Raw genomic sequence first — 60,948 nt, forward strand, 5'->3', positions numbered from 1 at the left:
GAAGAAAACTTGTTTTAATCTTTAAATTTTTTATTTTAATATCTGCTGAAAGCTGTCAATAAAACGATGCGATAGGTGACTATTCTACAGCTTTACAATACTCTCCAAAAACTTGTCAAAACACCTTCAAATACTATGTTTATGAATATATTATTACATAAGTGTTTGAGCGAACATTGGACTGTAAATTATATCGACACCCAAAGTTTTTAAACTCGTTCTTCTAATCTTTGAATTAAAAACTTGATTGGGTTGTACACTCTAAAGCCTTTAATATATGATTTAAAATACAACAAGGTTGTTTTCATAAAGGGAGGGGGGGGGGGGGCTGTAAATCAATTTATAGTCCATTGTCTTACCCTTTCAGTTCCCAGAAAGGTCCTAGAGTCGGATTATCTTTTTAAAACTACCCTTTGCTACATTATACAATACTTACTTGTAGGGTTAATATCCAGAATGATGGTATACTCAGGGGAAAACACTCTATGTATATAAGTTTCCAGAGTGGTCATACAGTCGTGTAATATTATAAAGCACTCCTTTGCTACATTAAACAGAGACTCGACAAAATGGATGAAAAAATGAGCCTTGTTGCGTCAATAGGTCCATCTTTTTTAAGAGGTTTCCTTTCCCACTCCTCTCCTCTCTCAATTTTATGACGTCACACGGCTCATTTTTTCAGCCACTTTGTCGAGTCTCCATTATACTTACTTGTAGGGTTAACATCCAGAGTGATGGTATCCTCAGGGCAGAATGTGCCAAGTGGTACGCAGGAGAAAACACCCTATGTTTAAGTTTCCAGAGTGCTCATATAGTCGTGTATTATTATAAAGCACTCCTTTGCTTCATAATACAGAGACTCGACAAAGTGGATGAAAAAATGAGCCTTGTGGCGAAAAATAGGTTTATCTCTTTTTAAGAGGTTACCTTTCCCACTTCTCTCATCTCTCCCTTTTATGACGTCACACGGCTTTTTTTCAGCCACTTTGTCGAGTCTCCATTATACATTATACTTACTTGTAGGGTTAACATCCAGAGTGATGGTATCCTCAGGGGAGAAAGTGCCAAGTGGTACACCAGAGAAAACATCCTTGGCGGTATAACCTCCGACATTTGTGAGGCCCAAACTCTTGAGAGAAACCTGAACTCTGATGGGTGTTCCCTCGGCCCACCGGTTTAGCACTCCAATAGCCATGGAGTATTTACCCTAAATATAAAATAAACTTATATAAGATCTATGAGTGTATCACGTATATGTATAGAAATGAAAGTTTCTTTGAAAACATGATTTAAATCTGTCTTAACGCCTATTCAAGATTTTTAATTCATCAAAAATCTCAACCTTGAAAGGAGGTTGGGTAAAATTGTACGTTAAGGCCGCATACATTTTTTTAGTCATCCTAACATAATAATTTGATTTAATATATTTTTAAAGAATACTGTAACCCGTCCCAAACTTTTTTTTAAAGAGGTGTTACACCTTAAGCGAGAATCCCCCCCCCCCCGTGCCCACTTTTGACGTCATATTCTCCATCTCTTCTTTAGGAGTTTTTTCCCACTTCTCCTCTCATCTTCCTAATTTTATGACGTCACAGGAATCAAAAGTGACACAAAAGTTATGCAGTTTGGTCTTCGTCATAAAATAAGGTTTGTTTTTTGTTTGAAATATCAAAAATAAAGAAGTAATAGACAATATTTTTTTAGATTTTACCTGATAGGAAGGCATAATTGGCCGAGCAAATATCTCAATATCATTTTGTTTGTACACTTGCTTTGCCTAAAAATATTTAATTTCATGTGTATGTATTATATGATAACTAAAGATCCAATACAATTTGACTATTTAAAAAATCACAAATGCATAAAAAGTGCGAGACTTGAAATTGATACATACACTTTTTAAAAGTGAAGATTTTCTATAATTAGGTTCGGTCCGTTCGTACGTACGTAACGGATAGCTCTTTTCGTTAATTTAGGCATATTAGAATTGTCCTATCGATTTCAAACGTTGCATGCTGATTCCTATATGAGTTGTCATCCTTGTATGGGTACAGTTAGAGAGAAGATTTACTTCAAAACATTTAAACCATAAAAAAAGCCTGACAAAAATGGGAAAAACTGGCAGCTTACCTGGATTCCCAGGGGATCCTGATTAATCTTGATGGCCTCCTTGTTCTGCAGGATTGCCTTGAACTCCGGCCTCATGTGCCTGAGGTCATTAGACATGATGAGGGGGGCCGCCATCAGGCACCACATTCCCATCTGGGCCTCGGATTGACCCAGGGAGAGACCAAAGTTGCCAATTATCAACTTAATAAAGAAAGATTGATCATTCGATTATCTTAACCCATTATCGGCGCCGGTAACATTAGTGTCCAAAAAAATATAAGATCTGCGACCAATTGAAATTCATCTGGACAAAAACCGACTGGATGTACATGAAAATTTTACTTCACATGATATATAGAAAAAATTATATGCTTAAATAAAAGTAATTCAGAGTCAACTTAATAAAACAACTCCTTCACACCATCAAAACCTCGAGAATGGCAAAAATAGTTTGAGACAGCAGCAAAAGGCATATAAATACCTTTTTGTAACATTAATCGTTTGTTTTAATTTAATATGTAATTCCACCATTATAAAACAAAAATTAGCCGGATTAAATTAGTATATAGGCATATTTCTGCCTGCTAAGATTGGTGTTCTTAAGCTATATATGAGTCTAAATAATTTACCATATCAGGATCATTCCATTTTCCAGGTCCAGCAACTTCAACAAATCCATCCTTAAAAAACAATACAGTTTCGAAAAGATTAATTATTACAAAATGGCTCTCAAAGACACAGAAGACATATTTGATTGGATATTATTGAGTACCATTATTACCTAGGGAACTAAAGGGATAAGACAATGGCCGACTAATTGATGTACAACCCCAATGTTTATACACAAAATTACCCATTCTATTGTTTACAATTATTGGTTGCAACGTATTGACCCAGAACCTAATGAATCAACCAATTAAAATTCATTAAAAGTCCCCCAAGTTGTTAAGCCAACGAATAAGATAACTTATTGAAAAAATTTGGGGACTAGTGTAATAAACACCCCATTGTCCCTTTCCTTTCTGATTATTACCTCATTTTTGGTGTAGAAGTCAATAATACTGAGAACAGAGTCCCAAGAGTCGGCAATATCATCAAAGTTCCTCCAGAGGTTGCAGTGCTCGGCTATAGCGGAGTAGTTGGGATGGTTGTTGATCATGTAGGCGGGCCAACTGCATGAGTACACCATTGGCCGTCCAGAGGCGTTCAGGTAACTGAACAAAATATATTTATAATGAAATTGTCGTTGAAAAGATTGGACACTACTAGTTTATAACTAACCAATCAAAATTCTAAAACGAACTCAAAGTTTTTGAGCCAACAATTAAGATAATGTAGTTTGAAAACTTTGGGCACCAGTGTAATTTACAGTTCATTGTCCTCTTCCTCCCATTGTAATTTTATTAGAGTAATTTTATATGGGCCAATGTATGTGTTCTAATAGGATATAAATTAGCTGAACTTATATGGGGCTCATCGACATTTTATCCAGCTACAAATTCACTTTATTGGAGTACATGATAATCTGGTGTAAAATAAAAGTAATAATAAATCCATTATTATGTCTAGAGTTTTTACTCTAATCATCAATTTTTCTCAGTTTTAGACCCTTTGGACCATTTTAACATACTTCTAGGATCTAGTGCACTTCACGTTAAAGACGAAGCCCAATCTGTACCACTTTTGTACAACTTTTGATTCATGTGACGTCATAAAATGAGGGAGATGAGAGGAGAAGTGGGAAAGAAAACCCCTAAAAAAGAGATGGATTTTTATTACGTCTTTGGGCTTCGTCTTTAACGTGAAGTGCACGTTAAAATCTCAATAAACTTTAAAGGCTGCCAGCTGCCAAACGGCTGAACGTACACACCATACCCGCACGGGGTTTAAGCGGCATAAAAAGGCCAAGATCTAATGATGCACATGAAAAGTTTCACTGAATAGCGTAATGACTATTCCAAATTGTTTGTAAGGCTTCTTTGTTCGGTTGAATTCTTGGTCCAGCATAATCTATACGTTTTACTGTTTAGCCATTATCAGCCTTTAAGTAAATAGATTTCTTGAGATAATCGTTGCTATGAAGATTTCACTGTAAACTGCACTAGATCCGACTTCTACTTAAAAACTTACCTTCCAAACTGTGGATATCCTTGAATCATTGTGCTAGGATCAGAATAACATCCATCCAACTTCACATAATCAACTTCCCATTCTTAAATATTATTTTTTTAAATAAGGAATTGAAAAAAGGATCCGCAATAGCATACGCTTAGGATTAAGCCACCCCTTTTTGCACACAAAGTCGGAATCAAAATCCATTAAAGTTTGTATTATAAGCTCTGATATATCTGGAATCCTAAACCGTTCTGTCATTATTTAGACAATTCTATCAGATCCTGATTCCGATTATGGAAAAGAAAGTGTATCAACTTGTCATCATTTTTTTTAATAACAGAATACATCATACTCCTACAGAATACTCTAATAGTTATTTATCGCATCGTATTATAGACAGCTTTCCGCGGATTATAAAATGAAAAATTATAAGATTAAACCAGTATCATCAAAACTGGTATTAATTCTATGATTTTTATTTGATTGTTTGTGGAAAATTATCTGTAATACGATGCTATATGATTTGTTAAAAACGGTACTAATTCAGCAGATATTAATTGGTTTAGAAGCTATTCTGAAAAAGAACCTATCTAACCACCTAAAATCTTGTTTTTTTTGTAAGCTAAGAGCTTAAAAGAAAAACATTCATACATAAAAATCTTGGAATTTATTTTGGAAAGGTTTCGTGAGGTTTATAATTAAAACTGAGTCTTAGTAACATTATCTTGAAATTCTATATTTGCTTATTACACAAAGTAAACAATGATTACTGCAATTTAGCAGTTCTATTATGTAACAATATAACATATAAAGATAACAAATGTAAAAATACTTTTATTTTGTATAAAAAAAAACAGATTTCAATTTGATAAAATAAAAATAGTTTTGCTATACTGTAGGCGAAATAATTTTTTTATTTTTTATTTATCATATCAAAACAATTCATGTCTTAAAACTTTTGCGTTACATTCACTTACATTTAGTATCTTGCACACATTTCAGACCAATAAACATTTATAAAAATTCAGTTTTTAGATTCCGCAAACCTAAACCATGTAATTTAGATTTAATATGTGCCAGTGATCAGCAACCGCGCCGCATGAGCCTCAAATTCAAACCCATTTGAGCGCATCAAATAAAATTATTTAAAGATGTATAGTCTGCTTTGGAATAGGTTTAGATATCCAGCAAAATTTTAAAGTAAAGGCAATTTCACTGGGGGCTTACATTCGGCTGCCGAGCCCCGAACATGCAGCCTAGACTTTACATCTCTTCTATTTTTATTTGTATAAACTGTACAGCATAACCACACAATCGTTCTTGTTTGGTAATTTAAAGTAGAACTGACCTGCAAATGTATTGGCATCAGTCTGCATGTGTCCAAGTACACCCGGATACCCGCCACAGGTAAAGTTGCCATAATCCTCGTAGATTCCAAACTTTAGACCTAAAATTAACCAATATGTATTTCACCTACAATCTTATTTCTCATATTAAAAAATCAAAAGATATAATTAATAAAATCAGCGGATAGAAAAACAAAAATAATAGATGTAATATATGAAACCTAAACAGGTTAAAAAATAAATGGTCTTCACTATGGAACTTACAGATAAGCTGGTTTATTTGGTTTCTATGAATATGTATGGACGGAGCACCTGTACCAGATATAAAACTGGTTTATCTATTTTTAAACCAGTTTCTACTCACCTTGGTCATGAATATACTTGGATAGAGCACCAATACCAGATATAAAACCAGTTTCTACTCACCTTGGTCATGAATATATTTGGATAGAGCACCAATACCAGATATAAAACCAGTTTCTACTCACCTTGGTCATGAATATACTTGGATAGAGCACCAATACCAGATATAAAACCAGTTTCTACTCACCTTGGTCATGAATATATTTGGATAGAGCAACAATACAAGATATAAAACTAGTTTCTACTCACCTTGGTCATGAATATATTTTTGGATAGAGCACCAATACCAGATATAAAACCAGTTTCTACTCACCTTGGTCATGAATATATTTGGATAGAGCAACAATACAAGATATAAAACTAGTTTCTACCCACCTTGGTCATGAATATATTTGGATAGAGCACCAATACCAGATATAAAACCAGTTTCTACTCACCTTGGTCATGAATATATTTGGATAGAGCACCAATACCAGATATAAAACCAGTTTCTACTCACCTTGGTCATGAATATACTTGGATAGAGCACCAATACCAGATATAAAACCAGTTTCTACTCACCTTGGTCATGAATATATTTGGATAGAGCAACAATTCCAGATATAAAACCAGTATCTACTCACCTTGGTCATGAATATATTTTTGGATAGAGCACCAATACCAGATATAAAACCAGTTTCTATTCATCTTGGTCATGAATATACTTGGATAGAGCACCAATACCAGATATAAAACTAGTTTCTACTCACCTTGGTCATGAATATTTATGGATAGAGCACCAATACCAGATATAAAACCAGTTTCTACCCACCTTGGTCATGAATATACTTGGAGAGAGCACCAATACCAGATATAAAACTAGTTTCTACTCACCCTGGTCATGAATATATTTGGAGAGAGCACCAATGCCAGATGGAAATCTTGTTGGATCTGGTTTAAGCTTACCATCCTGTAATAAATGAAAAATAATTCAATTTTAATATCCTTCCCTATTACAGTTTTGAATACTTTGAGTGTTAACTGGCTCTTTTAAAATATATATTGTACTTACTACTGATGTGAAATAAAATCTGATTTAATTCTACCATCAAAACCTGACCAAATTTTGATAAGCACATAAATAAATTTGAATTATAATCATGATTAAACAAAACCTACATCTCCTCTTTTATGATCCAACCAGCAATCATCAATAATGATATATTCATAGCCAGCATCACTAAAGATATAGATTGCATTTAAAAACTGTTTCTAGGTAAAACTAATCATGGAATTTTTATATTAATTTCTTTATATTGGTTATTTTTCACTGCTTAAAAAGGCAATTCAGATTTTAAGTTACCTTTTAAATTATTGGAGATTAAACGCATACCTAAAGAATCACACAACTCTCTCATACCCCCCCCCCCCCCATCCTTAATTCTTTTTATGTTTCTAAACCAACCCAAAATAAGCCTTAAAAATATGTTTTTTAAAGCTTATTTGTGGTCAATATGATCACTTTGTCTTTTAGCAAAATATTTAAATTAAATTTTATATTGTAATAATATTGTATAATTTTGAAAAATGCCAACTATATTTCTGTATACTACATAAAACTATTATTGTATTGTAATTTTAAACTGCCAACTATATTTCTGTATACTTCATAACATTATTATTGTAATGTAATTTTAAACTGCCAACTATATGCCTGTATACTTCATAACATTATTATTGTATTGTAATTTTAAAAATGCCAACTATATTCCTGTATACTTCATAACATTATTATTGTATTGTAATTTTAAAAATGCCAACTATATGCCTGTATCCTTCTTTAACCATCATATCTGCCATCTCTTTAAAAAGCCTCTCACTAAAATGCATAATTAGTCAAGAACTTTAGATAGAAACATAACCATATTTTTTTAATTTCATTCATGGAATAAAATTGTTACTCTAATTAAATAGATCAGCAGTTCCAAATAAGATGATAAAAAATAAGAATAAAAAATGTAATAGCATTTTTAATCTATAAATAGTAATAATAGTAATAATAGTATATAATAGTAATAAATGGTCAAAAATACATCTACATTACATTTTTATAAAGGGATCGAGATCTATAATGTTAATTTTAATAATGAGCCAAATAAGTATCTTAAAACATAAAGCATTTCAATAAGGTAAACTTACAAATCTAAGAAAATAATAATTATCTTCAAGAATATTTTTTGAATGTTAGTTTTAAAGAAAAAACAAACATTTTACCTGATACAATCTTGTGGGTATGTCTGACAGTCAGTATTGCACCTGAACCTCTCCCATGACATCCATCCCATGGGGGGTGTCCTGGCCAACCCATTCTCCAGACCATGCACTAGCACAGGTATTGATAACAATAGCAATAAACGCATTTTTCTAAAATCAGATTTTTAAAATTTGATTGTTACCATGGAAAACTAATTTTCCTTCAAACTATCTGCTACCAAAATAATAACTTTAATGGATATATTGACAGGGGAAAATTTATTGTCAATTTAGGTTGTTAACACGGACCTCATTTATTGGTCAGTTCTTTAGTCCAGTAGGAGGGAGGGGATAGGGTATCACTTTATTAGAAACAGTACATGAAAATCAGGTGCAACATCCAAGTAATAATATATCGATTATAACTTTACACATAAAACTTTGAGTGCAAAGATTTTTATTATCGAATATCCTATCCGTGAATTCATGATTGGGGATTCCATGAACTTTAATTCCAATCTGATTAGGTCTTTAAAATTAATTAACGGCTGCAAATTATCTTAAAATAGAGCGAATTTAAGCAGCTTTGATCATGTTTCAGCGGCTGTTTACTTTCAGTTTGCAGCTATCTGCAGATTTTTTTCTGTTTGTATAGCTTTTAATTGTTATTTTCTTTGTCTAATATTTTAAATATTATGATTTATATTCGGGTTTTATTACATCTTTGATGTTACTAATATAAAACATCACAAGAAACTGATATTAAACATAAAAAAATATGTCTCAACAAAACACACATTTTTACAAACAAGATCATATAAAAATGAAATTATAACTGGAAAGAAGAACGCAGAGAAGATTTGACTAAGAGTTCAAATAATTGCAGAGACAAACAACAAAGTTTATTGACACACAACATGGAGTAAAACATTAAAGAGAAATATTATTGCATTTTTACTATTTTTGTGAAATATTCATTAAACTATCTCAAATAATGTTCATTATACTAGTGACACGTTCCTTGTATTTAGGCGATCTGGTTTTAAATGGCGGACAAAAAGGGGATAGAAAAATAGCTTAAAACTACCTCACGACCTAAGCCCGAAAATAAAATTGCCTGAAACGATCAGAAAGCCTACATGAAAGAGCTTAAACCTATCCAAAGACTCAAATCCTAAAATAAAATAGCCTAAAACCATCACAGGAGCTATAGAAAGCCTACCTGAAATAGAGACCTCAATCGGTTACTACTGTATATTATAGAATATGAATGGTTTCCGTAAGCAATACAGCAAAAGTCAATGTGAAAAATTTCATTTTTTTTTGTATATATCAATCAACAAATATAATTTCAGTATTTATTTTCTTTCTAGATTCCAGACCCACACGAACGCTTATAGAGTACCCTCGCTAATAAAAACAAATTATTTAAAAACTTTAAATTCTATCATTATTTTTTTCTGAAATTCAACATTAAGAATTTATTTGCTAAACTGGAATGAAAAAAAAGAAATATCTTTTCGAGTACTTAATATTTATATTATCTTAGTTAAACAAGGATGGAAACAAACAAAATAATATACAGAGAATATATAGTAACCTTATTATTGGAATATATATGTCTTTTTTATAGCATGACCAACAGGCAGACGGACTAATTAATTTACTTGCTGGATACTCATTGATACAGGGAATCTTCGCCAAAAATTTCAGCTATCTAACTTCGTTAGCAGCTGAGAAATTCGCGTATCACCCATTCCGTTTTTAAAGACAGATATTTCTAAAAGCATAGAGAAGCTTCACTTCTAAAAAGGGTTTAGGCCTTTGTCCTGTAGAAAATCCCCCTAGAGTCTGAATAAAAGCCTTAATTTCATAAAATTGTTACTCTTACTCTATTTACTCCAATCTTATCGCTTAATTCTCCCTTATCTTATTTTGAACTGAAGCCCGGGAACTGGTTTAAAATAATTAATTAAAGCAACACATCAAAATTATTTTGACCAAAAGAGTTGTTGATCTTTAATCTAACTCGAATAAATTCATAAGCAAGCTTTCTCAATGTCAATATTATGAAATTTGGTAGGAAGCAAATGTAAGAATTCGACTAAATTACTGGTTCATATATTGGTAATTTATCGCATCGTATTATAGACAGCATTCCGCGGATATTGAGAGTAAAAATTTTAAGATTAATCCTATAATAAAACAAGGATGACAACATCCATAAGTAGCGAAGCACAAAAAATCGTCGATGGAAATACGTACAGGTAGATTTAGAAGGTTTTTACTAAAATCAAGAATAGATTTATTGGATAAAATAAACATGAAACCTTGTTTTATTTTGCATGATGACGATGATCAAAGTAAATTATATTAAAGATGCTCATAACAATGGGAAAAATTATTTTGATACAGATATCCCATAAAAGTTTGAAAATTGCATCAAAATAAACAAAGATATGGGGAAATATGTAAAACATATAAAAATAGCCAAAAACCTGATAAAAGGCAGTCTGGCCGTCATGGTTGTTTTATTAAAACGACTAAAAATTTAATTTTTAAATCCTTAACTTAAAAAATTTGGAAAATCGGACCATATACACTGAAGATATGGAAAAAAGTGTTAAATATATAAAAATAGCCTAAAACCTGCTAAAAAGGCAGTCTGGCCGTAATGGTTATTTTGTTTAAAAGACGGGAAATTTAATTTTGATATTTATAACGGAAAAATTTTGAAAATCGGACTGTAAACACTGAAGATATGGAGAAAAATGTTAAATATATAAAAAAAACAGCCTAAAACCTGCTAAAAAGGCAGTCTGGCCGTCATGGTTGTTTTCTTTAAAAGACGGGAAATTTAATTTTGATATCTATAACTGAAAAAATTTTGAAAATCGGACCATAAACACTGAAGATATGGAGAAAAATGTGAAAAATATAAAAATAGCCTAAAACCTGCTGAAAAGGCAGTCTGGCCTTCATGGTTGTTCCTTTAAACGACGGGAAATTTAATTTTGATATCTGTAACTGAAAAAATTTTGAAAATCGGACCATAAACACTGAAGATATGGAGAAAAATGTGAAAAATATAAAAATAGCCTAAAACCTGCTAAAAATCGGTCCGAACGCCAATGATGTTTTATAGTCAATTGTGCTCCTTAATGATGGGAATGTTGTCAAAAAATTTCAGCATTCTATCTTTTATAGGAGCTGAGTAAATCCCATTTCCCCCATAGCGTTACGGACGGACTGACTGACGGACGGGCGGACAAAGTGAATTATAGAGTAGCTTCGCTACTAAAAAATCTAACTAATTTCATGTTTTTTGTTCTATTATTTATAGAAAGTCGTCTAAATTAAATACAATGCGATACATGATTTTTGGCTAAGAACCGGTTCTAACCCTGCCGATATCTAACGGTTTCAAAGTCATACTGGAATGAAATATTTTAGCTTATTACATATGACACATAACGTTAGCGAAAACTTTTTGACAGGGAACATTTCCGCCAAATCTTATTATTTGCTGTGTAACTTATAAGAGTTAGCGTCCTTGTTATAAATACTAAATGAAAAGAAACCAAAAATATAAATAAATAAAAATCTATTTTGTTTTAATTAATTATAAAAAAATAAACAATAAATTAACATGAAATTTACAATAAAACAATTATTTTGCTTTTAGTATTTTTAAAAATATTATACATAACAATAAATAAACTATGCATTATCTGAAACTAAAAAAAATCATTATATTATCGTTTTATTTTCAGATAAACAAAAAAATTCTTTACAAAACAATTAAGTAATACAAAATTTAACAGATTTAAAAAAAAACTCCAGATTACGAGATCTATGTAAGATTCTTCAATTATAATAAATAACAAAAACCCAGTAGTATCCTTTTTTCCAGTATGGCTTCGAAACCGATTAATATCCGCTGGATTAGAACTGATTTTCAGCCATATTTAAAAATCATGTATAGCATCGTATTACAGACAATTTTTCACTAATATCAAAATATAAATCATAAAATTATTACCAGTTTTGTTATCCCGGGCCTTCGGTCGCTCGGGGCTATCAAATCTGGTTTTAATCTTATATTGTTTTAATATCCGCGGAAAGCTATCTATATTACGATGCGATAAATAACTTACCAAACTACTTGTAAAATAAAGGATTGGCCAAAATAAAACTATGTTATTTCTTTCTTTTATTATAGATTTTTACATTATCTTTAATACAAAACAATAAAAAGACTATAATAGTAATCTTTTTCTAAATTTCGATCTTAGTAAAGCATTTACTATTGATTTTAAGTATAATATTTGCGCAATTATTTTATCATTTTTTATCTTATTTTAAAGATTATTTCAAGTCTAAAAAAATTAAATATTAGAATAGAAAACTAAATTTCTTATTTAGAGCAAAATAATTTTAGCTTGATCTAAACTGATGAGGTCCGCCTACAGTTTTCACAACCTAAAATTTAAATAAAATTAATAACAAGGAATCAAGGTATTAAAGAAAATAGAGATACTACATTAGAGATATAATGTCCAAATCAGCCAATAGGAGAATACTGACGGAACATTCAAGACATCTCATTGATTGAAACCATTTACAGATCTTATTACATAAGGGCATATTTTTTTTTTTTTCGATCGCATTATTATAAGCTATAAGTAACGAAAAATGTGGTCAGCGAGATGGATTATCATATCTAGTGGAAAGGAACAAAAAGGACAATAAAAAGCTCACAAATTAACAAATCATATGGATAAGAGGTGTTTCACAGAGATCTAAAGGAATTGATTGATGTACATTGTACATACCAAATGTTAATAACAAATATGAAAATTACACCTTCTGTAGAATTCAATTGGTGGTTGAAACGTTTGGATTCTAAACTATTGTATAATAATATGGAGAAAAACAAAAAAATACCTTGTCATCCTCTCCAAGACTTAGACTGACCGCTGTCCTGTCGCTGAGCTCCCTAGCCGTCTCGCTATCGATCCGTAGACGCTTGTGCGTGGGGGACACTGGACGGGGTCGGTGGGTGTCCACGGCTTCAATGGGCAGACGAATATACTCAATCTAAAATATCAACAAATTTTTGTTACTTTAAATTAAAAGTGACCTTAAAGTTACTTGTTCAATTATGGATTCTAAAATGAAATCCTATTATATAAAGTAGAAGGTATTTTTTGTCTGGAGGAAAAGAACTTGGATATTAGTGGTCTGAGGTGGTTTTAGGCTATTTTCATGCCAACCCTGCTGGAGCGGAACTAGTAAAAATAAAATGAGCTAACCTCACAACCATAAGCCACAGGAGTGAGCTTGATGAGGGTGTGTAGCGGGACTGAGATGTAGGGTAGCTCTGCAAGGGGTTTCTCCAGGAAGTATGCCAGGATGCAGCGCAGCACCGCCTGGTGGGCTATCAACACAACATTCCCTTGCCTAAACAAGAATAGTTATTTCGTATTATAGACAGATTTCCGCGGATATCAAAATATAAAATTATAAGCATTTTTGTTAGCCACGAGGATCCTGAGGCCCAGGCTAACAAAACTGGTTTTAATTTTATGATTTTATTTTAATATTTGTGGAAAATTGTCTGTTATACGGTGCAGTATGACTTAGAACCGGTTCTAATCCAGCGTATAATAATCGGTTTCGAAGCCATACTAGAAAAAGGTTTCATTTTCTTTGGCCCACGTGATTTCATCCCTACAGCACTCAAAGTTCTTGCATCGTACGAACCTAACCATGTAATAAAGATAACCTAAGCTATCAAAATGGTTTGTATATTTTTTAAAAACACGATAAGCTTTAAAGAAAACTTATGCTTATTGAAATAAAAACAAGATTACTGCTCTTTTGTATACAGACAAACAAACCAATGCAACAATTGTAAATTATTTTCAGAAACAAAAATAAAAATTTGTCAAATTAAAAAAATGTGACAAAGATACACACATAAGAACTTTTGCTTCAAAATCTTTTAATTCAATTTTATATTGGTTGGTCCAAGGTAGGTTTTAGGCTAATTGGGAGTGGATGGGGTTATAATATCCCCCACAAAAAATTCTCTTAACAAAAAAAATGAATAGGGGAGAGTTCAGTGGAAATATCAAATCAAGAAAATCCAACACTTATATGCATTTGCCGAGGGGAAATATATCACAAGGGGGATAAACTTTCGTTTGCCCTTTAATAGCAAGATGAAGAAATGGGTTGTCTAGGGAAAGTTAAAGTTTGAAAGCTTCTCACGGTCGTCTTTACTTTACTGTATTAAATAGTTTGGTATTAATTGCAACTTACGGACTTGCAACGCTACTTTATGAATTGAGATTGTTTAAATTACATTTGTGTTTTTAAGACCTAATTCAAGTATTTGATCATATGAATATAATATTTTATTTAACCTTTAAAATTAACTATAGAAGCATATCTTTTTGAAAGTATATTTCTAAAACCTTCAATAATCAATATATGGCAGTGATTGTTATACACGCCTTTAATCAGTGCGTGCGGTAGAGAGGAGGAGGTGTCAGCAAGCATCCCCCTTAAATTGAACTTGGTTTTTTCATCCTAGCGATGATTTAACACCACCCCGAGGAATAGCTGTCTATTTTGTTTTATGCACGTTATGCACGAACTGACAGACTTGCAATACAGAATAGATACTGATAGCTGCATTTCACATCAATATATAATAAAAATCATAATAGTATTTTTTCGCATCGTATTATAAACAGCTTTCTGCGGATATAAGAATGTAAAATTATAAGATTAAAACCAATTTTTAAGCCTCGAGGTGCCGAAGGATAAGAATCGGTTTCGAATAAATACGAGAAAAAAATAACTAATATCTAATCTAAAAGTATAAATGAATTAAAACAATAAGATCGCAAATTAATATTTATTTATTTCAATATAGCTCTTTATTAAAAATATATACAAATGATTATCTATATTTTTTTGTACTGGACTAGAAAACATTATCACAACAAGCGCATTTAAATTTCTTTGTATTACAAACTTTTTTATTTTAAGGTACACATTTTCCATTGATGCTTTATTTAATTCACAGTTTATTTATATTCCTGGATATCTTTTTAATACGCCATTTCAGTACCCCAGGGTCTATACGGCTTGCCGTTAACAGTCACCGTCGTTTGGTAAGCGGACAAGCCGCCTCCGTGCCCGCCAACACCTGAACCTGGATGGTGCAGTGACAGCGGGGCGGATGGAAAGGTAGAATATGCCGAATAGGCGGCCGCAGCCGCCGTATTGGTTGTGTACATCGGGGGAGTTGGCGGCGTGTATGTGCTATGGCTGCTACCAACACACACATTTCCGCGGGAGTAGGGTGTTTGGCCGGAGTCTTGTGAATAAGAAGATTCCATGTTGTTGGTTATCTTGTGGGGTGACACGGAGTGGGAGGCAGGTGGGGCCTGCACGTGATATTGATGGTGATAGCCAGACGGCTGCCAACTGCCAGCCATTGCGGCTGGACTAACAAGACTAGTGCCGCCACTTCCGCGTGAAATAAATGAATGAAGATGAGACATGAGTCGTAATCTTAGGGGATCTTGTAGATCCATACCTTCAACAGTGACTAGATATCTTGACAACTCTGCAATACAGTCACGGAATCCAAGATTCTGATAATCCATAGCCACACGGGGATCTAGGTAGTCGGATCGGGAGTGTTGTGTGCTCTTCAGGTAATCAACAGTCATCTGCAATATTTCAGCCTTCTCCAGCTTTGTTGATGTACTTTTTTCGACAGCGCTTGGCACCAACCGTTTCAGCTCCCCGAGACTGTCATTAATCCGGTCACGACGTCGCTTCTCTATAAGTCCTCGCCTACGCTTGCGTGTGGATCCTCCTTCAGGAGTGGGTGAACATCCATCCAAGCTCTGGAGGCCACAATTATCCTCGTAATCAGAGTAGGCGTCGTCACATTCACTGGACTTCCGTTTCAGTGCCATCTTGTAAAATGAACTGGGGTTTATGTAGACAGCAGTCACTATGTTAATTGTTTATCAAAGTTTTATTTGAACAGGTTCGCACGTGTGTGTGTACGTATGGCCAAGGTCTCTAGGTCAAGGCAGCTATAATAAGAACACGTGCTGGTTTATCCCCCCAGGGGCTTAAGGCAACAAGGTGCACACGTGTGTGGTGTGTGTCCTGCAGGTCTGATACTGACAGTTATGAGGTGAATACTTGTTATTATAATTGTTATCAGCCAGCCAACCCTGGGCTGTTGCTCACACTTCTGTATCTTGTGTAAGACTACCAATACAATTTGTGGCACGCTCCCAACGGAGATTGGCGCGTGCGACAAACATCCCCCTCACCCCCCGGCCCTTAATTTCATTACCATTTTATCTTATTTCCCCTTTTACTTCTATTTTACTATACACCCCCTCCAACCATGCAGCGATAATTCCCCTTGAATCTGTTAAAATGTTAAATATTCCCCCCCCCCCTGCAAACCATCACATAAATATCTATCCATTTCTTATATGTAATGTTTTGCTAAAGTCATAATGTGTATATCGTGGGAATATTCCCTACAAATAAAAGAATTTGTAATGTGCCGAAATTCTTTTTAATATTCAAAAAAAACCTATGAACCTATAAATTTCTTTTAATTTCAAGGCAGAGAGACAAACAAACCTCACTTTACTTAACTTAATAACAATTATAATTGTTAACACCAATTTCGTACTTTCATTTAGACAGGTTTACTTATAACTTTTGAAACCACCGTTTTTAAAGCAGAATAATAAATTGATTTTAAAAATGGCGAATCCTAGGACTATTAGGAACAAAATTATAGGTGTAACGCCGTCTCAAACTGCAATAGCGTCCATAATAGGAATTCTATTTTTAAAGCAATTTTCCGACAGATTTCTTTATATAATATGTATTTGATTAATATATTATTTATTACTTGGATCTTACACCAGATTGGCATGTACTTTAATCGTAGCTGGCTAAAATAACGATACCACCCCCCTTTACCACTTCCCTCCTACTGAACGAACAAACTGACCTATAAATAAAGTCCATGTTAGCAACCCAAATTGACGGAAATTTTCCCCTCGTCTTAATATCAACTTATTTACTAAGTATATTTGCGATAACTTTTATTTAATGAAATCTTCCAATTTTTAACATGTACAAAACAGCCTGCTTAATTGCTTCAAGATCCATGTCAGATCTATATAGGAAATAAATGTCTATAAACGAGCTCAAGTTTTCCAAGGAATAATTGTTTAAAACTCATAGTGCTCCAATAATCCATAATAAACTCTCATTGCCCAGAACGATAAGACCCATTATTTTACTTTATTAAAAATAAATTCCTTTTTTTAATTTCATGTTGCTATTTACCTTATATCAATGTATTTAATTTCTAATCATAAAAAAGAAAATTTAGATTATTAATATAATAAATTTAAGAAAACTCTATTTTAAAAGAATTCGATTGTGGCGACACTTTGTGTGTTCAAATATTAAACTAAAATTGTAATCATCATCATTAACCCTTTGGTGATGGTAATGTAAAGAAAAAAATATAATTTTAAAAATCTTTTTAAAATCATTTAGATTATTTAATATTTACTTTCTTTTAGATAGTAATGCCGGGTGAGGAAAATAGATTTATTGAGAAAACTAGAAAACTAGCCAATAGGGAGATAATTATATCGAGCCAACTCTAGTATTCTATATCCATAATTTGATCTAACCCTAATCCCCAAAGTTCCAATTATAAACTGTGTTTATATAATACATATATATACTTATTATAATAAAATTATACAAATTATCATTAATTTATCCTTTATATAATTTCAAAAGATTTGTTTGTCTTCTTTTAATGATATTTTATACTTAAACTTGAATAGCTTTTTTGAATGTTCTAAAAATTACCAATTTTCAGTGTATGTATAACGCATAAAAAATCAACGTAAAAATACGTTTACTTTTCTTTTTAGGGGAATCTTATTCCTCAACTTCAACAAATGGGGGAAAATGTCATTGAAGATTCGCCTGGGGAGGGGGAAAGGGGGAGGGGGGTGGAATATCGATCCTGTAAAAATCAATAATATAATTGTTCCCACGCTTATATCGTGAGAGAACATTTTTAATGTTGATTACTATTATTCAAGACATTTACCGAGATGTATCCATATATAAAAGTAACAGGATATCTATCTGTGTGTCTGTCTGTTTGTGTGTCCCGAAGGATCTTGCTAACCACTTGACCAATATGGTCCTCTTTTACAATGTAGCTTCTAGTAGATACTGGGAAGGTTTATAAAAATATTTGGAGGAGGGTTCCACCATCCTCCCAAGAGAAATCCACCTTTGAAAAAAATAAATCTCCACATCTCACAAAATTTTTACCTTTTCTTTTTAAAACTAAAATTAGAAATGGGGGGGGGGTGACTCCCAACTCCCAAAAGACCCTAGAGGCAAGATCAATAATAATGCTTTTCTATTAGACACTGCTTAAAATTTTTTTTATTACTAGTGTTGACTACGCCCCTAGCCTCTAGCATTTAGAAGGGGCTTTGTATTCCAACTGGTATGTAGATTAGATTTATTATTCTTGGGTGTACATACATAGAAAAAAAAAATAATAAATGAATTAAATGAATATTATATACATTTATATATACAGTCAAATTTTATTGATATGGTTAATTTTTAAAAAAAAATTTCTTCCCAAATGGCAGTTTCCTAAAAACTAGGAAGTATGCAGTAATAATGTGTATTCACACATTGTTTTCATACAGGCCATATAAATAAGACAAAAACAAGGATGACAACATCCATAAGTAGCGAAGCACAAAAAATCGTGGATGAAAATACATAAAAGTAGATTTAAAGTGTACTTATTAAAATCAAGAATAGATTTATAGGAGAAAATAAACACAAAACCTTGTTTTATTTTTAATGATGACGACGGTCAAAGTAGATTACATAAAAGATTCTCATAACAATGAGAAAAAATATTTTGATACTGATATCCCAAAAAAGTTCGAAAATTGGACCAAAAACACCAAATATATGGGGAAATATGTAAAACATAAAAAAATAGCCAAAAACCGGATAAAAGGCAGTCTGACCGCCATGGTTGTTTTCTTTAAATGAGGGGAAATTTAATTTTGATATCTATAACTGAAAAAATTTTGAAAATCGGACCATAAACACTGAAGATATGGAGAATAATGTGAAAAATATAAAAATAGCCTAAAACCTGCAAAAAGGCAGTCTGGCCGTCAGGGTTGTTTTCTTTAAATGACGGGAAATTTAATTCTTATATCTATAACTGAAAAAATTTTGAAAATTGGACCATAAACACTGAAGATATGGTGAAAATGTGAAAAATACAAAAATAGCCTAAAACCTGCAAAATGGCAGTGTGGCCGTCATGGATGTTTTCTGTAAACGGCAGGAAATTTAATTTTGATATCAATAACTGAAAAAATTTTGAAAATCGGACCATAAACACTGAAGATATGGAGAAAAATGTGAATAATACAAAAAAAGACTAAAACCTGCTAAAAAGCGGTCCGACCGCCCTTGATGTTTTATAGTTAATTGTGCTCCTTAATAATGGAAATGTTGTCAAAAAATTTCAGCTGTCTATCTTTAATAGGAGCCGAGAAAATCACGTTTCCCCTATTCTGTCTTACACGGACAGACGGACGGACAGACGGACGGACGGACATTTCGAATTATAGAGTAGCTTCGCTACTAAAAATAGAAAAAAGATAATAAGCAATAAATAAAATCATATTGGAGAGGAAAGAATGATAATAGGAAGGATTGATTAGGGCATACAAGTCTCACACCATTATTGCAATAATAGAATTTTAAAAAACAAGGATGACAACATCCATAAAAGCGAAGCTCTGAAACGGTAGGACAAACGGACATTAACACTTGTATAATGTCAGAACTGAATAATCAGAATGCTAATGTATAAGAGTCAAAGCAAAATTTAAGTAAATTTGTTGAAAAACTGCTTGATACAAGATAATGATTATGGACATACTTACATTTTTAGGACTTGATTATAGAGTTGCTTCGCTTATAATATTGTACTTTGTTGTCCCAGGAATCAGTATACCAAAAATCAGACTAATCGGATAATTAGGTCACATACAAATTTGTTGTTAAAAATGTAAAAAAAATCAACATGTTTAAAATGGACGTACGGACATTCTGGTAATGATTATAGAGTTGCTACGCTTTCTAACTCGTACCTAACTATTACAGGAATCACTATGCAAAATTTGAAATCGATAGGACAATTCTAACATGCCTAAATTAACGAAAAAAGCTAATTAAAAAAGTAAAAAAATCAACATGTTTAAAATGTACGTACGGACATTTTGGTAATGATTATAGAGTTGCTACGCTTTCTAAATCGTACCTAACTTCTAAAGGTATCACCATGCAAAATTTGAAATCGATAGGACAATTCTAAAATGTCTAAATTAACGAAAAAAGCTTCGCTTTTAAAAATTTCAACAAATAGATTTTGATTGATTTATCAGATTTCAAACAATATTGAAACAATAATTAACGTAAGTGAAGAAAAATAGCATAAAACCATTCCAAGACCTATGTGAAGCTTCCTTTAAAAAAAACCTTACAACTTTATTTCATTTTATAACAACATGCATTATATAAAGACAAAACCCTCTGCACGCCACTGATTAGTCAAGTTAGTCAAGTATTTCATGAGACAAACAAAAGGATAGATTTTCTGACTTTTTATATTTTAAATTATATCAAAAATAAAATTATTATTAATAATTAATAAAGAATATTTATACCTAAGCATTTTTATATGTAAACTAATGTTACAAAATACCACAAAATAGACAAATAAAATATTATAAATGTATAAAAAAAAAACAAGGATGAAAACATCTAAATAAGCGAAGTCCTTAAATAAGACCATAGGACCAACGAACTTAATTGCTTAGATACAGGATACTGTTCATGGACATACTTACATTTTGGGACTTGATTATACATAAGTATATTGTTAAAAACTTGCCGTGAAAAAGTTAAAAATCAGCATGTTTTGAATGGACGTACTGACTTTCTTTTAACGATTATAGAATTGCTATCGATAGGACAATTTTACCATACATAAGTTAACGATAAAAGCTATATGTTACACACGGACGTACGGACTTTCGGATGGACAGACGGACGTACGGATGGACTCGAAAATTTCGCTTTTAGAACATCTGCCAAAAATATAAAAAAAACCTCAGATTCATTAAAAGTCTCTAAAAATAACTGGTCACAAATGTTGTATAATATTTTATGTAGATGAAGAGCATGTATAGAATTTCTTATTCTAAAAAAACCTCTAAGAATAGAGCCCTGATTAGGAGTATATAGTTGGGAAAAGGTTAATATTGATTTTCTCACGCAAAGTGTTCTAGATTTCTTTTTATATATTCCACTTTTTATAGTCCCACCCCTTCTGTTTATATTTCAAAATTATAGTCAAGTCCCCTTGAATAGTGCGGGACTTTGCGTCAAGTTATGTTTGGTTGTGCAGTTAATATCACTGAGGGAGGGGACATTGAGCTGTTTATTACTCTGGTTCCCAAACTTTTATATTAACGTTTTCTTATTCGTTGGCTTAACAACTTAAGGGACTAAAGGGAATTTTGATTAGTTGATTCATTAAGTTGAGTGTTCAATCGTTTCAACCACTAATTTTAATCTTCTGAAGGGGCAATTTTGTGTATCATCATAGGGGATGTACATCAATTTATCGGCCATTGTCTTATCCCTTTGGATCACTGATTTGTAGATCTTTTCTTTATAAATATATCATATATAAATTAAAAAGCAAAACAAATTTAAAATTATTCTCCTTTTAAAAAAGCCTTCTAGGAAAGTATATTTATTTATAGCCAACCCAAATTCCCCATTAATAAATTGAAGTTAAATCAATGAAAACATAATGAAGTCTTTTATTCAATATGTTTTTAAAAAGAGTTACATATTTAGAAATGGGGAATGTGGCGTAGTTTCCAGGGATCTGAAGGGATAAGACAATGGCCGATAAATTGATGTACATTCCTAATGATGATACACAAGATTACCCCTTCTGTAGATTAAAATTAGTGGTTGAAACGTTTAACCACTCAACTAATTTAACCAACCAATCAAAATTCACCAAAGTCCCCAAAGTTGTTAATCAAGCGAATAATAAAACGTTAATATAAAAATTTGGGGACTAGTGTAATTAATAACAACCCATTGTCCCCTCTCTCTTTGCGTAGTTTCATAAATTGTATATAAATATGACACAATTTTTCAATGCGAAGCTTTTGTTTAATCAGGGCCGGTCTTTACGTCCATTACTAATAGCTCTTGTCGTTAATTCAGGCATGTTAGAATTGTCCTATCGGTTTCAAACTTAGCATGAGTGTTCTAGTAACAATTAAGTCAAATTGAAAAGCGTAGCAACTCTATAATCAATGCCAGAGCGTCCGTATGTCTCTATTGGACATGATGATCTCTAGATTTTCGAACAAGTTTTCATATGATATCATTTCACTTGATTTCACTAAAATGTCCTATGTAGTGATTTATTGACAATGCCTTCAGAAAATTACAATATTGCCTACCTTTCTAGTTCCATGATAACAGGTTCAAGTCTCGCAACCAAATCTTCATAGGACTCACCTCCAGGATACCTAGTGTAATTAATATTTTCTCAATTTTGTGTGCAAATGCATCTAGAGGGGGATTTTTATACTGAGCTCGCCCCCCCCCCCCCCACCCTTAAAAAATTCAAGGTACCCGGGCCCTTTGGTTAAGGGAGGGTTGGTTGGTTGATGCGTTAATGCGGGGGGGACATTTCGCACGCCACTGAAAAGCATTCCTTTAGTTTATCAAATGCTCCCAATTTAAAAAAAATATGATATTTGTTTCAAATAACCTAAACTTTTCGGGAAAGATTTATTTGTATTGGAAGAGGCAACATATTAAACAACAGAAAGATTACCCCTTAGATATATAAGACAGTATTGGAAATGTGCAAATAAAGGGAACAGATAGACCAACAAACAAACATTTAACAAATATATAGATCGGTCAATACCTGTATGTCAATTTATTCAAATCTCTGGCTGCAAATTCTTCAGGATATTTCTGAGCTATTTCGTCATATGTTAGATCCTCACAAACACCTAAAATTAACAAAAATTGAAGATTAAAATTACTTTTTCTTAAGACTAATTACTATTACTTATAGTAGCCATTTTGCATATTAGAGAAAAAGAATGTACAGTTAATACAACATACAGACTAAGAGAACTTGTTAAAAACACACTTAAAAATAGAGGGGGGAGGGGGGAATTTGTAGCGTCTCGTAACACGATATAAAAGCAATTTTATTTTGGTTGCTACTTCCTTAGTTTTAGAGATAATTGGGTAAAATCTTTTTAGTTGAGTCAATTATTACCCAAAGTGTTAGTATCTTTCATAAAAAAACTGAGAGGAATTGGAAGGACAAACATTACATGAAACAAAAAGATATAATATCAATTTGGATTTTGTGACCTTAGCAAAACGTTTAATTATAGAAAATATCGATAATAGAAACTCTAATTATATTATTTTCAAAATACTTATTTAAAAACTTGTTTATTTTCTTTTCACAATATGTTTCTGCGTCAAAACCTAGTGGATAAAAATAATTTAAATATTTTGATTATAACTACCTGCATCAATTTCATTCAGTGCCTTCCATCTTTCCTAAATATATCATTTATTTAGCAAAACAAAAATAAAAATAACAAAAACAAACATATTAATGAAAGGGACAGCAATAATAAAAACAAAACTGTAAGCCAGGATGAACATTATAAGATAATCTAAAATTTTTAATTAAGCTGAAATATTCTATCATTCGTTGAAATAAAGACTTTTCCACAAATAATCTAAATCTTCAGGAGGAGTAAATCGGGCAAATCAAACTCCATTGTCTTATCCCTTAAGGTCCCTGTTTATAATATAAATAAAACCTGGGGAGCATTAATATCCGCAGCTGTTTGTATGGTTCTCTTTAACCATGATGTCCACACTCTCATTCCTATAAAAATTATAATGTAAAGCTTGAAGTAGTTTTAATTTTCTTAAAGAGGTCTATGGATGAACGAGAGCAAGTTTTTTAAGCACCTTCCAGCAGTAATTTTGAGTATTTTTTGGTGAATATACAAGTTTCTGTTTAAAATAGTTATATCAACTAAAGAAGTAAGTTTCAACATGGTTTTATATAAAAAAATTTAAATGTTAAGCGGTTAGGTATAGAAAAAATCTCATCAAATGTTTTTGTTGAGTTCAAATTGCTAAATAAAATAACACGGCAAAACATCATCAAATACTGTAAAATTTACATACATACAAATCTCAAATTTCATTTAAACAGGCAAATATACATCCTACCACTTTGGCAGATAGGCTTCTTAATACTGCATTGTAAACGATTGTAAACTATATTTTAGTATTTTTAAAAGCGAAGCTTTTCTATAATAAGGGTCGGTCCGTCCGTACGTCCGTCCGAGATTGTTAGAATTGATAGAATTGATAGAATTTCAAACTTTGCATGGTGATTCCTCTAGTAGTTAGGTACTATTTAGAAAGCGTAGCAACTCTAAAATCACCAGAATGTCCGTACGTCCATTTTAATCATGTTGATTTTTCTACTTTTTTAACAACAAATTTTTATGTGATCTAATTATCCGTTTGATCTGATTTTTGGTATATTGATTCCTGGGACAACAAAGAACAATATTTTAAGCGAAGCAACTCTATAATCAAGTCCTAAAGATGTAAGTATGTCCAAAAACTTTATCCTGTATCAAGCAGTTTTTCGACAAATTTGCTTCGACTCTTATACATTTATATTCTGATTATTCAGTTCAGACACTATACAAGTGTTAATGTCCGTTTGTCCTACCGATTCAGTGCTTCGCTTTTATGGATGTTGTCATCCTTGTTTTTTAAAGAAGGCATAAATATCTCTGGAATTCATTATTTTTTTTAAAAGTCATAGAATTCAAATGTTTATAAATTTTAAAACAAAATTACATGAAGGTATAGTCAACAAGCGAATACATCTAAAATAACATTTTGGAGACAGAAAAAAAATTTCGTCTTTGCTACGAAGCGTTGCCCCCAAAAATCATGAAAAAATCTGCTGAAATTAGCAAATATTTTTTACGAATAAACCTAGTTGCTGTTACAGCTGACTAAATTCGCCTATACTTATTACACTAGTTAATACGTAATTATAAACAAGAAATACCTGGGATATCCTGTTTATTGATGAACTCTGCGAGTGCTGTGGCATACATCTGTCCTCTGGGAGACAGCTCTGTGTCTCCGCCAATCCTGCCAGACAGGTTGTGCACAGATTCTCCGTGTCTGGTCAGGTAGATGGTCCGGGGCAGGATGTGGATATTCATCAGCCTGAACATCAACAACTTTACTCTCATGAACAGTGATAATAATTAATAGTGAAAAAATACTTTTTTGTGAGTCTTGCTGTATGTATAAACAAGGATGACAACAACCATGCTAAATGACCACAATATTAGAAAAAAATTCAAAATTATTTATGTAAATGCTTACATTAAGGATTCTATTTAAGGACATATTTACACTTTTATGACTTGATTATAGAGATGCTTCGCTTATAACATTGTACTTTGTTGTCTCATAAATCATTTATCAAAAAACCATATGCACATTATAGAAGCCAAATATTAGCCTGTATAAAATTGACACAGACTTTCAAGTAATGATTATAGAGTTGCTTCTCTTTCTAACTGTTACAGGAATCATCATTCAAAGTTTAAAATAAATAGGGCAATTTTAACATGCCTAAATTAACGGTAAGACCTATCCGTTACGGAAACACGGTCATAAAGACCCACTATATTATAAAAAAGCTTCGCTTTTAAAGGTGTAATTGCTTACAAATCAAACACAAAAATTCTGTACAAGATATAAGTGGAGAAGTCTAACTTTGAACTAAAAAATACATAGACAAAAAGGAGAGAAAGCAAAACAAAGTATTTGATCGAGAAACAAACAAAAAAGTTACGACATTTTTACGTGATTTTCGTCATAAGGTCTACTTAAACTATTGCAAACGTGTCTGGTACGTCATGTCATACAGCAGTAAAGCTTTTACAGTTTTGTTAAGTAAGTTAACTTGAGTAAAACTTTGGATTACACACTTGAAAGGTGATTTTAAAAGTGAAGCTTTTCTGTAATTAGGATCGGTCCGTCCGTCCGTAACGATAAGCTTTATTCGTTAATTTAAGCAAGTTAAAATTGTTGGAATCGATTTAAAAACTTTGCATTATGATTCCTGAACAGTTGGGTACGATTTAGGAAGCTTAGCAATTCTTTATGCGCTACCTAAAAGTCCGCACGTCCATTTAAAACATGTTGATTTTTAACATTTTCAACAACAGTTCTTTATGTGTTTTATTTATCCTATTCATCTGATTTTTGGAATAATGATTCCTATTACATGAAGGTATAATGTTATATTTTGCTAATTGAGACTCTACAAGTGTTAATATTCATTAGTCCTACCGTTCCAGAGCTTCGTTTTTTTTGGATGTTGTCATCCTTGTTTACAAATAATTGTAGCAACTATTGAAATAAATCGACTTAGCCCCCAGCATCTGAGAGTTAGGATTTTGTATGTCCTTTCAGACCTCGCTAACCACTTAACCAATAGAGTTCTCCCTTTAAAAGATACTTCACATAGGTCCCAGGATAATTTTTAGGCTGTTATAATTTTAAATTTAAGAATTGGAATGATTTTAGATTATTTTACTGCCGTCTCTTCCCTAAATACGAGGGGTACAACTGCAAATAAGAAGGATAATTATAGTATCATAAGAAAATTATATTTTTTACTTTTAAGATTGATTTTTATATAATTTTGAACAATATGATAAATAAAAAATCAGGATTCAAAGTTAGCTGGATATTGTATGCGTTTCCAATAAAAGCCCAAAAACGGCTGTATTGGTTTCCTCAAAGTACTCTAAGAGATTAGAAATGGCCAAAATCAATTCTAAGAGTATATGGCGGAAAGAGGGGTCAAACTAATTAAAATATATGGGCCCCAGACACAAAACTATTACCCCCCCCCCCCCAAAAAAAAAAAAGAAGATGTAAATACTTACCAGTAAACAATTCTTGACTGTAGATTACCCTCGTGCCTGTGGACAATCAACTTCTCTCCAGCATTGAATATTTTCATAAAGGAGAGGTGCGATTCATGCTCTTCCTCCATGGGGGTGTACACGTCCTTAATTTTTAGGTTTCTAAGAGCGAAGCTTATATACACTTAGGGTAGAGTCGTACGTCGACCGTAAAACTTTGCTTTGGCCGTTAATTTAAGCATGGTAGAGTTGTCATATCTATTTTAGACACCCGCTATAAAAAAAACAGCATATATCAGGGAGGGAGAGGAAATTGGGCTGTTTATTACACTAGTCCCCAAAGTTTTATGATAACTTTTTCTTATTGGTTTGATGAACAACTTTAGGGACTTTTATTTCATTTTGATTGTAAGTTGAGTGTCCAAACATTGTAATCTACAGAATGGGTAATTTTGTGTATCATCATTGAGGATGTACACCAATTTATAGACAATTGTCTTATCCCTTTAGATCCCAGAGCACAAACAGCACAGGAAAACTAAGTTACCGTGTAATGAACAATTCGTCTCCTAAAGTCTCTGACAGCTTCTTCCTTGTCCATGTTTCTATAATCTGGACTGTGAATCTACAAATTAAATGAAAAATAATTTTAGTTTCAAATGAAATATTCGAACATTTTTTCTTTATATTGACTGAGGTCATCATAACGCGTTAATTGTTTAAAATTCTTAGAATTTTGTTGTTAGATTAGTCAGCAATAAAATATAATTTAAACTAAAATATGAAATCAGTGGCGTGCACAGCAATTCACCATGCTGGTGTGAATCAATTAGGGGGTTAAGAAGAGAAGCAGGCGTTGCTACAAAAGATCTACGTACATAAGGTCTAACCCTGCAAAAGACCAGTCTATGTATATTTATTTTGTAGGAATAGGTCTTTTGTAACATTATACCTTTTGTAGGATTAGGTTTTTAGTCGAGTTGGATCTTTTCTAACATGAGAACTTTTGTAAGATTAGGTCTTTTGTAGGGTTGGATCTTTTTTAAATTAGATCTTTAGTAGCAACGCCGGAAGACAGGCCTTTAAAGATTTCAAGTTTAAGGAGGGGTGGGGGGGGGGGGGGGGTTAGATATACCACACTTTTCTGGGATCTTGCTGTGTCAAGTATCAACTGTTGGGAATATCAAAGGATGACTCCATGCAAAATTTGAGCCGGATCCAGCCAAAACCGGCCGTGAATTTTATAAAAAAAAACGTCACCCCAGGGTCACCAAATGTAAAGTCTAGGCGGCCCACCATGCTGAATGTTCATCAAGTGAAAGTCTTGTGTCATCATCTCTTATGAGAAAAAAGTTATTAATTAATCAAAATTTCAAATTGTGATTTTTTGATGGATTTCTATGATGAAATGACAGGCTGGTCAATTTTTAGGCCATTTTTTGCTGTTTTCGGCCCGCCACGCCCAAACGGTTTGGGATAATCTCACGGGACCTTTTGCCCGAGTCTGGTTATTTGTGAGGTCTAAGAAAAAAAATCCCGGATTGGATGAAGCACGACGTTGCTGCGCGGCGTCAAAAATCGCTGGTCGGCTCATTTTGCCCCCTCAAACCCTCACCTCGTGCCATTTTTCTGTGTAAAGATTATAATTATAATCTTTTGCGTAAGTCTGATTTTTTTTCCCTAGACCTCACAAATAACCAGACTTAGGTTGGGCAAAAGGTCCCGTGAGATTATCTCAAACCGTTTGGGCGTGATGGCCCAAAAACCGAAAAAAATGGCCTAAACATTGACCGGCCTATCATTTCATCAAAGAAATCCATCAAAAAATCACAATTTGAAATTTTAATTAATTAATAACTTTTTTCTCATGAGAGATAATGACACAAGACTTTCACTTGGTGAAAATTCAGCATTGTGGGCCGCCTAGACTTTACATTTGGTGACCCTGGGGTGACGGGTTCAGTGCCCCCCACACCCACGTGGGCATACTTTTGAAAATCACGTTTTTTCAGTTTTTCCCCTTAAAGGAGGGGAAGGAGTCGTTTAAGAGACTTCAAGCATCTCTTTGATGTTGAACAACTTTTTGAGGCGGACATTTCTTTATTTATGTTTCATTCGCCTCCGGCTGACCGTTTAGCCGTTATTCGCCGCCGAAGGCGTGATTTATGGCGTTTCCGAGGTTTTAATGGACATTTAGGAGAGGAAAGAGTTGTCCAATCAAGTTGATGATGAAGTACATTTTTATAGGCAATTGCATTGGCTAAATTTCATTTGAAGTAAAATTTTTTGTACCTCCAACCGGTTTTGCTCCAGCTGAATCGATTTACAGATACCCCATAAAAACCGGAAAAAACGGTTTTTTTAAAATCACGGCCTGTTTTGGCCGGATCCGGCTCAAATTTTGCATGGAGTCATCCTTTGATATTCCCAACAGTTGATACTTGACACAGCAAGATCCCAGAAAAGTGTGGTATATCTAGGGGGGGGGGGGGGGTATACCCTTCTACGCCGCCTACAGTATATGATTTTTATTCATTTAATTTTGAATATACATATTTAGAAAAATATTTTATACACAAAACCAAAAGACAAGTTAAATTTGACAAACCTTAACATCCAGAATATTGGTTTCTATAAGTTGTGGGTTATCACAGATACTTTCTGAAACATATATTTGCATTTACTACCTATAAAATTAACTATAAAATACCTAGGTATACTTTTTAATATTAGATTTTATAATAATTGAAACATTTTAGGTTATAATTTCTTTAGTTAAAACTAGCATAATAACGTTTGTTTTTCTTATGAACTAAAAAAAGATTAAAACTACCTTACGTTTTGTTAAAAAAAAGATTCAAATAAGGAAATTAAATATAAATTACTACATACACAGGGACAAGGGAATGTGATTCAGACAAACGATTTTAAGTGAAAATTTCCCCACAACCTTCTTCCCTTATTTCTCCCTCCCTTCTTACCCACTTCCCTTCTGCTACATCAAAAAAAAACAAGTTTTACGCCAATTCTACGCTAACAAAATATTTAATTTTCAGCAATTTCATTTGGAATTTATTAGCTAAATGAAAGCCCCTGCTACATACCTAAAAATAGGCATTTGAAGCCATTGTTCACAACAATTGTTTCATAAACCATTTGTCGACGTTCTCTAAAAGTAGATGGATCTATAATAGACGTTTGATTCATTTTAAACAAAGATGTCAACGGCTTAACATCAATAAAAGCCGAGCTTTTTCATTTATCGCATTACAGAAAAACGGACAGAAAAAATTAGTCATTCAGTGAAATTCCCATAAAGCATTTCATAATACAATCTTAAAGCGCCCTAATACATACATCATCTATTATGCCGAACCGACAGTTTGACAGACAAATGTTTATGCTACTAACCTAGTACTGTTTGTAGCGTCAAATATGGCCACATCTCCTTCGTTCTTGAGCCAGGTCAATGTATCTTCCATAGCAGAATTGGCCACTGCCAACCTAGAAACAACAAATATTATTGTGATTTATAATAATAGAATTTTTTATTATTAAATGTTATGGGACAATTGAAGGGTTATTTAAAGTTTTCAGTTCTCATTTCTCATAAAAATACTATCTGCTTCGCCCCTAGCCTCTCGGGAAAGGTGGGGAGGTTAGAAAAATAGCCTCAAACCAACTCAAGACATTTCCCTGAATAGTACAACCCACACGGACCAGCAATTTTCGAGATCTTTAGCTTCAAACAAAAAAGAGCCTTACTACTTTATATTATAAGATAAGTAAAGCAATCATCCAGGTATATTTAGAATTTAATGTTACCTAAGCGCCATAGCCTCTTGGTTTTCAGCACGGAAAAAATCATGGTTCCTAAATAATATTTTCGATTTAATAAAAAATATGTTAAATATCTCTTTATATAAGACAAATTTGATAGAATTTAATACAGGAGAAATGTCTCATATCCTTACTTTTAATTTTATAAAATTGTTTAAATCCCACCATAAAGTATATCAAACGAATTATATAAAATAAACATACCTATGTAAACATTAAATGTCCTACCTATACAAAGTAGTGGCTTGTCTCCTATATTCCCCAACATTGAACACCCTTGTGGTGATGCCTATCCAGTTTAGGTATCTGCACAGCTTTTTTGCTATGTATGTCTTGCCCCTGGCGGGCAGACCAACCATACAGATCACGTGGGGTATAAAGGTCGTGTGTTTGCGCTTCTCATGCTTGGGGGGTGGGGTCACCTACATAAAAATTGGGTTTATCGAAGAACTTCTTGAAGATTGAGGGGGGGAGAGGAAGGGGGATTATAATTGCTTATCATTGAACTAGAGTCAGGTAAAAGAGCAAATAAAAGATAGATATACTAATTTTAAATCATCAATTTTACAAATGTCTTCATAATTCTGTTAAAATTAGGTTTTGAAGACATCGAAATGTAGAAGTTTTGGTGAAAAAGATTTTAGTAATTGAAAAAATATAACCTACCTTACTATCAGGTTCAAAAGTATCCGATCCATCTTCACTTTCGCTATCTTAACATAAACTTTCATTACTTTAAAATGAAAAAAACTAGCGGCTGCGCCCTCAGCATCTAATGTTTTGTATTCGAAGGGATGGATAACAGCCTAGAACCATTCCAAGAACAAAGAAAAAATAGATCAATGCAAAATTAAGCTTATCAAAAATAGATTTATATTATAATTCGCGAGAAGGACAAAAAACCTTAATATCTTGTATAATATAAGATAAATTTATATTTTATATCTAATCATGTGAACGCCTATTTTAAAATCAAAGGGATAATTGCATGAAGTGCATTTCAGAAAAATGATATCAAGCATAAGTTACATATATGCCATTAAACATAAATTTTTGTATTACAATAAATAACAAACAATTAGACATCACTAAATAACATTTTGTGAAAACAAGACAGCCATATATACAGGGTGCGCCACATAAATCCTGGCTTTTTCTTATTTTTAAACAAATAAACATAAAATCGTCAATTTTAAAGATTTTATTGAATTTTAAAAACTGGGAAGCAACCTAGGTATATGACTATTAGATCCCTGTTCAAGCAGGCGAAGTTCTCCATGATAGGAGCAATGAGAGAGGTCTTTTTGGTATGGGCGCGTCTATTGGTTCATGCTTTAATGGCGCTCCAGGCCCAAAAGTCCATTGGATTAAGATCGGGGCTGCTGGGAGGCCACATCTCCTTAAGGAGTGAGTAACAGCAGGATCCAAATTAACCTATCTTTAAAGCTACCCTTAGACACGGCGGCTCTCATTTGGGCCACAATTAAGCTAGAACAACGTTTTATGCCTTTTTAAAAATGGCACGAAGATTAAGATAGGGTTATCAGCGCAATACATAGTCTAAAACGACTTTAAGGTTCCATATGGGCCCCTTAAGTCAAGAACCGAGAAGTTTTAAAGATTTTTGACGTTTTTGACATCTTAAAATCTACCACGATCCACTTTGTCGGAGTACTACAGCCAAGTCAGCTGGGATAGAGAACTCTAGTCTTTTCTAGTGTTTTCACTAGGTATCTAATAGTATCTCCAACAAGTTTCATTAGTCCATCTCACCTAAAGATGGGCTGAGGTCAGATTTAGTAGGCCCAAGTCATAAATCCACGGTAATTTATCTGCGCAATTCGAATCTGCCTTGTTGAACATATGCGCGGCCAGCTCGGCGTACACGTCCTCCATCGTCCAAAGATTTTCATGGGCAACAAGGTCATTACATCAGCTTTTTATAGTGGGGTCAAACGTCCTGATTGGTCAAGTAGTTTTGGCGCTATGGCTGTTTAAAAAAAAGTCCGGATTTATGTGGCGCACCCTGTATTATATAAGTTGCAAATATAAAAAAAATTATGACTTTCAAGTCTTGATATTTTATAAACTACATGGTAGAAAATAAAAATTCTTTCATATATATATACACTATAAATGTAGTTTAAACCATCGAACAGGAAAAAATATGCAGTTCACTAAATTCAAGTTTAAATGCATTTCGTGCATCTACGTACCCCTTTAAACATTTCTACTTAAAAATAAACAAGTTTTACCTCTTTTACTATCATTTTCCATTATATTTCTCACTAAATATAAAATCAATAAAAATTAAAACATAATCTAAATAATAAAACTTGAAGAATAATAGTAGTCAGTGTCGTATTAACGTATAACAAGAAGAATGTCAAGTGATCCAAATACGTATGATGATAATATTTGTCTGCTTGAGAGCAACACAAATACCTTTCTAAACATTGAAAGTAAACTTGTCTGCTATTATGTTTATGTTTAGTCATAGACAAATAAAAATATATATTTAATTGTAATATAATTATTATCTATAAGAATCATAAAAAAAAACTTTTTTTTAAATCGAAAATTATGAATAGTAATTCTTTAAGAAAAAAAGTTTTTTTAAAAAGAATTTTGAACAAAAATTATGTACTATTTGTCTATGATTACTTAATTTTTTTCGAAGTACTGTTTTTCTAAAGCTAACTTTTTAATGTAGCATTTTTGTTTTTATTTATTATCTTTAAATGTTGTTTTAAAAACGATGATAAAAATAAAATTAGTAAAAGCTGACTTTTTTATTGGAAAAAAATTCATATTACAGGAAAAATGAAAATCAGCTGATTTTACAAATACATAACACAGAGCAGACACATCACTTATTTATTTACAATATTTTTATTTGTGAGTTATGAGAAACTTTAATTTTTTAGTTCTCTTGGTATGATGCAATGCAAAATCCAATTTTCTTTTAGAATAATAAATGAAACAATGATTTTTTTATATTTTTTACTTTAGGCAGAAAACGATTTATTAATTTTTTGCTATTTTATTAACTGACATATGTTGACTTAATATTATATACCTATTTTATCACTTTAGAACTAAAAACTTATCATAATTATGTAAGTAGAGGTTTTTGTCTGAAGCTTAAGATTTCAATAACCACTGAACCGATTGAGTTCTCTATTTCAAGTATTTTATTTTCACATTTAAGATGGTTTTGAGTTATTTTTCTAGTCCTAGGGGCGTAGCCGCTGGATTTATTTAATCGTTGAATATTTATCAAAGAAAAGACCGTAATGCGTTCGTTTCTTTATCAACTTTAGCGGCTTTATCCGTTTAAACGGCTGACCGCAAAGCATATAATTATATTATAATTAATGTAACCTTTAAAAAAATCTACAGTAATCTGTTTTAGGTTCCAAATATTAAGTATATAATTTGTGTCATTAATTTCAGAATAAAATGTAGTTAAAAATGATAAATCGAAGTTTTAAAACATCACAAATTACAAAAATGTTAAATCCACGCTTAATTTAGTACTTAATTATTTAGTTTGATTTTATTTGCTCACAAAGAAAGTATAAAATGGGACAGCAACAAAGTATTTATCAGTCTGTGCCCCAGCCGGATCCAAACATTCCACTGGACCTTTTTGTTGAAACCTCAGAATCTGAAGAAGATATTTACAATGCAGACGTGGAGAGTGAAGATGAGTTCAAAGAAAACTTGTTAAAAAATGGAAATATTATGATCGGTGAAACTGAAACCAAAGAAAAATTATGGAAGCTCACATTACAAATTCTGTTCCCTTTCCTTGTTGCAGGCCTGGGTATGGTCTCTGCGGGCATCCTTCTGGATGTTGTCCAACACTGGCCCGTCTTTGTGACAGTAAACGAAATTTTCATACTAGTGCCTGCTTTGCTGGGGTTAAAGGGGAACCTGGAAATGACTCTGGCCTCCAGGTTGTCCACAGCCGCCAATATGAACAAAATGGACACGCGAGCTGACGCCATAAGTCTGATCGTTGGCAACCTGTCTTTAGTTCAGTGTCAGGGCATTGTTATTGGCTTTCTGGCGGCTTTCACTGGTGTTATCATGGGCTGGGCAACAACAGGTAAAATTGACGGAGACCACGTCCTGTTATTGGCCTCCAGTTCTGTGTGCACGGCCAGTATTGCAAGCTTTGTCTTGGGCCTAGTTATGGTCCTGGTCATATTATTATCTAGAAAGTGTAACGTCAATCCGGATAATGTTGCAACACCAATAGCAGCTTCCCTGGGCGATCTAACCACCCTTGGCCTTCTTTCCTGGACATCATCCGTATTGTGGGAAGACCAGCAAAGTGACCGCTGGCTCATTCCAGTCATGATAGCGTTCTACATAATAATGATTCCCATCAGTGCTGCTTTTGCGTACAGATGCCAAGAGACTCGAGCAGTTCTATTTAGTGGTTGGTCGCCAGTTTTGATTGCAATGCTAATAAGCTCTGGCGGAGGACTTATACTGGATCTTGCTGTAGATAAATTCAAGGGCATTGCAGTGTTTCAACCAGTTATGAATGGGGTTGGCGGCAATTTGGTAGCCGTACAAGCCTCTCGCATGTCAACATACCTACACTTAAAGTCCGAAGGCAGAGGACCAGGTCACATATCCTCTCTGAAAGAAGCCACATGTGTCCCACCCTGGAATATCATATATTCAAACGAGGAGCACACAAGAACATCGTTGGTGCTGCTCTTGTTGGTTATCCCGGGACATTGTGCGTTTGTGTACACAATTAGCTTCTTTGAGGCGGGCCACACTACTCCAACAGCCATTTTTCTTGTTATGTACCTGGTTGCCGCCTTGTGTCAAGTGGCTGTCCTTCTCTATGTGTGTAGAATTATGGTCTACAAGATGTGGGCATTAGGTAACTATATTGTTTGGAATATATAATACAAAATCAAGCAAAAGTAGCAGAATACATATCAGGAGTGTATATTTTTTTTATAATTTTCTCCTTGAGAGAAGGGAAAATATTCTAAAATAAGGGAGGCAACACTAAGTTGAATTGACGACCTTTTTTATCTGACCCTTAATATTATAATATTTTTTTTCGCTTGTTGGCTCTACACAAATCCTTAATTCTATTACCCCATAAGGATTTTTTCACACCCTCTACAGTATACGTTACAAAAAATGACCGGTCTTTAAAATGGTCTAGCCTCCCCCTGCAATGAAGTTGTAACTCTAATTTTTGTATGTGTGATCTTTATATACATTTATAATGGTGTTTGTTGTGGTAAATTAGATCAAAGAACATTTTCCAACATTCAGCAGGCTATGAAAGAAAATATTCAAAATGAAAAATTCAGACCCTTATGTATTTTAAGTGAATTTTGGTTAAGCCGAAAAATCATAGATTTTGAGGTCTTGAAACATACTTTTTGGGCTCAAATGACTTGTATGGGAGCTAAGGAAGTCTGGTAAGATGTCTATGGAAGCAGAATTTTATTCTGAAGATTAAACTCGACTTAACCCCTATGCTTAATTCAATTTTACTATGTGATTTTTAGGCTTAAGTAAAATTTACTTTAAAAAATAAGGGTCTGAATTTTTCATTTTGAATTTCTTCTTTTATAGCCTGCTGAATGTCGGAAAATGTTCTTTGATCTAACTGACCGCAACAAACACCATTATACATGTATATAAAGATCACACATACAAAAATAAGGTTACAACTTCATTACAAGGGGGGCTTGACCATTTTAAAGACCGCTCATTTTTTGTAACGTATACTGTATGTTAAAATTAAAATCTAATTTAATTTTTAACTTTAGGTATTGACCCCGACAATTCTGCGATACCATACCTAACTGCTTTGGGGGACCTTTTGGGAGGAGCTTTTCTAGGGGCAGCTTTCTGGATTCTGGAATCTCTACATTTACATGAGTTTACTGAAACAAATACGTGGCCAAACGACAGCATAATGATTGCTTCCAATATAAGCACAACTACAATATCAAGTAATTAGTTAATATGTACACAATCCTTTTTATGTAAGAAATTTTAAGTGCCTCATCCTATAAAATGCTTATTTTTATTTATTTTAAAGCAAATACTTAATCAGTTTCACTATTTTGCTCATAGATATCCAAAGAAAACATCACAAACATATGTATTATGCGTCGAGATAGTTTATTTATTTTTAGTTATATTAGTTTATTAATTTTGTGGTATTTATTTACACCTATAGATTCTGTTCATCATATAAAATATTGAAAAATAATTATAATTATTATATACTAAATAGCACACAATATAATCAATTTTCAAAGGCTTAAGCTTTCAAAGGAAAATACAATAATCTTGCAATCCTGTATGCTTAAGTAGTTGGATACATGTTTGTGTAATTTTTGAGATCTCGAAATTCCTAGATGCCTATAAGTATTTGTGGTCCTGAGCTGGTTTTCGGCTATTTTTCGTGAGAGTATGAGGGTTCAACAGGAGACAAATTGAGGGTAATAATACATTAATAAAATATTTTAAGGCCCAAAATTTTTTAGGACTTGGTATATGAACTTACTAAAAAACATTGTTGGGGCTTCACAACCCCAACCGGTAGGAAAGCCACTGGTATCAATTAAAATTTCTGAAATACAACAATCCATGAGTTTGTAGGTGGCATATCTCCTATAAAAAAAAAGTTTCTTAATATTTATACTTTCATACTTATAGTAGAATAGTCTGTCCTGTAAATAGATTTAGAATAAATGGATATTGTAAGAGATTCTCAATATTTCTCCCAGCTGGCTGATAAAACGATACCCCCCCCCCCCCACATCCTATCCCCTGTTCATGGAGGAACGTATTGATCAATATCAGAGGACTATTAGTAACCTAAAGAGATGTAAAAATCCCCCTGTCACAATATACACGTTTTCTATAACCCTGAAAAGCGAAATATAAAATTTTCTTTTTTATGAGTATTATTTAATTGAAAGATTATTGAGTTGAATATCTGTAAACTAGTCAAAAATTTTATTTATTGATTATTTCATAGGATTTTTTACCTCTGGATAATATTTAAAGTTTATTATAGGAAGGTGTTCTTTATTATTGTTATTTAAATATTTACATGTTTGTTTTTTATTACTTATGTAATTTTGCCAAATAAAGATTTAAAATATCTAAATAATATTTAAAAGCGAGGCTTTCTATAATTAGGGTCGGTATTTTCGTCCGTCTGTAACGGTTAGCTTTTTTCGTTAATTTAGGCATGTTATAATTGTCCTATCGATTTCTATCTTTGCACGGTGATTCATGTAGTAGTTAGGTACGATTAAGAAAGCGTAGCAGCTCTATAATCTTTATCAGAATGTACACATTTTTAACATGTTCATTTTAAGTTTTTAACAACAAATTTTTATTTGATATAATAATTTGATTTTTAAATACTGATTCCTAGGACAACAAAGTACAATGATATAAGCAAAGCATCTCTATAATCAAGTACTAAACATCCTTGTTTTCCTGTTATCTAAGACAAATTCATCGTGTTAATTATAATGATTAAAAGTAATTCCAACAAGCTTTTTATCATATACATAGAAATTTCTCAAGAGTGTAAATATAAGTATTAAAAGCACTTACAAAGACAAAGATTCATTCAGTATTAAGTAGGTTAAGATAGGACACCTGTCACATTGACGCAAAATTGAGTATGTTTAGGTTAAAACTGATAGTATGTTGCCTGGTTGTTAGATTTTAAAATTAGATGTAATATATCTAGATAGGTTATCTGATCCCATTGATCGTTAAATCTTAAAAAGGGATATTTTGCTGACATAAACTTTTGTTTATTTTTTGTTATATACGAGATCTATTTAAGAAATAGCGCGATGGATTATTTTTGACGATATAATTTCAAGAAAGCTAACTTTGTCCTAAGAAATTCAACTATTCAAAACTAACAATATGTCTCTTGATTATCTCTATTTTAAAACCTTCGCCCGCAAAGCGTTGGATGAATACCTAATTTAAATAGGAATTCAAACGTATTCAATCTCGTAAACAAGGGACGAAACGCTTTGGGCATCAACTATATGATCTAGAACCATGTAAATTATTAAGCACCCATTACGAATTTAGCTAGTTTTTATATGCATAACATCTCTATAAGGATCCGTTTCTCACTTCTGTTAGAACATAGGCTTTTAAATTGTCCTTTGCCATATTGATACAGATAACTCATTTTTGTTATCTCAAATTTGCAGGAGGGAAAGGACAATACAATGAAAAATTATATCAAAATGTAACCCCTTATATATTTCTTTCTTTCTCATACATACAAAAGGATCTCGCTGACCGCTAGTGGCGTTGCCGCTAATCTAAAATATTAGAAATATTTAAAAAAAATTTTTTTGGAAAATGTTTATTATAAACTAGCGGCTTCGCCCCTAGCCTCTAGGGGCTTCCCCCTATATAGTTTTGGGAAGTCAACCCTCCTTTATAGAAATATTCAAAAAAATATTTTTTGTTTAATTACTCTGTGGTAAAATTAAACCCAGGTTGTGCGCTTTATGCACAAAAATTTTAATTTGTACAAATTAAACCCAGGTTGTTTGCCGTATACACAAAAATTTCAATTCGTAAAAATTAGACCTAAGTTGTTCGCATACACAAAAATTAAAATTAAAAAAAAAATATTTTGATTTTTTTTTTGGGGGGGGGATTCATGGGGGCTTCGCCACATGTTGCAGTGGGGTTCCCCCACCCCAATTACTGGTTTTTGCTTTTAAAAAATTAAAAAAAAAAATTTGGAAGTGGGGATTTTTTTATTTTTGGGGGGGTTGGGGTGTCCCACCCCCCAAGAAAATAGCTTAAAACCACCAGAGGACCAGTAGGTATATTCCTAGAAGGGTAGAGCCCAATTTGATCAGCATGCAGTTACTGAGATTTTACAAAAAATGTAAAAAAAAAATTTTGGGGGTTGGATTTTTTTTATTTTTGGGGGGGTTAGGGGTGTCCCACCCCCCAAGAAAATAGCCTAAAACCTCCACAGGACCAGTAGGTATATTCCCTGAAGAGTAGAATCCGATCGGTTCAGTGGTTACCGAGATCTTAAGGGACAGACAGACAGACGGACAGACAGACGGACAGACGGACAGACGGACAGACGGACAGACATCAAGCTACTTTGTATTATAGATATATTACACAAAATACGATAATTTATTTTAACTAAAATACAGGTACAGAAAGTGAAGAGCATAAAATGTTTTAATATTTACAAATTTAAACGATTCAAGAAGTAAAGTTCCTCATTTACTTTTACATATTTATGAAATTTCGAACGGCTAATTATTTTACTCTGAACGTTATATACATTATACAATTTTATATTTATCCCTCCATGTTCTTGATGGAATCTTCTAGCTTTTTTAACTCTTGTAAAGCTTCCCTTTCACGCCGTCTATATCTCTCATCCTAAATTAGAATGATTATGCTAAAATCATCAAAGTTATGAGTCAGGTAGCTTAAAAATACAAAATTATTTGGCAAAACTGAGCTAGAGTTCATCAAGTTATACATTAGAAATATTACATACATATATTCAACAATTTCCTTCCATCCATATAATGAAGTAAAAGGATCTCTGTGTGTCTGTCTACACCGAAGGAACAGGATATCTGTCTGTGTGTTTGTTTTTATATTTGTACCGAAGGATCTCGCTAACCGCTGAACCGATATGATTCTCCTTTACAGTGAAGCTTCTCATAGATCCTTGGAAGTTTTATAACCATTTGTGGGGAGTTTACAAACAAGAGAAAATGACCCCTCCAAATTGTAATTTTTTTTAGAACTAAAATTGAAAATGGGGAGGGTCGACTCTCCCCCTCCCCCCCTTTAAGGGCCACTTGAGGCCTCTAGAGGCATAGCCGCTAGTCTTCAATAAGGCGCAAAATTGTTAGTTATCAATAGAACAAGTTTAATCTAAGGATTATTAATAAACGGGTATCAAAAACAGATTGTATAAATCCTACCAGACCCGAACCGGTACTGTAGGTATCTTTAAGGAAAATAAACTTACCCTTTGATCCACGCTTTTTTTAGCCTCATCCCTGATATGCAGAACATGAGCTATCGTATTCTTCACCATATTGACGGCCTAGAAATAAGATGTGGTTAAAAGCTGTCATTTGAATACAATGTTAACATTTACAAGAAGGAGATTAAACAAGTAGTGAAGCACAAAAAATCATGGATGTGAATACGGACAAGCAGATTTAAAGAGCATTTGTTAAAATTAAGAATAAAAATATATTAGAGAAAAATCACAAATCAGCCGTCTTTCTTGAATAGCAGCTGAGACATCACATTTTCCCCATAAAAGCTACGGAGTGACGGAATGACAGACAAGGTGAATTATACAGTAGCTATGCTACTTAAAAAGTGCGGGCTGGGATTATTTTCATAGGAATAAGTAATAACAAGACCATATTTTTGCAGTCCTAGCCAACTTTAACTTTTTAACATGCAAAGCGGTTATTTTATAAAGCTTCGTTTCCCCTCACTCTACCACTGCACTGTAGGCCCTTTTATACAGGAGATTTATATATGTATTATAAGAATATTCTCCTCAAATAGTTTAAATGAACTAAAACGTATTTTCTATTGCATGTCTATTCGAAAATGAGACATTGAATTTATAATTATAAGTTATTCCCCTAGAATTCATGGTTAGAGAAGGCTAGGAAAATAACTAAAAATTATTCCAAGGCTTAAATATACTTAAATAAAATAGCCTAAAACTATCACAGGACATATGTGAAGCTTAAAAAAATAGCGAGCTCAAACGGTTCAATAGTTATTGAGATCTTAACCTTCAGACAAAGCCCTTAATACTTTATATAACAGGATTAAGCACCTAAAGAAAAAAATACAGTATTATTGAGCAAACCTGTTCTTGATAAGATTTGATATCTTCATTTACAGAAACTTTCTCTGTCAGAAGACTCTCCAGCTTTTCTCTAAGTTCACCAACTTCCTTCATAAGGTCCTCCTTAGCTTCCTAGAAAAAGATGGGAAATTAAGGGGGGGGGGGAGAGTTTTAGCACATTTGCGTAAACCTGGTACCTAGGCTTTATCTTTGGACTGAGAGGATAGGTTATTAAAAATAAAATCATTCTTATATGATGAATTTCACGAAGTTTTAAGATTTTTTTAGTAGACCTCCAGGTTCCGGAGCTGCAGGCCTTCAGGTAGTCTCTGTACAGGTAAAAATGAAAAAAAAAAAATTTTTTTTAAGTTACAGGTCAACTTATTAAACAAAATAGGTATGCATCTTTTTAAATATTATTTACATATTTGAAGAAAATAGATGCATATTTTATTTTATAAGTTGATTTGTAACTTAAATTTTTTATTTTTTTTTCATTTTTACCTGTACAGAGACCACCTGGAGGCCTGCAGCTCCGGAACCTGGAGGTCTACCCAAAAAATCTTAAAACTTCGTGGGGAAAAAAATGAATCTTGTGCAGAATATACACCCCTGCCACCACCCTGGCCTCCAAAGAGAAATCTCGCCTAGAAAAAAAATTATTCATTACCGCCGCCCCCCCCCCTCCAATACAAAAAATTTCTTTTATTATTACTAAACTGAAATAAGTGCGGGGTGGTCGCCTCACCGACCTCCACTCCCTTGCAACCTCAAGTGCTCTAGGGGCATTACCGCTTGTTTCTTAGTTTTCTTATGTACCTGATTTTTGTTTGATCTGAGGATAAGCTGCTGCTTCATGTCTTTCAGCTTTGTATGCAGACTTCCCTCTTCCAGCTATAATAAACAAAAAAAATGCAACGGTGAATGCATTTATTAACATCAAAAGCTTTAAAGTACTAAATATTATAATTTGACTCAAAATAAAAACTCTATTACAATGTTCATTTCAACAGAACTTCTTATTACTAACAATAAATTATTTTTTTTAGCTTTCTAGGAAGTTTTATTTTTTTAAGTGTAGAATGCATTTTCTAGTATAGCTTCAAAACCGATTAATATCCGTTGGATTAGAACCGGTTTTAAGCTATATTGAAAAATCATGTATCGTTTCGTATTATATCCAGTTTTCTACGAATATAAAAATGTACAATTATAATATTCAAATCAATTTTGTTAGCCCGTGCCTTCGGCATCTCGGGTCTAATAAAACTGGTTCTAATCTTAATATTGTACATTTTTACATTCCCAGAAAGCTGTTTATAATACGAAGCGATAAATAACTATACAGGATTCCAACATAATTGCTGTTGCACTTTGAAAACAAAAAGTTAAGATGATGAATGAGACCTGATTTTGTTCCAGGATTTCCTTTTCTCTCTGTCGTAGCTTGGCAAGTCCTGTCTCGTGAACTTCTTTCTTCGATTTTACATTTACCAAGTTTAATCTCCTCTCCTATAACAATTTTAATATTTCATATAGATGAAACAAAACTAACTTTTATTTCTAGTATGAAATTAATTAGCTCTTAATTTTGTGACAGGAAAATAACGGTTAAAAATCAAGGTTCTGTACAACTTCTACCCTTAATTACTTATCAGATACTAAATGCAGAAATTTACCAACAAAAAATCAAAAAGGACGAAAAACAATTTATCGCCAATTGTCTTATCCCAATATCATACACTAAGTTGTATTAAAATATGTACTTCTAAAGAAACGTGTAATTAACACGAGTTTGAACATGTTTGTTTTGTTTCCTACCTGGATTTTGTTCTGGAGGTCAGAGATCTCCTTCTTGTAAGACTCCTGGTAGTGCTTGAATCTTTCCAGGATATATGGCAGGTCTGGGTTGGCCGTCAATACACCCTTTCTTACCTCTAAAAATAAAAGTAGTTGAATAACCATGTTGAATTTAATCAAAGTTAGAATCTGAAAAATCGTGGTAATGTCAAATCTTTTCAGGAAAGGAGTAGGTATAGCACATCTTATTGTTATCGAGTTTGATTTGTACAGCCATGTTTTACCTAGATAACAAAAAAAACCGTACAATTAAAGGGAGTGTAAACATAAAAATTTCTCATCTGATTATCAAATCTTAACATTTTCTAAGCACATTTCACTACACTGATCAACCAAATCGTCCTAATAACAAAAATATGCAGGAATAATGCCCTGATTTTATGGTATTTTGAGAGGGAAAAAGGAAAAAAAACAGGGAAAATCCAAACGTTTTTGTTCAATAACCAATATACCTGGAACAGAAATATTAATATTCCATTCTTGTTGAGCACAATATCTGTTCAATCTTCGTACTACAGTTTGGATTTCATGAGCTCTATGGTAGGCCTGTAATGAAATTTTAATTTTCTTACAACTCAAACAAAAAATCAGGGGTCTATATTCTACACGAGATACCCTGTTAAGGGGGGAGATCAAAAATGTGTAGGAGAGGGGGAAAAAAAGTAATCAACAGTACTGAAAGCATTTTGTCCCCTCATTTGGGGGAAAAAGAAAAAAATATATATGGGAGGGGGAAAAATTACCTAATTAAATTAGCGAGTACCTACTGAAAACATTTCTCCATTTCCCCCCCTCCTTAATGGTAAAACTAGGGGAAGGGGGATGAAATATTTTGCAGCAGGGAAAAAAATAAATCTTGTGCAGAATATACACCCCTGTAAACAATATAAACAATTCAAGGACCTTATCACGTTGTCAACAAAGCTCGGGTGCTGCAGGCCTTTGTTTAGTAAGACCGCAATTGATTGATTGATTGATTAGCCATAGTTTCTTAGGGTTTGGGCCTAAGTAGTAATGGAGTAGGCTGAGACACTTTTGTCTAGCCACTAGGGCTATCTAGCTCCACGTTCAAGCACATTACGAAAAATAGAAAAGTAAATAGAAAAGTAAGACCGCAATCGCAACCGTTGGTGTGGGGCTAGATCAGGTCAGATTTTTAAAGTACATCTTTTTAGATTTGTCTTTTATTTAACCCTAAAAGATAAGGAAGGGGGTGGGACAAAACATATGGGGACATAGATAGTATGCGTCGAAGACTTACGTTTTACAAGTATTTTAAGCAGGTTTTATTTATTAAAGTATGCAACACAAAAATATATAAATTTCAAAGCCAGATATTTTCAAACAGCCGCCAATAAATAAAATTCAACCGCCAATGCCGAAACTGCTATTATGAAACCCAAATATTATATTTTACCTCAGCCTCTGCATCAGCCTTGTTCTTCTTGGAAGTTTCCAACTGTTGGTTTAATTGGTAACAATATGTAGCCAAGTCCTCCGCCATTTTCTCCAGAGCTGTCTCAGTAGAGGGTAGACTAAAGGGCCTAAACAAACAATAAAAGAATAAATTTGAGACACTATGACTTGTCATTCTTAAAAATCGGCGAATTTAAGTATTAAGAAGAAACTGCAATAAAACAGCAAATCATTTGCCTTTTAAAATCAATCAAAGATTCAATACCCTAAAAATATATGCCTAATCAATCAATCAATAATTATTTTAAGAATAGTTAAGTCAATTTGACTGGTGGAAATGTAAAGGATAAGTGGTTAGGCTTAAGATATATTTGTTCTTGGTACTGTGAAAAATAAAATCTAAATTCTTACACTTTCTCAATCATTTCATTGAGAGCCTGGGCATTGCTGTGATTTATTTCTTGAATTTTCTCCACCATATCTTTAAACTTGTCGCAACGACTTGACGCTTGTTTCCTAGAATATAATAATAATTAAAACCCCACAATAATTTTATAGTCTTCGGTGATCTTTTAGCATAAACACATGCCAAATTTTAAAATGTATAGCAGACAGGCAAACTATTTTTGAGACCCTTGTTTTAGAAGTCCTTGGTACCAAAAAATTAATTGGTGGAAAAGGTTAGAACTATATCACATACCTTAACAGGCAAAGAAACTAAAAAAATAATTGTTTCAAAACAAACTTTGATATTTTGCAAGTTGTTCAACTGGAGAAAAAAAGCGAAATAAAGGGTTCTAATTAAAATATCCTTAAAATAGAATAACTTACAGTCTGCTTTCCAAGTCAGTAACACTTTTAGTTTTCTGATTGACAGCCGCCTCCACAGTTTTGGCTTTACTCTCAATTTCTCTCAATTCCTCCAGCTCCTTTGCCTCCTGTTTCTTCGCCTCCTGCAGCTCATTGATAAGTGAAGGATTGACATCATAGTATTCCAGCATACTACCTCTGTATTCGTTATCCAATGCATCTTCTGCATCGTCATCACCGTTGTTCATGAACATGGTGTAAGCTTTGATACAATGGGACAAGTGGATCTTATTTTTGTTCTCCCTAAAAAAATAATATAACTTGGAATGTGTTTTTTTTGTTAATAAATCGACCTCCGAAATGCTAATTTAAGTTATTCATCATCTCTTCAATTACGAATAAATTTATAATTTCACGTATAAAAAAATAAATAAGAAAATATATAAACAAATATTAAAGTGTATCTTAACTTTCTCTAGTGATGGTGAAAATAAACTTTCAACTTATAAAAAATACATTTGCTTTAATTTTTTGTCTGATAATATCATTTCTCGTATTCATTCGAATCCGGTGGATAGGAACCGGTTCAAAAAACTATGTCTAGCATCGTATTATATCCAGCTTTCTACGAATATAAAAATGTACAATCATAAGATTAAAACCAGCTTTTTTTAGCCCGTGCCTACGGCACCTAGGGGCTAAAAAACTGGTTTTAATCTTATAATTGTACATTTTTATATCCGCGGAAAGCTGTTTATAATACGATGCGAGAAATAACTATTATGAAACCAAAACTAGACTAACCTGTCAATGGCAAATCCCTTCTCGTCCGTGCTAGGGAAAGCAAACACAACCGCATTATCTTCATACTAAGAGAATAAATATATTTAGATTATGTTAAAGAGATCAACTTATATATATATATTTACTACATCAGACTCATAAAAATAACAATGTGGCATCACAAAAAAAAGACTTTTAAACGCTTAGGTAGTTTTTATATATATAAATCGACGATTACAAGATACTTACAAACTTCTTTCTCTTGACCATTTCAAATATGAAATGTAGGCATCCCAGATGAGTGGGCCAGGTGTGAAGAGTTCCAAAAGTCATCATGTGGGTTTTACTTATTTGGCCTGAAGAATCCAATAAAATTATTGATGAGAAAAAGGCACTGAATTGTTTCATTGTAAAGTAAAATCAAATATTAAAAAAATCCTCTAAGAAAATAAGAAACAATAATTCAAGAGGGGTAGAACTACTAGGTGCATGTAAAGAGTTTAGCTGCCTGAAATAGCGGTAGCTAATATCATTTAAATTAGATATCAAATATCCTACAAATAGGGTAGCTGGTCTTCAACAAATATATATTTAGAATTCAAAAAAAAATTGCTATACCAGGGTAGTTTAACTCGTTCTTCATGATCTGGATAAATTTTTCTTCAAATTTACTTTGTGGTAGAACTTCAGGATGGTGGGGATTAAGAAAACTGAAGAAAAAACATGATATTCGTTAAAACATCTTAAAACCAATATATTTTAAGTAAAAGGGGCGTCACGGCTCAGTGGTAACACACTGTGCTACGGTGGTGAGAGTTCGAGTTAAATTCTCCATGTGTTAACTCGAATTTCTCTTTGCAATAATAACCAAGCAACTTCCCTTGGTTGTGTGAGATGGGGATTATTGAGTAAGTTTGGATACTCAATATTCACGTACATAATATCAGTACTACCCTTATCCCAAGCTCCTCTGCGGAGAGCGTCATTCATTGCAGTGACTTGATTTGGGACACCTGTCATACTCGGCGAGGGTGAGGTTATAATGAGTAGCTCTCATGAGATAGCGGGTCAAGTCTTTATGTGCTTTATCGTAGAGCTTGATATAGCCCTAGTGGCTATACAAAAGTGTCTCAACCTTTACCTTCTCCATGACTACTTAGGTCCAAACTCTAAGAAACTATAGCTAATCAATCAATCAATCAATCAAAGTAAAATAACCGAAGTAGGTAATTTACCTGTAAAGGAAGTTAAAAACATCCGAAAATTCCTTCCCATTTAAAGGAAAATTTTTTGAGGTCATTGAGTCATTCTTGAATCGGTTCTCCCTGGAAATTTAATACTTTTCTTAGTGAGATTCGTAATATAATATTAAATAGAAAAAAATCCAATTACTAGAGCAATTTTATGGAATAACTGCAAGTTTGCCAAAATTGTCCGTAAAATCAATATATATTTTAGAAGCATAATGCTGGATTTTATCATTATTATTAAGTGTAGTTTAAGTTTTGTTAAATGATGATTTTGACAAAAATAGTTACAAATACGCCAACTCTCTCTATTGATAATCTTTTATTTCAGGTTACCTTAGGAAGTCTAACAGTTTTCTTATCTGATCCCTTTGCCAGGATTTGTCTGTGAGAGGTCGGCTTTCTTTCCATCCCCTAGCTGGGCCCATGGTTGAAACTCTGCGAGCAGAGGACTCTAAGCCATGAATACTCTTCCTTTAAAACAAAACATTTCTCATTAAATAATTTAAAGCAATATAATGACTTAATATTAAAATTTCTATTGGTAATTTTAGGAAATAAAAAAATAAATCCGTTTACTTACTTTGCAGTACTCTGAAATCTTTTGGGTGTCATTGCATCCTTAGATTTGCCTGTACTGCGATTCAGGGACATAGGTCGCACTAAAAATAATATTGTTATTAATTTTATGTTAGCATTTTTTACCAATTAGGTGAGAAATTAAATATAAAATACAAGCACAGCATAGCTTTATTTTAAACATTTTAGTTTGAAAAACATTTGAATCATGGAAAGAAAACAAAGTAGCGAGCTTAGTCGTATTTTCGTAGCTTTTCTCCTATCATTATCATTTACTGACCCTAAAATAACTTATCAAAGGCTACTGTGAAAATACGACGAAACCCGCTAATTCGTTTTCTTTCCATGATCTAAACATTAAAGAGTAAAATAAAAGAAATTACCAACTTCCTTGTAAATCAATGAGATTAATATTTACCTGATAAAGGGGTCCTTACACTTGAGGAAGATCTTGGACCACCCTTCGACATGGATCTACTTCTTCTATTACTTTGTGAAGAGGGGGTTGGAGCTTCTCTAGTTGCGCTACTCCGCCTGATTGGAAGCCTACTGGAGCCTTGGTGAGCCCCGCTCCGCTTCATTTTTAAATCTTAAATTAAGGTTGATGAAATGGTAGTTGGACTTGTAAATCCACTTCAATAAAGTAACAGGATCTGTGTGTGTGCGTGTGTCTGTCTGTACTGAAGGAACTTGATTGATATTTGCTCAACCAATATGATTCTTCTTAATAATGTAGCTTCTCATACGCCCAGAAAAGGTTTGAAATTATTTTGGGAGAGGATATACCACTCTCTAAAGACAAATCCTCCCTAATATTAAAAATGAGCGGGGTAGATCCCCTCCCAATTTCAAGTGTCCAATAGTGCAATTGATCTTCTGCCCCTGCAAAACACAATAACCCCTCCGCAGCCCTAACACTAAATTGAAAAAATTAGGGAGAGAGAAAGTTTTCTTCTTAACCTCAAGGGCCCCCTTATTATAAACTGCCCCTCGAGGCTTCTAGCTAGGTGCTTATGATGTATATATAGTCTATAGATATTATCTATCAGAATGATCATCCTTAGCCTATATAATATTTGTTACATTTATTTATTCAATTATATTGTTTGGACCTGATTTAAAGTGTTATTAGTTATTACTACAATCTAGCATATTTAAACGCACTTAATTGTACAATATAAGTTAAAGGTCGTTTGTCTGACGATCTGTGGGCCTCGCTTTTGTTGATGTTAAGCTAGCTAACTAGTTGTAGACCATGTTTGTCAATTAGTGCTAAAAAGAAATATTTAATTTTAAATGCATATTAATCATTCCTTAAAATCTTATAAAACTTTTATCTTTAATGATCAGATGGATTACAATTTAAATTATAAAAACAAGTAGGTATTTTCAATCATATTAAAGAATAAAAGTTAACTCAAACTAATAACATTATTAAAAAAAACGACTTTGCTTCCTGTACAGTTAATAGAAAATTTGCATTCTTTTAATAGATCTCGAAAACGGCCACAATTGAATTTTTATTTACTTTCTTTTGTTTGTTGTCACAAAAATTTGAATGTTTGCGCTTGTTTACAAATTATACGCGGCATTAATGCGCATAAAAAGAAAATGTCGTCTTTGTAAAAAATAACGATTTTTCTTGGGAGGGAGGGGAAATTGGGCTGTTATTTAGAATAGTCCCCAAAGTCTTTAAATAATGTGTTCTTATTCGTTGGTTCAACAACTTTAGGGCCTCTATTGATGTTTAATTGATCGGTTCATTAAATTAAGTATCCAGTTTCAACCACTAATTGTAATATCTACAAAGGGGTAATTTTTATGAAGATGTACATAGCTTTAATCGACCATTATCTTATCCCTTTAGATTTCTAGATTTTTCCATCAATAATATAGAAATATTCGGAATGCAATTAAATGAACACATAGATAATACATAAAGTTTATTTGATTTCTATTTTAATCCAAAAAAAAACCGTCTCATTAACATGGTAGGTAATAATATGTATTATTAATTTATAATTATAAACTAGTGGTTTCGTACCTTGCCTCTAGGGGCTTTCAATGAATTTATTTCAGTTATAGAAAGTAACTCTTTAAAAAGGTAATAAAGTTTTTATTTGAATCTTAATATAATGAACTGAATGAGTCATTCTTTTTGGTGAAGCTTTACACAGGGCATTCAGGTTTTAGGCTATTTTATTTTTACACTTTAGCCTTTTGATGGTTTAAGTCCCACTTATTCTCACTTATAGAGTGTCTTTAGATGCTATAGGGACGGCATCCGTTAGTTATAAGATATTGTTCATAACCTCATGTGTAGTGCCCGCCAGAAATGATATATTATAATGAAGATGGGATGGAATAATGTCGGTTACTTTCACATATTTTCCATTCATTTTCTTCTCTGGGTCTGTTACAATCATTTTCCTGGATTCTAAAAAAAAAATACATTTGTAATTGGTCAATCATATCCAAATACATTTTCAATTTGTCTGTGAAAACGAAAATAAGGAAAACCGGTGTATCTCAGCTGACGTACAAGCTTTTTATTTGTGGGGGGTATAATGAGGATTCAAAGTTAATTTTTTTAAATATATTGTATTCTTTAAAATTCAAAATATGATGGGTTATGATGAGGGTTTTTATATTTTACTTTCCCCATTAAATCTGTTGTAGATTAGATACAAGTACCTGGAGTTAGGACAGCAGAACCTCCAACCCTCTCCATTATATAGGCCAAAGGAGCAGCTCCACAGCTTACCTCCAGGTCTCCAGATTTGTAAAGACCTCCCTGCATTTTAGAGACATTCTTATTATGATTAGTTTAATGTGTTTCTCTCGGTACTTTAAGATATCAAAAACTGTTAAAACATTAGGCTTCACCTTTAAGGGAACTCATATCCTAGTATATAAAGTAGTCATGTTTTTTTTTGTCTGCAGGTTAAGATCTCAATAACTACTGAACCAGTATATTTCTCTTTTTTAGGTAAGCTTCACCTAGCTCCTTTGATGGTTACAGGCCATCCTATTTTCAGATTTAAGTCTTGGGATGGTTTAAGCTATTTTTCAAAATCCCATGAAAGTAATCTTTTCTTACTTTAAAACAAGGATGACAACATCCATAAGTAGCGAAGCTCAAAAATTATGAATGGATATCGGAAAAAAATACTATAAAGCAGTTTCATACAATAAACATTAATCTTGATAAAATAGGGAAATCAGTAAACCCTAAAAATCACGAAAATTTGAAAATCTAGGAATCGATCTAGCACCGATCAATTTATAAACAAATCTTAATGGAACTTGATAAAAATATGTAGAATATGTGCATATTTAATTCCTGATAATTTCAGCCGCAATCCTGAATAGGAATCGAGAAAACCACAAAAAACCTAAAAATCTAGGAATCGATCTAGCATCCCAACTAATAGAAAAACCGTAATAAAACTTAAGGGAAATATGTAGAATGTAAATTTGAGCAATCCCTGACAATTTCAGCCAATTATCTTAAAAAGGAGTTGAGAAAATCACGAAAACATGAAAATCTAGGAATCGATCTAGCATCCCAAACAACAGACAGATGGACAAAACAATTGTATAGATTAGATGGGCATATGTTATAAGAATCTTCACTACAAATTTCAGCTGTGTATCTTTTCTAGAAGCCGAGAAAATCACGTTTCCCCCACTTTGTCTCAAACGGACGGACGGACATTTCGAATAATAGAGTAGCTTCGCTACCAAAAAAAGACTTACCTTAAAAATTACATTGTTAAAATTGATTATAAAGTTTGCAGAATGTTGAACATTTCCACAATCTTGTGTCAACTTGAGGGTAGTTTCAGGTAAACTTACAACTGGCCGAGACACATAAAATTCTCCATCTCTGTCATCTAACTAAAAGTTTAAAATTTTTTTTTATAAAAGTTCAGTGGGTTTAAAGAATTAAGTTAATTCTTAACATATAGAAAAAGTATCAAAACATGGTTAAGCATAAAAAATCAAACTTATTATTACGTCATAAAATGTAAATTATGAAATTACCTTAATCCTTTTTAAAAGCAAAGCTTTTCTATAATTAGGATAGGTCCGTACGTCCGTCCATCCGTTTCGTTAATTTAGGCATGTTAGAATTCTCCTATAGATTTCAAACTTTGTATGGTGATTCCTAGGGTTGGGCCGGATACTTTTTTGGCCGGATACCGGATATCCGGCTGATTTCAAATGCCGGATATCCGGTAACCGGCCGGATATCCGGCAAATATCCGGTTATCCGGCCAAATTACCGGATATCCGGCCGGATAACCGGCCAAATTACCAGATATTAAAGTAGTAAAAAAAAATTTCTTTAGAAATCTTATATAAATATACATAAAGTTAAACTTATTCAGAAAAAAGGTTCTTCTAGCTTCAATAATAAGAAAATTATAGCCATTTAAGATTTTAAAAAGCAGAGATTTTTGGTGTAAAGTATAAAAAATTATAGAGCCGGATATCCGGCCGGATAGTTTCAATATCCGGTATCCGGCCGGATATTGAAAATGGCCGGATATCCGGCCACACCGGATATCCGGCCCAACCCTAGTGATTCCTGTAGAAGTTAGGAACGATTTAGAGAGCGTAGTAACTCTATAATCGTTACGTCTATTTTAAACATGTTGATTTTTATCATTTTTAACAACAATTTTTATTTGATGTAATTATCTGATTGATCTGATATTTTTAATACTGATTCCTATGACAACAAAGTAAAATGTTATAAGCGAAGCATCTCTATAATCAAGTCTAAAATATAAGTAACATCCTTAAACATTATCTTGTATTTTAGCAGTTTTTAAAGACATTTACTTACAATTTTGTGTTAACTTTTATACATTTATATTCTGATTATTCATTTCTGACACTGTACAAGTCTTAATGATCGTTTGTCCTACCATTTCAGAGCTTTGCTTTTATGGATGTTGTCATCCTTGTTTATTTACCATCCTAGCCGTACTTTAAATATTTTGTGTTTTTGTTGTTGTTAAAATGTTATGAATTGTAAGTTAAGACTCTAGGGGGCTAGGTGTCGCTTCGGGTACTAGACCTCTCACCTTGGAACATACATAAATACTTATGATTGCGGTGTAAAGCGTCCATTCACCCATCATACAACCAACTCTCTGAGATGCACGACCTTTGTCTGAGAAGTCCCAACTGTGCATGGTAGCGAGTTGCGTCTGTTTTGGGCCAAGGTATTCCCCACACTCTAACTATTTACGTCACGCATCTGACATAGTAGCAGTGGGGACCATTTTAAACGTCTTTAGTTATGTGTTTTGTTTTATCACCTTCCCGACGACGAGCGGATGCGCTACGTGTTGAGCCACGGTCGCGGGTTTGTAATTGAATGAATTGTAACCTGATATTGAATAACTCCTGCTTTACTTGCAAGCACTAAATTAGTTGAGGCACCATAAATACAGTATCCAGCAGCTAATATTTCTTTTCCTGACATTTAAAAACAAGATAACTTTACGATTATAACAATTCTATCATATAAAGTAGAAAGCTTTTTTTGTCTGTAGCAAAGGATCTCACTAGCCAATGAACTGTAATGGATCTCCTTTACAGTGAAGCTTCTGTAAGGTTCAGGATAGGTTTATAACAATTTTTATGGAGGGTATCTTAATCCTCCAAAGACGCTCCTGGAAAAAATTTCCCCCCACCTTAAGTGCTTCTAGAGGCTTCTAGGCCGCTGGTTCTATTATATTAAGTAAAATGTAAGGCTGTAGTCGGTTTGGTGACATCGCCTCTTAAGGGGCCATAAACTTTTTGTTTGTCCATTAGATTTCGCTAACCACTGAACAGTCTGAGTTTTCTATTTTACACAGGTGTCCGAGAAATGAGTATTTGGATTATTTTAGGCTATTTTAGGCGACCTTTAAATACAGAACCCCTAGATGCTAGTATAAAGTATAAAATATGGAGTTTCCACTTTATAGTACATACTGGGCTAGTATTAATATTATATTACCTGGCTTTAAAACTAAGTCGCCAATCCTTTCATTAGTCCTAAACAAGAAAAAAATCATCATATACAAAATATCTCTCAAAATCTAATATTTTTTAAGTGGTTAGGTATTGTTTGAACAAGGATGACAACATCAACAAGTTTCAAAGCACAACAAATTTTCCACATTTAATCTATCTCATCTAATATGTTGTTACCTTTCTATGCTGCGCTACTTATGGAAATAATTATCCCGTATCTTATGTCCATCCATAAACGTGAGTAAGTAAAGTATCAAAACAAACCTTTCTGTACTATGTGTTTGTTTGTCTGTATGTAGTATAGAAAACATGGAGGAAAATGCCGGATCAACTGTGACATCACCAACTAATGAAGTTAGGTTGACAATCAAGTCTCCTGCAAATTCTGTGTCCACTTCAATCACTGCCTAAATGCAAATTTATGATTACCAAAAGGGAAAGTCTCTATTGAAACTCCAAACCCCTCCCTCCCCAAAATGATTACAAACTCGTCTAGCTTATTGGGTTGTACAAAGTCACAGTATCTAAAATTTTTTTACTACAATGATTTTTATCTACATAAGGGGTATTTTATTTTTGAGGGGGATGGGGAGATAATATTTAAGATCCATTACCACATCACTTGCCACAAAGACTCTAGCTACTTATAAAAGCGGGAAGTTTGTAAATATTTTACTCAATACACTAAATCGTTACAATTTTCATGAGAAATACGCATTTTATAAGGCATATAAAACGCTCTAATTTTCGTTCTATTTAACGTAATTTTGTAATTTTTTTTGCTGGTTATTTCATTTTACATATACTTTTATCATTTTATCAAAAAAAAAATTTTATTTTTTCATCATTTTTTGGAGAAATTAATGCTTAAACTAAGGGTATCTTTAAACGCAAAATTGACGCACTTAGAATTAATAATGCGTATTGAGTACAAAGGGGGGATAATTTCAAGACATGCATGTTCCAAAGATATCTTTTTTTCCATAAAATTTTAATGTTTAGTCCACCGGAGATTACCCTGAAAATCATATATCAATTTAGGAAGATAATTTTTGTAGAATGGTTACTGAATTTACAACTTTATGTACACTAAAAGTATAGTTAAGATCAAAGGCGTGCAAAAGGTTGGTGTAGGGGTTGTTTACACCACCCTTGTAAAATTAAGGGGGATGGATACACCTCCCTAGGTGTCCACCCATGTCCACCCTCTTGACAAGAGCCTACACCCTCAGATACACCCCTCTATAAATTCAAAGGGGGTGTAAAGGAAATAAATTTACACCCCTTAAAATAAAGAGTGGGGGGGGGGGGAGGTGTTTAAGGCGGGTGTATAAAATTAAGCCACTGATTAAGATAATTCTATGCTATCTATTTTTAGATAAATTAATCATTAATTTCCAGACTTTACTAAAAAAAATCTTGCAATATTCTGCACAACTGTACTGTACAACTTTTAATTAGTAAATTGAGACATGAGGAAACTCTCATACATATGTAGGGGGGGGGGGGGAGTTAATGCAACCATCCCATAATCAATTAATCCAAATTTTGTTATGAAAATTGGCATGTGTAATCCTTAGTAGGTCTGTTTTTCAAAATTTAACAAAAAGTTAATCTTAAGGGGGGGGGGGGGGTTAAGGCAACCATCATGTAATCAATGCACAAATGGCACCTAGAATTCGAATTTCATTACAAAACTTGGCATGAGTAATCCTTGGTAGATCTTTTCTCCCAAAATGGAACAACAATTTGGAAAAGTAATGGCTAAGGGCTGTTTGCTCAGCTGTTTAGCCATTTTTGGGCTATTTTCAGGGCAAATCCAGCAATAATTACGTAGGAATCATCCATTAGGGATAGGTTTTAAGGGGTGTTGAGCTGAAAAATACTACCAAAAATAGTGGTAGCTGGGTAATGGCTTATAAGGATATAAAAAATTGAATATTTCCATGGAATTAAACTTTTCTTAATTAACATTATAAGTTTATGTCATGGACAAGGACATATTACTAAAAACACTTTTTTAATTTCTAGATTTCGCTGTCATAACAGCTGAAAACTGCCAAAAATGGCTGAGAACAGCTGTCAACAGCCAAAAGTACATATTGTAGATTAAATCATCCCACCATGAAAAAATTTTGAAAAAATTTTTGCCCCCAGTAAAAATGTGGTTAATTTAAGCAAAAAAATGACCCATGCTAAATATTTTTTTCTGTGATGCAATAATTGTGACCTCACAAGCACTTCAAAGTTTTTGAAATCTGCAAAAAGAATGTTTTTTTAGTTCTTTTGTGTGTTCTCAATTTTAAAGATTTTTACAAAATTTCAATTCTAGTATGTCAATATAAACCTGAAATTTACCAAAAAAATGGAGCAGTCTCAATAATAACATATGAAGGTGTAGCAAGAAATCTGCAAAGTCAAATTCCATTTTTGCAGTTTTTCTTACCTAACTTAAAAAAAAAATTTTAATTTTGTTTTTCTTTTAGATGCAGTAACTACTGGACCAGGTAGTTTAAAAATTTTAGCTCAATATATATCAATTTTGCCCATCTTCCAGCACCAAACCCCCCTTTATTGATAAGAAGACCATTAATTTTATTTTATTAATTTTTAAAATACCACAAAAAAATTCATTTGGCAGCTTGCTAATGGCCGCAGCTCAGCTGGGAGCGGCCAAGAGTAGAATGAGTAGATAGGGCTTGTGACGTGTCTCTAGGTAGGTTTTTAACAGTCTGTGTAACAGCCCAAGCTGTCAAATGGATGGACCCCCACTATTTATAGTAGTATTTTTGAGCTCAGTACCAATAAAAACCTACCCCTAGACATGTCACAAGCCCTATATACTCTTCATACTCTTAGCCGCTCCCAGCCATTTTCAGCCAGTTCTAGCAGCTGGTACAAGAAATTTTAAAAATGGATATTTAAAGCAAAAATATGTTTCAAAAAGTTGATTCCTATGCAATTAATGATAGTTTCGCCCTGAATATAGCCCAAAAACGGCTAAATGACTGAGCCGCCAGCTGTTAACCGTAACTTTTCCAACTTTTTGTTCCATTTTGGGAAAATAGATGTACCAAGGATTACTCATGCCAAGTTTTGTAACAAAATTCGAATTCTAAGTGCAATTTGTGCATTGATTACGAGATGGTTGCATTAAGCCCCCCCCCCCTCAAACTTGAGTTAATTCCTTTAATGATCTTGATAGATATAAACTTATAACTTTTAATATATTTTACAATAGTTTTTAAAGTTAATGTTGGGAGGGAGATATATCCCAATCCTCTTTTAAAAAAAAAAATTTAAAATGTAATAAATTTCTTATGTAAAGTAGGTTGTTAAAGGGGGCTGTTAAAAGTCATAAGTGGGGTGTCAAAAATTTTAGTTGTTAATAAATTAATGGAATATAACCTGATATTATAAATTTGAAACATATTTTTGATGTACAAAGAGAATAAAGCAACATGTATTACACTTTCCTTCATAGAAGAAATTGAATCATTTTTTATTTGTTTTTTTTCAACACAAGGTTATTTGTTTATCTCTTGGTACAAGATACCACCATATTATTAGTTAAATCTAATTTTTTATAAATTAAGTGAATAAGTCTGTTAGACCAAGGGTAGAAACTCAGTAGATAGACAGACAGACGGGCAAGAAGAATTATCAAAGTTTTACTAAACTAGACAATTAATTAGATAAAATCCAATAGAGAACCTGTGAATGATCAGACAGACAGAGGGACAGGTAAATAGTAACAGAGAGTCTTTGAGGCATTAACAAATTACAATTAGGCTATGCTAGATGATTCATTGAAATCCAAAAGAGAGGCAGATAGACAGATAGACAGACAAGTGGTGGGACAGACAGACAAAAGGACAGACAGACAGAGGGACAGACAGACAAATGGGTATTGCCTAAAACAGTTTGGCTGCTATATGAATCATTAAAACCCACCGTAGAAAAGAAATTTACATTAGTTCCTTTTTTCGATACTCAACGCCCCCCCCCCCTCCCCCACTCAAAGGGGTTTATTATCTCTTAATATCAATAAGTGACTTTTCAGCTTAATAAAATTGAATGTACTTTTTATTTCATCAATTTATCTTAAATAGAACGAAAGTTATAATCATTTTATTGTCTACAAGATATATGCTTTGAGTAAAAATCAACATAGTTGTCAGTAAAAACGTCATATTTATGCATATTTACACAGTAAATAGATTTTAAAATTGTATTTTACTGTAATGAATAACTTAAGGGGGTTGTATGAAATATCAAAAACTTAAAAAAAACCTAATTTGGTTAAATTAGTCCAAGTAATGATTGATTTAGTACAGTACGTATGAATAAGTTGTCTATTTCCTACCAGAGTCCTTGTGTTGCAGCAGCTATGTAAATCACATGTCTGCTGTAGAAATCAAATGTCCCTGAAATCAAACTGATTTACTGACACGGTACCAAAATAGTTGCTCTGTAGACAGAGAAATCTTCAGAAATATTTCAGCCGTCTATCTTCTTAGGTATCCTAGAAATTTTTGCCGTTCGGACTATCATTTCGAAGTATAGAGTAGCCCCGCTTCTAAATAGTAATAACAAAACCATATCGTTGCAGGGACGTCTAAAGGCAGAGTGAAGATGAAGGGGTGTTTTGCCTTCCCCAAACAAATTTTGGAGGGCCATCTACATTAGATTTTACCTCCGATCTTGAATTACACCCCATCCCTCATATTTGAATTTTTTTTAACCCCACCCCACCCAAAAAAAAAAAAATCTTGAACATCCTTTACCTTAGAAGTGCTTGTAACAATATACTTGAAAGATCTTGACTTGGTTAGGCTCTCCAACCAGATTTTGTTTATGGCAGCATTTATTTCTTTTCCATTCTGTGTCCTGGGACATCTCAGACGTGTAGCGGTCATTCGGATGGCTCTCTGACATAGCCGATATTTTCATCATCTTTACTTTATCTATAATGCAACGTAGTACGATGTAAGTCTGTCGGTTTGTCTGAACATTAACAATTTGGTAACCATTTAATCTATATGGTTTGGTCTCTCAGGGAATATAATTTCTGATCTCGTGGACACTCCCTCTCTCCCAAATTATAAATGTCCCTCCCCCCCTCTCAAAGTTTGGAAACTAAACCAAATAAGGGGTAACATGTGTAGTGGTTTATTTTCAATCCCATTTGGGCCAGACCCTAGAGATTATAGATTTCAGTTTGGTTTGGTTTTTAAGGATATTTTTATGTCTTCTTTAGCCATTTATCCCAACCTTCCCTGATTAAAATACATCACAAAATGTTAATATAAGTGATAGACTATAAAAGTTGGAAAGATTTTTAATCAATATAATAGATTTGAAATCTGCATAAAATTTTAAGGATTTTTTATAAAATTCTTTTTTATATAATTCTTTATTTAAAGGCGCAAATACGATTTAAGTTAATAAATTTTGACCAATAGGATAGCTGGATTGGAAACTACCTACGCTTTAATTGGTTGAATGATGTACGTCACTTAAGCTTCTCCAATCAGAGCGCAGATAGTTTTCAATCCACCAATCACAGATCTCAAAATTATTTAACTTAATTTGTATTTGCGCCTTTAAATAAAGAATTATGTAAAAAACTAATTTTATAAAAAATCCTTAAAATTTTATGCAGATTTCAAATCTTTTATATTGATTAAAAATCTTTCCAACTTTTATAGTCTAATGAGTGAACCACAATTAAGATGTTATGAAATTGTTCCTGTATACTGATTAGAGCTCTAACCAGACTGACCGCCGTCCCACTGCTGGTTCTACCACTCATCAGCTGATCTGACAACGTGGCTGACGTCATCTTGTCCATTTTCAGTTTTAAATTCTTGAAGAATTATGTATTTAATATTCAATTTTTGGAATCCTTAAAAATCTCAAGTCCCACGATCAAACCTTATAGCCTAAAACCTACCATAAGCTAATGTAAACTTTCCTTAAAATTTTGTAACCGGCTACATGAAAACAACTTACTACTTTCGTTT

At 33.0% G+C, this 60,948-nt stretch overlaps 6 protein-coding genes across 6 annotated transcripts in view; 1 reads left to right on the top strand and 5 right to left on the bottom strand.

The window, feature by feature from the left end:
• Positions 1-8,361, bottom strand: part of LOC145317422 (alpha-N-acetylgalactosaminidase-like) — an 8,854-nt gene extending 493 nt beyond the window's left edge. The window contains exons 1-11 of the mRNA XM_080158497.1: positions 8,187-8,361; positions 7,741-7,791; positions 7,092-7,152; positions 6,807-6,882; positions 5,573-5,671; positions 4,240-4,321; positions 3,143-3,323; positions 2,739-2,789; positions 2,131-2,310; positions 1,712-1,777; positions 1,018-1,207 (exon numbers count right to left, since the gene is read on the bottom strand). Of these exons, the coding sequence (XP_080014623.1) occupies positions 1,018-1,207; positions 1,712-1,777; positions 2,131-2,310; positions 2,739-2,789; positions 3,143-3,323; positions 4,240-4,321; positions 5,573-5,671; positions 6,807-6,882; positions 7,092-7,152; positions 7,741-7,791; positions 8,187-8,332 (1,183 nt within the window). The 5' untranslated portion in view covers positions 8,333-8,361. The remainder of the gene's footprint in view (positions 1-1,017; positions 1,208-1,711; positions 1,778-2,130; positions 2,311-2,738; positions 2,790-3,142; positions 3,324-4,239; positions 4,322-5,572; positions 5,672-6,806; positions 6,883-7,091; positions 7,153-7,740; positions 7,792-8,186) is intronic.
• A 3,391-nt stretch (positions 8,362-11,752) lies between these two features.
• Positions 11,753-33,729, bottom strand: LOC145317446 (6-phosphofructo-2-kinase/fructose-2,6-bisphosphatase-like). The gene is made up of 17 exons (XM_080158541.1): positions 33,526-33,729; positions 31,937-31,983; positions 31,499-31,692; positions 31,256-31,303; positions 30,842-30,934; positions 30,535-30,599; positions 30,039-30,091; positions 27,978-28,055; positions 27,452-27,576; positions 25,549-25,712; positions 24,266-24,333; positions 23,963-23,996; positions 23,341-23,428; positions 22,865-22,933; positions 13,481-13,628; positions 13,113-13,265; positions 11,753-12,647 (listed from the first exon to the last, which is right to left on the bottom strand). The coding sequence occupies exons 1-17, from the start codon at positions 33,545-33,547 to the stop codon at positions 12,603-12,605; spliced, it is 1,494 nt and encodes a 497-aa protein (XP_080014667.1). The 5' UTR covers positions 33,548-33,729; the 3' UTR covers positions 11,753-12,602.
• On the bottom strand, positions 15,171-16,293 carry Hey (Hairy/E(spl)-related with YRPW motif). The gene has a single exon (XM_080158542.1). It carries the CDS (start codon positions 16,166-16,168, stop codon positions 15,290-15,292), a length of 879 nt encoding a protein of 292 aa, XP_080014668.1. The 5' UTR covers positions 16,169-16,293; the 3' UTR covers positions 15,171-15,289.
• Positions 33,730-34,688: 959 nt separating the features above from the next.
• LOC145317423 (solute carrier family 41 member 1-like) lies at positions 34,689-38,444 on the top strand. The gene is made up of 2 exons (XM_080158498.1): positions 34,689-36,179; positions 37,090-38,444. Exons 1-2 carry the CDS (start codon positions 34,856-34,858, stop codon positions 37,281-37,283), a joined length of 1,518 nt encoding a protein of 505 aa, XP_080014624.1. The 5' UTR covers positions 34,689-34,855; the 3' UTR covers positions 37,284-38,444.
• A 2,020-nt stretch (positions 38,445-40,464) lies between these two features.
• LOC145317448 (kinetochore protein NDC80 homolog) lies at positions 40,465-49,495 on the bottom strand. Its single transcript, XM_080158543.1, has 17 exons — positions 49,305-49,495; positions 48,891-48,969; positions 48,644-48,781; positions 48,296-48,385; positions 47,679-47,770; positions 47,310-47,416; positions 47,082-47,146; positions 46,299-46,580; positions 45,879-45,983; positions 45,469-45,595; positions 44,504-44,597; positions 44,013-44,128; positions 43,599-43,703; positions 43,011-43,085; positions 42,213-42,323; positions 41,343-41,420; positions 40,465-40,738 (listed from the first exon to the last, which is right to left on the bottom strand). Exons 1-17 carry the CDS (start codon positions 49,465-49,467, stop codon positions 40,655-40,657), a joined length of 1,911 nt encoding a protein of 636 aa, XP_080014669.1. The 5' UTR covers positions 49,468-49,495; the 3' UTR covers positions 40,465-40,654.
• A 1,303-nt stretch (positions 49,496-50,798) lies between these two features.
• Positions 50,799-59,993, bottom strand: LOC145317449 (fructose-1,6-bisphosphatase class 1-like). The gene is made up of 7 exons (XM_080158544.1): positions 59,710-59,993; positions 55,187-55,329; positions 54,906-54,943; positions 54,291-54,379; positions 52,646-52,786; positions 51,581-51,680; positions 50,799-51,323 (listed from the first exon to the last, which is right to left on the bottom strand). Exons 1-7 carry the CDS (start codon positions 59,839-59,841, stop codon positions 51,178-51,180), a joined length of 789 nt encoding a protein of 262 aa, XP_080014670.1. The 5' UTR covers positions 59,842-59,993; the 3' UTR covers positions 50,799-51,177.
• Between the last annotated feature and the right edge of the window lie 955 nt (positions 59,994-60,948).

The sequence above is a fragment of the Acartia tonsa genome, chromosome 4 (genome assembly GCF_053477335.1).
Source record: "Acartia tonsa isolate MP-2025a chromosome 4, ASM5347733v1, whole genome shotgun sequence".
Taxonomy (NCBI): domain Eukaryota; kingdom Metazoa; phylum Arthropoda; class Copepoda; order Calanoida; family Acartiidae; genus Acartia; species Acartia tonsa.

What these genes read in the sequence shown, in the direction of transcription:
- LOC145317448 (XM_080158543.1), bottom strand. Translation starts at nt 49,467, where the DNA reads ATGAAGCGGAGCGGGGCTCACCAAGGCTCCAGTAGGCTTCCAATCAGG. An exon ending in GTTTTTAACTTCCTTTACAG is followed by an intron (nt 47,771 to 48,295) that starts GTAAATTACCTA and finishes TTTTTTCTTCAG; the next exon opens with TTTTCTTAATCCCCACCATC. An exon ending in ACCTCCAGAACAAAATCCAG is followed by an intron (nt 43,704 to 44,012) that starts GTAGGAAACAAA and finishes AAATTGTTATAG; the next exon opens with GAGAGGAGATTAAACTTGGT.
- LOC145317423 (XM_080158498.1), top strand. Translation starts at nt 34,856, where the DNA reads ATGGGACAGCAACAAAGTATTTATCAGTCTGTGCCCCAGCCGGATCCA. An exon ending in CTACAAGATGTGGGCATTAG is followed by an intron (nt 36,180 to 37,089) that starts GTAACTATATTG and finishes TTTTAACTTTAG; the next exon opens with GTATTGACCCCGACAATTCT.
- LOC145317449 (XM_080158544.1), bottom strand. Translation starts at nt 59,841, where the DNA reads ATGACCGCTACACGTCTGAGATGTCCCAGGACACAGAATGGAAAAGAA. An exon ending in TTGTTACAAGCACTTCTAAG is followed by an intron (nt 55,330 to 59,709) that starts GTAAAGGATGTT and finishes ATTTGCATTTAG; the next exon opens with GCAGTGATTGAAGTGGACAC. An exon ending in CGACTTAGTTTTAAAGCCAG is followed by an intron (nt 54,380 to 54,905) that starts GTAATATAATAT and finishes TTTAAATGTCAG; the next exon opens with GAAAAGAAATATTAGCTGCT.
- Hey (XM_080158542.1), bottom strand. Translation starts at nt 16,168, where the DNA reads ATGGCACTGAAACGGAAGTCCAGTGAATGTGACGACGCCTACTCTGAT.
- LOC145317446 (XM_080158541.1), bottom strand. Translation starts at nt 33,547, where the DNA reads ATGGAAAATGATAGTAAAAGAG. An exon ending in CTTCAAATGCCTATTTTTAG is followed by an intron (nt 30,092 to 30,534) that starts GTATGTAGCAGG and finishes TATATGTTTCAG; the next exon opens with AAAGTATCTGTGATAACCCA. An exon ending in CGGATATTAATGCTCCCCAG is followed by an intron (nt 23,997 to 24,265) that starts GTTTTATTTATA and finishes TGATATATTTAG; the next exon opens with GAAAGATGGAAGGCACTGAA.